This window comes from Akebia trifoliata, chromosome 14 (genome assembly GCF_017979445.1).
Source record: "Akebia trifoliata isolate Shusen 1 chromosome 14, ASM1797944v1, whole genome shotgun sequence".
Lineage (NCBI taxonomy): Eukaryota > Viridiplantae > Streptophyta > Magnoliopsida > Ranunculales > Lardizabalaceae > Akebia > Akebia trifoliata.
Window position 1 is genome coordinate 8,493,530 of NC_141388.1, and position 54,359 is coordinate 8,547,888.

The 54,359-nt window shown below is 34.1% G+C and overlaps 3 protein-coding genes across 7 annotated transcripts; 1 reads left to right on the forward strand and 2 right to left on the reverse strand.

Moving 5' to 3' along the window:
- Nucleotides 1–4,955: 4,955 nt before the first annotated feature.
- LOC147386024 (uncharacterized) lies at nucleotides 4,956–7,845 on the reverse strand. The gene is made up of 3 exons (XM_086424281.1): nucleotides 7,691–7,845; nucleotides 5,348–5,504; nucleotides 4,956–5,215 (listed from the first exon to the last, which is right to left on the reverse strand). Exons 1-3 carry the CDS (start codon nucleotides 7,840–7,842, stop codon nucleotides 5,168–5,170), a joined length of 357 nt encoding a protein of 118 aa, XP_086280407.1. The 5' UTR covers nucleotides 7,843–7,845; the 3' UTR covers nucleotides 4,956–5,167.
- Nucleotides 7,846–29,779: 21,934 nt separating this feature from the next.
- On the forward strand, nucleotides 29,780–36,265 carry LOC147386025 (BTB/POZ and MATH domain-containing protein 3-like). Its single transcript, XM_086422863.1, has 4 exons — nucleotides 29,780–30,511; nucleotides 32,850–33,198; nucleotides 33,311–33,587; nucleotides 35,884–36,265. Exons 1-4 carry the CDS (start codon nucleotides 30,093–30,095, stop codon nucleotides 36,081–36,083), a joined length of 1,245 nt encoding a protein of 414 aa, XP_086278989.1. The 5' UTR covers nucleotides 29,780–30,092; the 3' UTR covers nucleotides 36,084–36,265.
- Nucleotides 36,266–37,343: 1,078 nt separating this feature from the next.
- On the reverse strand, nucleotides 37,344–47,566 carry LOC147386026 (transcription factor LHW-like). 5 transcript variants are annotated; one of them, XM_086422862.1, is made up of 12 exons: nucleotides 47,212–47,565; nucleotides 46,339–47,119; nucleotides 43,893–44,108; nucleotides 42,157–42,235; nucleotides 42,009–42,050; nucleotides 40,756–40,815; nucleotides 39,821–39,926; nucleotides 38,733–39,406; nucleotides 38,539–38,640; nucleotides 38,072–38,218; nucleotides 37,748–37,873; nucleotides 37,344–37,648 (listed from the first exon to the last, which is right to left on the reverse strand). In XM_086422862.1, exons 2-12 carry the CDS (start codon nucleotides 46,434–46,436, stop codon nucleotides 37,550–37,552), a joined length of 1,749 nt encoding a protein of 582 aa, XP_086278988.1. In that variant the 5' UTR covers nucleotides 46,437–47,119; nucleotides 47,212–47,565; the 3' UTR covers nucleotides 37,344–37,549. The 5 variants fall into 5 exon arrangements, with proteins under 5 accessions (XP_086278988.1, XP_086278984.1, XP_086278986.1 ...); XM_086422858.1 differs by having other exon boundaries at nucleotides 38,733–39,926; nucleotides 47,212–47,566; XM_086422860.1 differs by lacking the exon at nucleotides 47,212–47,565 and having other exon boundaries at nucleotides 38,733–39,926; nucleotides 43,893–43,977; nucleotides 44,051–44,108; nucleotides 46,339–46,421.
- Between the last annotated feature and the right edge of the window lie 6,793 nt (nucleotides 47,567–54,359).

A 54,359-nucleotide genomic window follows, 5' to 3' on the forward strand; every position in this document is an offset into this window, starting at 1 on the left:
AATGGTAATGGACAAAAAAAATAGTCATATCTCTTCATATTATTACTATTCATTATTTTCATCATTGAATTCTTATTACAAAGATTTTTGGGATTGATGAATGAATTATATCTTATATTATTAAGGAGTAGTTATAAAAAAAATATCAATTTAAAAAATTATTTATCAAATAAAAAAAATTCTTTTAAATTTAACAAAACAAACTCAAATTGTCACTTTAAGTGCCATTTTTTTCAATAATAATATAAAAAATAAAAAAAATAAAAACTTTAGACTTCAACTGTGGAAACAAATTTTTAATATTTAAAAAAAATCCAACACTTTAATTGTTGGAATTTAAATTTTTTTTATTTATTATATTTTATTTTGAGAGATTTACCCGATAGATCCAATTGTTGAACCTAACTTTATTAAGTTTATAACCCACCAAACCTGACTTTATCAAGTTTGTTACCCAACAAACCTTGGAGTTGGAATCCAGGTCACAAAATCAAAATTCATACGATGAAACTTAACATACTTTGGAATGGATTCTAACGCATCAATTTATGACATCCAAAAACAAGATCTGATTGCACGGAGTTATAAAGGACAAAATTTTAAAACTGAGAAAAAAAAAAACTTAATTTACATCATTGAATTTCATTTTAAATTTTGGAGTTCGGTAGCCATCGTTTTTTAACACTTACGATCAAGCTAAAAGATGTTTGTTTTTTTCAATGTTTTCTTTTAAATCTGAGTTTTTCCATGAAATATGCAAGGTTGTGGTGTTGGATTTCTAATTTGATAGTCCATGTGGGCCCAACATTTCTTAGTAAGATTTTAAATCTTACTAAGTAAGTCATGCTAGCCTAACTCCGTAATAAAAATGCAACCGTCTGACGGGTAAATCTCTCTTTTTCTAATCTAATAATAAGATATTAAAAATTCGACAGATATTGTGGCACTGGCAATTTTTTTTTTTTTTAATGAATAAACCTTACTTTATGAATCAGACTAGTATGATTAACATAGTAAGATTTTAATGTTGGGCCCACATGGATTATCAAATTAGAAATCCAACACCACAACCTTGTATATTTAATGGAAAAACTCATATTCAAAAGTAAACATTGAAAAGAACAAACCTTTTTGAGTTTGATCGTAGGTATTGAAAATTGATGGCTACTCAAAATTTAAAACTAAAATCAATGGTAAAAATTAACTTTTTTTTTTTTTTTTCTATTGTTTTTTTCAAAGTTTTTAAAATGTTGTCATTTATAATCACGTGCAATCAGATCATGTTTTTGGATACCACAAATTCATGCGTTAGAATCTATTCCAAAGTATGTTTGATAACAAATTCGTCGTATCAATTTGAATTTTATGATGTGGATTCCAACTCTAAGATTTGCTGGGTAACAAATATTGAATTTAAACATTCAAAAAAAAAAAACCTTTCGACACAAAAAGTATTGGACTTTTTTTTTTAAAATATTAAAAATTTGTTTTGCTAATTAAAGTGCCAAAATTTTGTTTTTTTTATTATTATTAAAAAAATGGTACTTAAAGAACTAATGTGGGTTGGTTTGATTAAATTTAAAAGAATTCGTCCTTTTTTTATAAATAATATTGTAAATTGATTTTTTTTTATAATTAACCCATTATTAAAAGGGTTCAGTTAATGCACACGTTAAAGTGCAATACATACACTTTGGGAATAAGCATCAAGGGCATTTTGATAAAAAAAATATATTTTTTAAGGGCATTTTCGATACAAAACACAATTTATCAAGTGTATTTATTTCACTTACCAAAAACGTGTTTGTGTTTTTTACTTTGTTGATGTATGTGTCTTTTCTCTTGTCCCGATAGTACTTTTGACTTTTATTTTGTTTGTATTTAAAATTATAATTGTCTCGATTTTATATTTTCAAATCATCTTAATTGACTTTTTTTTTTAAATTTATCGTCAATTGAAAATTATCATTATAATTTCTTGAATAATGTTCATGTTTAATATTGTCTTCTCATCTCTTTCTACGCTTGAATACTGTTTGTTTTTAATAATGTTTTAAAATAACCTTGTCATCTTTCCCTAATTTATACATCTTAGTAAGATCTCTCAACTTTGCCTTTAATACATGTAACATTATCATTCTTTAGTTTGTTTTTTCTCAAATTCACAATAGTTCATATTGTACTCAATATGATAAGATAAATTATTATTTCGTGATCAGCTTTTGATGAATTTATGATTCTGACTCACTATTCATTTTAATTACCAAAATGTAAATGAGCAATAAATTTGAAGGTTTTAACGTGACAATTTCGCTTTTAACCACTGAATTAGTTGCCCATTCACGTTTTGGTAATTAAAATGAATAGTGAGTTGGAATCGTACATTCGTCAAAAGTTGATCACATTTTCGTAAATATCTCAATATGATATCTAGATCATAATAAACCCTATGATGAAAATCATGTTCATTATAAGTAGAATAACATTAAAAATATGTCGATACTCTATAAGATAGAATTTGGATTAAATCTTGACCCTACACGTGGCATGATCTGAAAGGAAAAGGACAAGAAAGATTGTATTCTAGCACAATTCAACCCCAAGATACCTGTGGTGCTAATCAACTCAATTTGACTGAATTGAACAAGTTATTGATCAAAGTATAAGAGTAGACGATTGTGACGTTCTTTCCTAAATGGATAACTTTTTATCTTGTGAGAGCTTTATTTTAATTAACTCGAAGATCTAGAAGATTATCATCCAAAATCCTCTTGGATAAGAAAAGAGATGACGTTTATAAGTGGGTGGGTAGGGAAATGGACTCAACTTATAATTAGATAAGAGACTGTAAAGTAGGGGACTTCTTTGGAAGGTGGTTCAATTGTTTTAGTCATTACTTCTCGTAATTTTTATTCTACTTTGAGCATCGGAGGGTGTTTAGCAAATACCGTACATGTATCGCAGCTTGACAGTGGAAGACATAGTTACCATCAAAACTATTGTTGAAGTGTTGGAGATATATTCAGGAAAAGACCTCTACAACGAGTAGTTTTTATTTTTATGAGTGAGCTTGACTTGAACCCACAACCTTGAAGTTGCTTTTACAACATGTCAAACCAACTAAGCCCAATAGTTTTTATTTTTTCTAATAGATTATCCATGAACCTTTTAGTGGAATCATTTTTATTATCAATAACTAGAAAGTGGCATGTGGAAATGAATGGTACGTACGGCTCACCAAAGCAAAAAAAAAAAAATGTGGAAACGCATGTATATGAAGGACTTATTTATAATTTAAAATATTAATTAAAGGATAATTTTGAAGATTACATAGTTAAAAAGATATTTTTGTAATTTTGAAAACTAACCAACATGATTTTAACCCGTATACTTATAATTTTCTTGATTTTTGATCAAAATAACCCTAATTATATTAAGTTTAAATGTTAAGGAAAGGGTACTTTTGAAATCCAAGTTTTGGTGTCGAACGACGTCTACTCCACCTTCTCTCATTATAATAGTAAAGCCTTGAAGACAATGTGTGCAAATGCACATTTATTAAAAGGGTTTTTTTTTTTTTTATAATTTAAAATATTGATTAAATGATTTTTTTTATTACTTAGCAAAAATGGGTATTTTTATAATTTTAAAAACTTATCAACATGAGTTGAAATTTTCTTAATTTTTTTACCAAAATAATCTTGATTATATTAATTTTAAGAGTTGTGATAATATGACTCCCCACATGGCATATTCAAAATACTCTCTTGACGTAGCATGTACTAGAATCATAGATTTTATGCATCGGGATACACATCTGCACAAAATCTATCGGGATGTGCATGTGTATCCCAAGGCATAAAATCTATGCTTCTAGCACACGTCACATTAGGAGAGTATTTTTAGAATGCCACATAAAATCTATGTTTCTGAAAATCATAATTCTAAGAGTCGTGATAATCTGACTACCCCACGTGGCATACTCAATCGACTACCTGATGTGACAAGTTCCGAAATGGTAGATCTGCTCTCCCCGGGATACACAGTTCCTTCGAGATACACATTTTTATGGAAAAGTGCAGCCGTGTATCCCAAAGAGTGCAGATCTACGGTTGTTGAATTTGCCATGTGGGGTAGTCAGATTATCACGATTCTTATTCTAATTTTAAATGTAAAGGTGGGGCCATTTGTGAGATCCTAATTTTGGTGTCCAACCACTTCTATTCTGCCTTCTACTGAAATTTTTTATGACACTATCAAACCATAAACTGGGAGCGATCCTTTTAAAAGATTGGATATTACCATGTTGATGATGTGGTGCTTTCTCAACTGTATCCACTCCCCATGAGCCGGGCTGTGTGTATTGAATCTCGACGGGAGAATCTGAGCACTGTGACAGAAAATTCTATGAGGAAAAAATCAAACTCCTCTCAAGCCGGTGGGTTTGGAAAATTTGTACATAATATTCTTGGGTTTCTTACCAAGGGGGCAAGAACCATCCTATGCTCAACTCACTTAAAAAAAACTCAAATCTTGTTCTTGACATTTGTATGTTCGAAGATTTTTATTTTTATTTTTTATGGTGAAGTGTAAACATCTATTATATTCCTCGATCAATCAATAAATTGATTTAAGTAATTTCTCAATTTACCAGTTTAATCACTTAATCCCTTATTTGAAGAATTTTTTGAATTTTTGAAAATTTTTGGCATCTTCCCTCGGCATGCCTTGAAGATTGGTTGCGGTGTACAACAATCCTGACCGGCAACAAAGCATGTTCTAGTCCATATAATCAGACATCAGAGAAAACCAGTCTTCTGTTTCCTCTCTTTCCTCTCTTTTCTGGTATGGGTTACTGTAATTTACAAGTAAAGATTCACTTAATCACAGATCATGAATAAGGTAAAAAAAAGAGATGACGCAACCAACAAAGGGGGGGGGGGGGGGGGGCAGCCTTTGTAGAAACAGCAATAAAATCATCATTGATCATGTAGACTCACAAGCATTCAAAATCTCCACTATAAAAAAAAAATTGTTCAGATTTCAACTTGTAATCTGAGACAAGCAATTATTAGAGAATTGAAAGAAAAAATGAATCCAAATGCATATGTATCTTTCGATCATGAGATGCCATCCGACATCCCTACATTGAGCAAAGACAGCAATCCTACTCCTTTTTTCCGATCCCCTGAGACATATTGTAGATCCCTCGCACCTGGACAAGACAAGACACGCTTTCGATGAAAAATTGAGATAAAGAACAATGTATCAAAAAAGAAGGAAACTTTAATTCCTTTACGAACAATGAAAACAATTACAAAGCACAAAAGAGAGGGTGAGAACTCACAATGAGGGTTCCACAAGTAGCTGCCAATGCCAAGGGAATAGCGACTGAAGTGATCTTATCCAACGGCCCTTTAAGGTAAGTGTGTTTGTGAATGTTCTGGAAGTACTTTTGCTTCTCAAGAAGCTTCTCCCTCGGCCAAAAGGGTGGTTCTGACATCCTGCATTATTGTTCAAACAAACTCGAAAAATGAGGACAGAAACCACATTGATCATCATTCTCTCTCATCATTATTCACACCGAAACCCAAACTTCTACATCAGCAAGTTGATTGACTAATAAATTTTTTACGGATAAATGCTACAGCAATAAAATCAGAAGCATGGTCTTTCGGGTCAAAATCTAGTACCCAAAACTAAGACAGGCCACCATATATGTCTGTCACTACTCAATAGGTCAAAAGGCCTTGTACCAACTAATAGAAAGTTTTTCCCATAAAAACTCCTTAACACTACCATCATCATTGCCATTGAAGCCTTATAGTAAAGACGTGTTTGAAAAAAATAACTCCATTTCTTGAAAATCAACTATATTGGATACAATGTTGTACTCATATATTGGACATGCTTTTCAAACAAATATTTTGAGTTTTCAGCTTGGAATAAGACTTACCTATTATTTAATAATAACACTCTTTACAACGAATTGATGTGTATCAAAATACCAAAATGTATTACTTCCATGGTTCAAAATTCCTTAATATCTCAAAATGTATTGGCTGAGATATCTCAATCTCAAAGAATATCAGAATGAGACGTTAGAGGAACGTCTCAGGCTTATCTCAATTTGTTTCAGGTTTGTCTCGCTATAGTTTTTATCCTCATAAAAAAAATGCCTTGATACCAGTTTTAAACAATGTATAATAGAGTACTTACAAAAGTTTCTCTCTCAACGTATGATGTAAACTGAATGAATATGTCACAAACAGGTTTTGTGGGTTCGAAGTGTCAAATTGGGAAGGTTGGAGGGTAAACCCAGGCTCAAACCAAGTAGCAAAACCCTCAACCCGAGCTCAACTCAACCCAACCATCGGGCCTAAGCTCACTAACCCAAGCTTGATCTTCTAAAATCGGGTTGAGCTTGGGTTAGCCCGAGTTAGGTAATTTTGGGTGGTTTGGTAAGGGTTGGGCTCATTGAATTACCCTAATTTCATTTTGATTAGCAAATAAATTTTATTTTTTAAAAAGAAATACAACATAAAAAATAAAATCACCAGTAAATAAAATAGCATAAAACCTTCAATTAATCCATCATTGAGAGAATATTTAGACAAATCATACTAAATCAAAACCCACATTAATAATATCCAATTGTCCACAAGCCATAATAACAAGATGGAATAAAAAAGCTAAATAAAAAATTTGTAACTAACAGAAAAATATTTATATACTAGTATACAGCATTGGGTTCGGGCTGAGTTGGGTTGCTCGAACCCTCAACCCGAATTGAGGTTGGGTTGAGATATTAACCCAGGCTCAACTCATCTTCTACATAACTTGGCCCAGGCTCACCCATCAATTGGGTTGAGTTCGGGCCAGCCCACCCAAATTGCAGCCCTAGCGTCGAACGCTTATTCATGTCCGTGTCTATGTCACATTGATAGAAACTAGAAAGCCTCTAATGATGCTAGAACACAACCTTTGTAAACCATCAATGGTGGCAGCAACATGATAACAATGTGGAAGACTATGCTATAAACAGATTTACTTTTAACTAGCATACTAGAATTATATATATGCACAAGTGAGCTGAACTTGTGAACCAAAAAATAAATTATCTTTCCAACTCTATGAACCAGGTTCATTCTAGAGTGGCAAATCATGAACCCCTATTCAAACCAAGCAGGACCGATGAACCAGGTAACATTACCCTCCATGAGATCTGATGATTCATAGGTTGCCCCTAACGTGAGAGACTTATCCTCACATTCTTACCTTATACGCCCACCCAAATCGAGGGTTGAAGCCTCAACCCCTTTTATTATAGGAGTATATAGAAATTTTCTCTGTCGACAAATCAGTAAGATTTGATGATTCAATTGCAACCCATGTGGGATCTCATATAGAGATTACATGAAAACCAATCAACCAATAAATATTCCACGATTTGAATATAATTACAGTAAGCTAACCCTATATAAGACATGGATGCTTCACTAATTGAATAAAATACAACGCCACTTAATCGAAAAATCAAAAAAGGATAACATGAGAGAAGGATTGGAGGGGAAGAGTAATAAAAATAAAAAATAAAAAATAAAAACCATAGATTGGGAGAGAGAGAGAGAGAGATTTGAGTGATCGACCCATAGAAAATATATATATATAAGAAAAACAAGAAAAGTACCTGATTTGATCGATCGGCTTCGTGTGGTTTTGAAGGGAATGAGAACTGAGATGGATCTGGATTCTGAGGAACACGAAATGAGAAATCAGGGATTTTGAGGGTACTGATCCTTCAAGAGTTAGTATTCTGTACTCTTGGGAGTTGGATAGCATATCCTCTTTATGTAACTCTTGGCACATTGACCTGTGTTGTTGACTTCCATGTTATTAGCTTAATTGGCGGTTTTGGATTCTTGCATTTTTATGGGCCTCATGGACATCCCTGCGGGTATGAGCTTCATAATCTTTTTCTTAGTATCCAAACTTACGTCCAACTAGTGGGATCAAAAGAGCCAAGGGCAAGGTGTGTTGGTCCCATCCCCCCGACATATGAATATTCATTGGGTTCAGAGAATCAAATAGCGAAGATTATTTAATTTAAATTTTATCATCAGAAAGTTATGGTCACGAGAATATTTATAATTTCCAACTAACAAGATCAATGATATATGTAGAGGATAAAAGTTGTAATAGATTTAGACCGTATGCATGTCCAAATCCTGACCAAGGGAAGAAGAAGGTCAAAGAGGCAAGACTCCATGTAGGTGGTACCCAGATCAGCCAAACAGTCGCATCCTACTCTACCGCATGATATACTAAGGCTAGACTCCTGCTCTGATGTCAGAGCATGGTAAAATTGGAAGGTTTACATAGATCCCGATCTGTACTTTATCCTTCAAAGTATGAGGAAAAATCCTAAGAATCTAGGAACTTAAAAAGGGATAATAATCCTAATTCGATTGAAATTCCTTTGGTCATAGGGTTTCCCATGATCGAATCACGGATAGAATGGAGTTAAAGAGGAAGTTTCCATCATGGGGGGAACTTATAAAAGGGAGAGAGATCGAGAGCAAAAGGATCTTCTATCTCTTTGGAAGGCGCACGAAGAGACTAAACAATCTTTTCTTTTACAAATCTAATTTGATTTGCGGAGAATTCTTGACAGGTACCATATCAGTGCCAGCGGACAATAGGAGGAACGATGAGTAATTCATCAAAACTACAAAGCAGAGTTGATAGAGGTAAACCAGAATCACCTCTACAAAATATATAAAAATAATATGATTATTACATATCTCTATTCTATTTTTAATACATTTTTATTTCTCTTTTTAATATGAAAATTTTGTTACTTTGTCTTATAAATAATGTACCACTCATTAGGTAGTCACTCAATTTTGGAGTTAAAGCTTTGATATTTATGATTCTCTCTACTAATCCATTCTAATCACCTTTTCTCTTCGGCTAAATGCGAATAGGATTGGGGACGAGAGTTTTATAATACTACGAACATTTTACTTTGAAATAATGTTTGCCCAAGCTTCTACCTCTTCTGTATTGAATTTAACTTCTGAATCCCTTCAACGTCATCTACAATAAGGGATGGAATATCTCCTACTTAGCGACACAACTATTTTTTTATTATTGGTAAGCCTGTTTTATATGATTTCAGTAATTCGATACTAGCAAGATTTGAACACAAGTCTATGGTACCATCACTCAAAGACTTTATCAACTAAGCTAATTGGAGCTTGATAAAATTATCAGTCACACAACTATTGTTTCTTGTTCTGAAAGATTTTCTTCTATTTTTCTTAATTTTAGATGTTTTTTTTTTCTTAGTTAAGATATTAATAAGATAATATTTTATCATCATGTTTCAGGGAATATTTTTTTCTCTGAGTAAATAAGGTGTTTAATTTGTGATTTTAAGTTTTTAACCAAGCTTGGGGTTCAATATTTTTTGTAAATAATAATGATAAATTAATAATTTTTGTTTATTCTTGCATTTAGTTTAGGGTTCAAATGTTTTGGCTTTCCATTTAGAGAATATTTAGGATTTGGGTTAATAAGATTATACCTTTTTTTTTTCTTCGAATGGGGCCTAAGTGGATATTGACGAGTTAGGGATATAGATAACTTTTTTCTCACTAAACTATGATCTATATTAAAAATATTTTGCTGATTATATGAACAAATGAGAGGTGACAATGATTTAATTAGGCAGTCTAAATTTTTATAATTTTGAAACCAACTTTTTTGTGAGCTTTCGCATGTTATATAGTAAATAGATCTTTGTATAGTTAGGCCATCTAAAATGTTATCCTTGCACAAATGTTGTTAGGGTAAAGAGTCATCGTTTTTGGAGGATTTTGTTCTCGTACATTTGTTACTCATCAAGAGAATTTTGAAAGGCAAAAAATACTTTTTAATTTATATTAAAATAAATATATTATTTCAAATGAACTAATGCATATAGTAAATGATACTTTTGTAATTTAAATTTGATTAACAATGCTCTTCATTCCCTTGTAATGATAATATTAATAGGGTATAACTAAAGATTAAACACAGACTATCTTCTTTTTCAACTAATCTTTCCGATCTTAATCTGTTATTTTTATTATTATTATATGTGTTTGTGTAAAACTAAGGGTTGGGATCCGTTGACTCATGAGAGAAACAAATGATCCCAATTGTTTAGATACAATATCCGACGGTTGAGATTTATGAGCATCATGATAACACATATCTCAGAGATATTTATTGATCGTTGCAACTTTTGTAAATTGCAGAAAAGTAGATTGAACACATATTTAGAATAAAACTTGGGTAAGTAGGATTTGTTCCATAGGGACAATCGTGATTCACTTAAACTTCGAATTAAAAATCAAATCAAAGTTTGAAAATAGATTCTTTAAAAATAGATTTGTAAAAATAAAATAGAAAATGACAGCTAATTTGCATAAGAAATTGAAAAAAGAAATTAGAGATTGAAAACAATGAAAAAGGGGTTTAGAGAGCTCAAATCAACTATTGCAAGTCATCCATAATGCTGAATAATTCCAATTTTAATTCGATCCACGTAACAAGTCATTGTTCGTGGATCGGAAGATAAATCGATTAGAAATTGATTGTGACAAAAGAATATCCTTGTAAATCCTGAACTTAGATAAGATTACCTTACTTATACCTTAATTTATCACAGAGCATGATTATTCTTGAATTTATCTAAGCAATAATCATCAAAGCTTGAATCAGAAGTACAAATTGGATGATCTCATATTGAGAGGCTTCACGATATTACAATTCAAAATAGAGATATAGAAGTAGAACAACAATATTAAGATTAACTTGCTTTGGCATCCTTGATCTCTCTAAGGAGAGTCTAGCCAATCATCACAAGGAACAAGTTGCAGCAATAGTAAAACAAGTAAAATGTGGCAGAGAAGAAGATGAAGATAACTATGTTGCCTTTGATTCCTCTTTGATGATCTTACAATAAAACTACAACTAGAACTAAAGATGAAAGATGAAAGAAAAACTCTTGATGTTCTCACTACAATCAAGAACTCTCTCTCTCTAAAAGAAAAATCAAAAGAATTATAGAGAATTTGGAAGAAGAAGAGGGACCCCTTCTCTTAGAGATAACCCCTCAATTTATAACTTTTTTAATCGGGTTTTTGGGTCGAGTTTTTGCTTGATTTGTTTCGATAAGAGCCTTCAGTTACAATGGCCAAAGTATCTAGAATGTGCAATTCAAATCTCGAGGCATAATTCCTGGAGATTACCGTGGAGCGGTATGACCCTACCGTCGCGCGGTGACGAATTGCTCCGAAATTTGGTTAGATGTTCCCTCTTGACTCGTATATTGTAACAAAAATTGTTACAAAAATATTTGCCTCCGAATTTTGCCCTTTTTACCTGTAAATAGTAAGAAAATCCATTAGTTTCGATAATTTGACAAATTAATACAATTTATGTTTATTTGGAACAAATGATAATTAAGTATCGATAAACCTTGAGTAATTATGGTCCTAAAAACGGCTTTATGAGACTTTATCATTTATCTCAAAGATAAATCTCAATTGTTGGATATTGTATTTAAACGGTTGGAATCATGTGTTTTTTTCATGAGTCATTCTTCATGAGTCAAGAGATTTTGAGCTCCTGACCCATAAACTAATTTGTTTTTTGTTTAATAAAATAAAATATTCAACAATGTGGCTAAATGCTACAATATATAGGGGTGCAACTTGGCATGGTTCAAACCGAGAATCAAACCAAACCAAATCAAGAACTTTAAATTGGTTCGGTTCGATTCTTGGTTCATGCCTTATAAGAACCGAACAAAACCGAGAATCGAATCCTCATATTAATAAAATTATAAATAAATATTATTAATCTATTTAATAAACTACACCCATTTTTTATGGATAAATTGATTATCTTTTTATAGATAGATTAATGACATTTTTTTATGAATGAGATTAATGACTTTCTTTAATTGATGAAAAAACTATTGACCTTTTTTTTTTAATAGATACATGATTTTTTTATTTATTGATGGATAGATAAATGACTCATTATATGAGATTTCTTATTCATATCTATATATTTTTATTAAGAATATGTTGATTCAATTAGGTTTTTAAGATATTGGCAATCCATAGAACCAAACCGAACCAAACTGACCTTAGCTTGGTTCGGATTCTCATTTAATGGAATCGATCTAGGTTGGCTCGGTTCCAATTTGACCTCAAATCAAGCCAAACCAAACCAAACCGAACCAAGTTGCACCCCTAATAATATACACTACGGAAAATTGGAAAATTCAATGGGCCAAGGCCCATGGATTTTAGAAACTGAATTTCGATGGCCCGGGGCTGTTGAAATTATTGATGTTCCCCAGATTCGACGGTTTATAGCCGCTAAATTTCTCTCATCCTCCATTAATTTGACAGTTTTGACCCATCGAAAGGAAAGATTCCACAATATAAAAAAAAGGCCGTTGAATATGTGAAATTTCACGTTGCAATATTCTAAATTCAGAACTTTATTACCACAAAAACTTCTTTTTATAGCACATCAATAAATGAAATTAAATATAACATATCAAATAAGAATAGATGAACTCCATATGTCTAGATTAATTGAACTTTTGTTTCTTATATGATTTTTTTTTTTTTTGAAAAATGAAATTTTAAAAGAAGAATATCAATTTTATTTTCTTCAAAAATCGGGAAGAGTTCAAAATCTCAACTAAGTGATATAAACATTACTTTTGAGTGTTCATTTACAATAGTTCCACTTCATCAATTCACTTGGGAAACACCTTCACTTTCTTATTATTAGAATTTTTCAAATTCATTTTATTATTTTTTAGAATTTTTTTCTTCAAAGAAAAAGTTACCTCTATGTTCTTCTAACTCTCTATATCTCTTAAACCATTTGCATCAATTTTCATTTTTATTTGAAGATTATTTTTTCTTCGAAGAAATATTTTCAATATGTTTTCTCCATTCTTTTAAAGCTTATTTTTAATTTAATTTCTCCCTCTTAAGGGTTGATTCCCTTTTGCTCTCTCCTCTTTTTTCTCTCCCGTGATCTATCTTCTTTTCTTCCCTCACTAGTTTGGGATCTTAAAAAGAAATGTTAGATAATGAAGAAAAAAAAAAGGGGAAATTACTTAATGAACCCTGATGGAGGGATTTTTTCATAAACACCCCTTAATTTTTTCATGGTAATTTAATTGTATATTTAGTAAACTTTTCATTTATTAATGCCGCCTCACCCCTCCCATTCAATTGGTATCAATTGTAGCAACATGATTTTCAATTACGTAAATCTCATTACCACTATTTTGGAGTCCCTACCATTCAAGTTTCAAAAATGGTGTGAATGACAATCCAGAAATAATTTTTCAAGGAAATAGTTTTTCCTTGACATTGTGGTGGCTTAACAATGGATTAAGGCATTTGGTCAACTTAAAATATATGTTAGGAGGTCCGATTAGAGAGTGGGGAAGGTGTTGAGAGCCCTATTCTCTCCACCCTTAGGTGGTTACTCATTTAACTTGGCTATTTGAAAGAATTAGAAAAAATATAACATGAACATGCATGAACATGGGGATATCACATGGAGGAGAATTTTTAAATGTCATTGAAAGCGCCCTCGATCCGCGAAGTACGTGGATTCGCTTTTGACCCTTGAGGTTTGGGAGTCGCCACCTAGTTATTACGGTCTAGGAACCAAATTTTGACTTTAAAAGGCAAATATACTAATCTACGAAGAAAAACTGAATCCGGGGATCACATTACGGGGTTGGAAGGTGTTAGGCACCAACCCCGCCCGGCCAATGCCGGTCTCTACTTAACCCAAATAAGTCTACATTGCTAACAAAAATCTAGATAGAAAAAGAAACGAAATAAAATAAAATAAAATAAAATAGACTTTACCTTTGAACGCAACGGTTTTATTCCCTCAGATCTGACAAAAATAGCTCCTTGTACCGTTCTCTTTACTTCGTTATGTCTCCGGATCTAAATTCGGATCTCCGAGGCAAGGTATCTCTTCCTTAGATCTGGATTCTTCAAATTTTATTATCGATTTTGGGGTGTTTTTGAAGGACTTTTAGGTGTTTTTTAAGCTAAAATCTAATAAGGATATTAGGTACGGAGTTGGGACTCCAAAACTTGGGTTTATGGGAGGCTAGGGGGGCTTTTAGACCTACTTCTCTTAGGGTTTATGATTTTATACGAAAATAGGGTGTGAGCACCTCTATTTATATATGTTTTTAGGGATTGATTTGGATAGAGTTAGTATTTAATTAGAGTTCTTTTAATTAGAGTTGTGTTTTAGTTAGACTTGTTTTAGGTAGAATTGTGTTTTAATTAGAATTGTTTTAGGTAGAATTGTTTTTAAGTTAGAATTCTATTAGATTGAGTTATTATTTAATTAGAACTCTATTATGACTTTTGGTCTTATTTGATTGACTTTTAATGTTTTGACTTTAGTCTTAATTGATTGACTTTTAATATCTTGACTTCAGTCTTGCTTTATTGACTTTAATTTTGACTTTAGTCTCACTTGATTGACTTTAATACCTTGACCTTAGTCTTGCTTGATTGACTTTTAATTTTTGGAGAACCCCCCTCTAAAATATCTTTAATTCTTTGGACCCCCAAATAGAGGGGTCCTTAAAGAAATATCTCACGAACCCTCAACAATTTTACTTGAAAACCCGATTGATCGATTTCTTCGGTTCAAAATTTTAAATTAATTTCATTAATGTTTCACTTTAATTATTTAATGTTTTATTTATTAATTTCGAATTTTTTAATTATAAAAATTGTGAAATTACCGTTTTGCCCCCGGAGAGGACTTTTCACGTTTTGAGTCGGTTTTTAATGTTCTAGGATGTTTTAGAATCGATTTTTCGTAAGAAATTCAATGAAAATATTAGTTTGTGTCATTTATAAAAATTTTTGTGTGAAATGGTCATGAACTTTATGAGGGGCATTTTCATAATTTTGTCGAATTTTGTTAAAATTGGCGAAATGATTTATTTGGTTCCGATTTGTTATTTTATGTGTTCGAGAGAGTTTTCCTAAGCGTAACATAGGCTCTAGGGTTGTTTTGAGGTTAGGGGTATTTTGGTAATTTGGTCAATTTTTAGTGATTTTTATCGTGAAACTTCTTTTTGGTCTGCAAGATGATGATTTCTATATTTCTGGGGTCGTATTTTCCTAACGTAGCGCGGTTTCTAAGATTTTGTCAATTCGAAATACCTCATCCGGATTTTTGAAACATATCGGATAACAAAATAAAGCAATGGAATACACATCCATCATTGGGAATCATTGCGATCGGGTTGACGAGTTGATTACTCAGGCGGATGCAAAAATGGGGTGTCTACAGATGCCCCTCTTTGGCAGAGGGTTGAAGCAAACTAGATAGAAAATCTATTTCGGTAGATAGTGCGATATCCGAATGCCAAAGCTAGTGACAGCTCATTTTGCAGCCTGATTTAGCAATTCGTCAGGGTGTTCGCATCTTTGAGCGTAAAACTCTCCCCGAACTAAAAGGTTGAGCTTGAACTCTCACTGACGATGTCAGATCCTCGAATTTTAGAAAATTCTCCCTGACTAATGCAAAAGTGCACATGTGTGTAAAAGTGTGATGCTTACTGAGTAAAAATGTGTCAGGTCCTAGAGATCTTCTCTCACTGACAATAATGATTCAAAATTGAAATGTGCTTATGCAACGAAAACAGTCATGGCAAGGTTGAATAATGAGATAATTTAAGTCATAATATTGAAAGAACTTCGTTAAATCCTATTTGAAATTCTTTTTAGAGTTCGAAAAAGTTTGAGTCTCATTTATCGGACTCGAACCTATTGTAGCCACGCTTCTCGGGCTAAATAACTTAAACAATCCTATTAATTCAATATGATTCAAACAAAGCTGGAGTCTCGTTTCTTAGACTCTGACTAAGGTTTAGAGGAACTTAAACAATCATATTAAACATGAAGTCTTGTTTCTCGGACTCGAACTAAGGTTTGTAGGCACTTCAAAAAGCCTATGATTCAAAATGTTGGAGTCTCGTTTCTCGGACTCGAACTTAGGTTTATGGGCACTTCAAAAAGCCTATTCATTATATGATTCAAAAAGTTGGAGTTTCGTTTCTCGGACTTGAACTTAAGTTTGTAGGCACTTCAAAAAGTCTATTCATTCTATGATTCAAAAAGTTGGAGTCTCGTTTCTCGGACTCGAACTAAGGTTTGTAGGCACTTCAAAAAGCCTATTCATTCTATGATTCAAAAAGTTGGAGTTTCTCGGACTCGAATTTAGGTTTGTAGGCACTTCAAAAAGCCTATTCATTCTATGATTCAAAAAGTTGGAGTTTCGTTTCTCGGACTCTAACTAAGGTTTGTAGGCACTTCGAAAAGCCTATTCATTCTATGATTCAAAAAGTTGGAGTCTCGTTTCTCGGACTCGAACTTAAGTTTATAGGCACTTCAAAAAGCCTATTCATTATATGATTCAAAAAGTTAGAGTCTCGTTTCTCGGACTCGCACTTAGGTTTGTAGGCACTTCAAAAAGCCTACTCATTCTATGATTTAAAAAGTTGGAGTCTCGTTTCTCGGACTCGAACTTAGGTTTGTAGGCACTTCAAAAAGCCTATTCATTCTATGATTCAAAAAATTGGAGTCTCGTTTCTCAGACTCGAACTTAGGTTTATAGGCACTTCGAAAAGCCTATTCATTCTATAATTCAAAAAGTTGGAGTCTCGTTTCTCGGACTCGAAGTTAGGTTTGTAAGTACTTCAAAAAGCCTATTCATTCTATGATTCAAAAAGTTGGAGTCTCGTTTCTCGGACTCGAACTTAGGTTTGTAGGCACTTCAAAAAGCCTATTCATTCTATGATTCAAGAAGTTGGAGTCTCATTTCTCATACTCGAACTTAGGTTTGTAGGCACTTCAAAAAGCATATTCATTCTATGATTTAAGAAGTTGGAGTCTCATTTCTCGGACTAGAACTTAGGTTTGTAGGCACTTCAAAAAGCCTATTCATTCTATGATTCAAAAAGTTGGAGTCTCGTTTCTCGGACTCGAACTTAAGTTTGTAGGCACTTCAAAAAGTCTATTCATTCTATGATTCAAGAAGTTGGAGTCTCATTTCTCAGACTCGAACTTAGGTTTGTAGGCACTTCAAAAAGCCTATTCATTATATGATTCAAAAAGTTGGAGTCTCGTTTCTCGGACTCTAACTAAGGTTTGTAGGCACTTCGAAAAGCCTATTCATTCTATGATTCAAAAAGTTGGAGTCTCGTTTCTCGAATTCGAACTTAAGTTTGTAGGCACTTCAAAAAGCCTATTTATTCTATGATTCAAGAAGTTGGAGTCTCATTTCTCAAACTCGAACTTAGGTTTGTAGGCACTTCAAAAAGCCTATTCATTCTATGATTCAAGAAGTTGGAGTCTCATTTCTCGGACTAGAACTTAGGTTTGTAGGTACTTCAAAAAGCCTATTCATTCTATGATTCAAAAAGTTGGAGTCTCGTTTCTCGGACTCGAACTTAAGTTTGTAGGCACTTCAAAAAGCCTATTCATTCTATGATTCAAAAAGTTGGAGTCTCGTTTCTCGGACTCGAACTTACTAAGCCACGTTTCTCGGGCTTAGATTTATAGGAACTTAAATAATCCTATTAATTCATTCTATGCTTCAAAATCGAGCTCAAAGTTTGAAAGATCAGGCCTTCATTGGCTTATCATGCATCTGGATTGGTAATTATCATTGGGCTTCATCGGACTTTTAAGCTTTTGTATGATTTTCTTTTTATCATGTGATTAAGAACAAAAATTTTAGAATTAAATGACCTTCAAAAATGCCCCTAGTTTCAAGGTTGGCTTTAATTGAGACTTGACTACGAGACTGATGGAATGACTTACGCTTGAAAAATACGGACTCTGATGTATGACAGATAGAAGAACTGACATTCTCTTAAATTTAAGACTTTTAAGATTATCATATGTGCAATAAAGAATTGATAATTATTTTTGAAAAATGTTTGAGGAGGACTTAAAAACTCTTGATAAATATTAGAATAGAAGATCTTTCTCTTCAAAGTGGTTGATGATTCTACATCTTCTATTAGCGAACACTTGAACAAGTAAACATACTTTTGAAGATCCTACAATGTTCAAGATGATTTCTGATTTTTTTGACTTCAACATTGTCTTCGTTGGATGTAAGCTCTTGGTTAAAAAATGAATATTGTGGCTTGAATGGTTATGCATTTTCTAGTTTCTACACAAGCTTCCTTTTGAATTTTTCTTTTTGATAGGACCTTTCCTCCCCTTTGATGATGCCCTAATTTTTGCCTAGATCGCCTCTTTAGGTTTTCAATCTAGCCGGCTTTATTTTTCTTTTCTGATGATGCCTTGATTTTTGTCTAGGTCGCCTTTTCAGGTTTTCAACCTAGCAGGCTTTCTTTTTTTATGGTTATGCCCTAAATTTTGCCTAAGTCGCCTTTTCGGATTTTCGACTTAGCGGGCTTCTCTTTTTTTCTTGATGATCTTGAATAACTAACTCGACAACTTCTTAGTTCCTTATACCTTAACCGAATCAATTAACATTCAGGAGGACTTAATAGGTAGGCTTAGGACATGGTTTAGAAAGAAAGGGTAAAAGGCTCAACTTCCCAAAATGCCCCTAGTCTAATATTATCTTTTTTTTGTCATTATTTTCTGTAAATTCTTTTGACTCTTTTTTTTATGCCCCTAGTTTGGCATTCTTTTTCTTTTTTTTGCTAATGCCCCTAGTTTGACATTATCTTCTTTTGAACCTTTTAATAGAGGATTTTCCTTTTAGATGATACTTTCCTTAAGAGAATATATTTTTTTTCATGACCGGGCCTGAAGTAATTTCTCAGGTTGCCTACGTACCCCAAATATATTTATTTTTTCTTTTGGGATCAGGTCAAAACGTAGTTCATACTAAGATTCCCTCCTAAGGTTGGTCGGTATGGTTTAGAAAGAAGAGGCTATTTTATTTTTCTTTTAAAAGGCTGCGAGGGGCTAAAGAAAGTTTTTTTTTTCTTTTTTGGTAAGATATGATAATTGTTCGATCAAAGAAGGCCTCCTTTGGTGAATATTGCTTGACTTGGTCAAAGTTTCAGGAATTCGATATTTGGATTGCTCTGTCGAGTAAGGTTTCCTTTTGAAGAATGAATATTCTTTAGTCTTCTTCTGTGAAATCGAGTATGATCGAGTTTTCTGATTATTCAACTCTTCTAGAACTTCAAGAAAATCTTTTATTCTTTTGTGAAAGAGAACTCTCTTCTTTTGAGTGAGAAACATGGTAGATCCACTTGTAAGTCTTAGCATCTTTGTTGATGCTTTCAGCTATATCATTTTTTACCGATAATCTTTGACTTTGAAATCACTCTTGACTTGATCTATGTTTTTGTGTGTAATTCATCCATATATCTTTATGAGACCATGCAAGAACATTGTTTGAATTTCTCAGGTAAGTTTACTATTCTCTCATGTTCTCCTGAGGATAACGTATTACCAATTTGCACTTCTTGAGTATACTCTTTAATTCCAATATTTATCAAATTTGGTTAGTGAGCTTTAAGTCATTTCTCATGTTAGATTTTATATTCACATCATTATTGCACACATGATAATCAAAAGCTTCTTTATTTATTGGAATTGAAAAGAACATAGACTGACAAACCTTACTAAAACCCAAAAATAAAAATGAAGAACTGAATTCAAAGACTGACGCAACTAAAGCTAAAAGAAACTAAAAAGACTTAAAAGACGACATCATTCTGAATGGAGGGACACAATTCTAGAGTCTATGCCACTTCGATTATCTTCGATGAATGACTTGAACTTGCCTGCTTTTACTATCTCTTCATATTCTGATTCAAATCTGTCAGATGGGGGACAACCCGTTGCTTTAATAATTTCTCTGTTCTTCAGTTTTGCCACTGCCTTAGGGTAGTTGAGCTCATTCTGGCATGGAGCGAATGCACTGTTAAGACCGATTGGGTGAATGAAGGAAACTAGGTCAACTTATTCGAGTTTGGATATTGATATTAGGTTTAGAGTAGGAGGGAGTTGATTTTGAAAAGTAGGCAAAGGGTTAGTCTTAACATTGGGAGTAGTAGGAGTGGGTATGGTGATTTTTTCTTGCTCAATAAGGTCTTGGATAGCATGTCGGAGAGTAATACACCTGTCAAGAACATGACCAGGCATCTGATGGAATTCACAGAATTGCCCATTATCCATAAGGATTAGGCAAATGCTTAGGTTGTAAAGGCGTCAACAATCCCCTTTTCATCAATTTTTGATAAGCAACACTAAGGGACATTCCAAGATTGGCAAACTGTCTTCTAGGCTTAGTTTGTGAAGGCTGAGTAGTTTGAGGAGATAGTGCGAAGGAGGTGTTGGCCATTTGTAAGGAATTGACATTAGGTTTGAAATGTTTGGGTTTTGACTCAGACGAGTTACCAAAAAGTCCGAAGAATATGCATCCTCAACTTGATTTCCAGCCTCAATGAGGGATTGAAAAGTGGGAAGATACTGAGGCATCAAGTACTTGGCATATTTTGGAGTGAGATTCCTAAGGATAATATTGACTTGTTCCTTCTCTTGAGGTCGGTCCCACAATTGAGCGGCTTTAGCTCTCCATCGAGCAATGAACTCAGTGAAAGTTTCCCCGGGTTTTTGTTTAGTAGTTTCTAGGTCTCTTCTTGTGAGTTCAATATCCGTGTTAAATGAATACCTACCAATAAACTCTTTTATCAATTCATGCCACGTTTTTATCCGAGATGAGTCCAATGACATTAACCAGCGTAGGGCAGGTCCTGTAAGGGTTCTTTGAAAAAGTTGAGCCATCTGTTCTTAACTCAGACCCTGAGATTGCATTATGCCGACATAAACTTTTAAATGAGTCCTAGGGCATCCAATACCATCAAATTTCTCCATATCTGGCATTGTGAACTTCTCTGGCAGACGGACCGTGGGAAACAAGGTCATTACCCCTAATCCAAGAGTAAGATCATCGGGGTCTTTAATATTCTTCAAAGCAGTTTCAACCTGAGTTATTCGATGAGCTAGGACAGGGTCGACGTGTAACTGATCATCTTCTTGATTTTCAACGAGGTCAAACACATCCTGAGGTTCTATAGCTTTATCTTTTTCCTTTTCAATTTTTAGAGATTCAATTTGTGTTTGGACAGAAGCAATAATCTGTGCTTGAAAAGATTCTAAAATATGACGGAGTGCAGCTTCATCCATGGTACTCGTTTCTTCTTGTGACAAAGACTGACTACTTGACAATGGTACTCTAGAAAGACGGCTTTTTTCACGGACCCAAAGTGGTACAGATGGAGGTTTAGAACGTTTGGGACCAATTATTACCTAATTGGAAGTAAACCAAGGTTAACCATTGATTCTAAAGATTTGACTCTTAACCACATGATTAAAGTTTCAATATAGAATAGCCCAAATCCGATGGAAAATATCGAATTCAAATGTACTATAAGTCTATGGTGACCAAGAAAGTGAGAAAATGTTAGACACGGGTCTACCCCTGATCGGGATTGAACCTTTGATCAGACAAATTAATTTGATCATAAGATTGAGTCTTTCTATACAAAGTGGTCTGGATCTTAAAAAATGAAACCAATTAGTCAAACTGATTTGGAATTGATCAGTTGATCCATTTGTCAATTGGGCCAACTGGTTTAATTGGTTCAAATTGATCGGTACATTCCACTGATTTGGTCGAACTGATATTGCAGGTTTTATTTGATTATTCTGGATCGGTCCGCCCACTTACCTGTTGGCTGGATTGAATAAAACAACCCGGGAACACCCATAGTCAGTTCAGGTCGTGACCTATAGGAAAGCTTCTAGACTCTATGTTTACTACATGCAATGCAATTTATCTGGCCACCCTTGTCCAAGCACACCTATATACCTCTCGATACGTGGTGACTTGGTTTGATATACCATATAGGTGATAATCTAAAATCTTAACTCACTTCTCTAAAGTCAAAAACAGCCAGTTTGATCTCCAGTTGAGAGGCGACGCACAATGCTGAGCAAGGGCCCACTTAAATACCTTTCGTCTAGAATAGACGTAGTCTATCCCCCTCGTACAGTAGGGTACAACGGGGCAACATCTTGCTTAGGCACCGATTTTGACCAAGAAGTGCAATTGATATATTTAGATTATCTTTTACATACCTATGGGTACGAGTCAAGAGTTGTAGCTTTCATAAATGGCTTGGCATCCCCCGAGGGGACCGACCACGTACTAGTACTACGTTGGCAATCGGGACATGTGACTGTGTGGCTCACAATAGGTCAAAGGCTTAGGTCGCTCCAACCTGGGTGCATCAATACATCTATCAGAATCACCTGATCAGACGGTATTGATGCCCCAGTTTGATATACCCTAAGGTACGTGACTGAAGTTGTGGTTTTCATGAATGACGTCACATCTCCGAAGAGATCGGGCCACGCACTAGTGCCACGTTGGCTATATAGGATGTGTAAGTGTGCAAAATAGTAAACGTGCATGTGGTGTGTGCAAAACAGGGTGGGGTGTGCCCGGGGCCTTTTTCAAAATACATGGGCCCATGGGCTAGATTATGTCATCACATATGGATATCAAATGAATATTGATCAAGAAAATAATACAAAACCCATCACATCGAAATTAAGATGAAAGCAAACACATCACAAATATATCTGTCAAGATCATGGCAAATCAATGAATGGCATGCATATAATAATTGATCAAACAAACATTGCAATAGGCATAATTTTTATAATTTTTAAAATCCAATCAATGATCACTTTTGGGTGATCCAAAATAAATCGAGAGATTCCAATAGATGTTACATTGATGATAGAATGACAATGGTTGAGATGAGCTCACTCTCAGGAACATTAATTGTGCCAACATTAGATAAATTCAGATTTTCTGTGAATTAGGAAAATACAATCTGAACTTGCATCGATGATATCTAAGGCTCTCGATAACGAAATAGAGTGAACTCAAGTTCTAAATTAATCTACTCGATGAGATCTACATTTTATTAATAGGTGCCCAGACTTAGTTCTCACTAGAATATTCTGTAAAAACGTTTTAACATTGCTGTCCCAACCTTCATTCAGAAATAATTCTAGATTTACAGATTGAACTTGCATCGATGATATCCAAGGCTTCTGATAACGAAATTGAGTGAACTCAGATTCTAAATTAATCTACTCGATGAGATCTACATTTTATTAATAGGTAGCCAGACTTAGTTCTCATTAGAATATTCTGTAAAAACGTTTTAACATTGCTGTCCCAACCTTCATTCAGAAATAATTTCAGATTTACATATTAAACTTGCATCGATGATATCTAAGGCTTCCGATAACGAAATTGAGTGAACTCAGATTCTAAATTAATCTACTCGATGAGATCTACATTTTATTAATAGGTGCCCAGACTTAATTCTCATTAGAATATTCTATAAAAATGTTTTAACATTGCTATCCCAACCTTCATTCAACAACAATTCCAGATTTACAGATTGAACTTGCATTGATGATATCTAAGGCTTCCGATAACGAAATTGAGTGAACTCAGGTTCTAAATTAATCTACTCGAGAAGATCTAAGTTTTATTAAGAGGTTCCCAGACTTAATTCTTACTAGAATATTCTGTAAAAACGTTTTAATATTTCTGTCCAACTTTCATCATTCTATCATTTTCATAGGTCAATTTGAATCTTTCATTATTTAGGGGTCATCAAAAGTGATCTTTAATTGGGAAAAAATGCAATACCCAAAATCATCCACAATCAAGTCACAAAAATAAATAAACAGAAAATAAATAAAATAAATCGAACTAAATAATAAAAAAAACTAGATCATCTTGGCAATGCTCCCATACTTGGGGTTTTTCAAGTTTGATCCTCAATAGTCCCCAGTGGAGTCGCCACTGAAAGCGCCCTCGATCCGCGGAGTGCGTGGATCCGCTTTTGACCCTTGAGGTTTGGGAGTCGCCACCTAGTTATTACGGTCTAGGAACCAAATTTTGACTTTAAAAGGCAAATATACTAATCTACGAAGAAAAACTGAATCCGGGGATCACATTACGTGGTTGGAAGGTGTTAGGCACCAACCCCGCCCGGCCAATGCCGGTCTCTACTTAACCCAAATAAGTCTACATTGCTAACAAAAACCTAGATAGAAAAAGAAAGAAAATAAATTAAAATAAAATAAAATAGATTTTACCTTTGAACGCAACGGTTCTATTCCCTCAGATCTGACAAAAATAGCCCCTTGTACCGTTCTCTTTACTTCGTTATGTCTCCGGATCTAAATTCGGATCTCCGAGGCAAGGTATCTCTTCCTTAGATCTGGATTCTTCAAATTTTATTATCGATTTTGGGGTGTTTTTGAAGGAGTTTTAGGTGTTTTTTAAGCTAAAATCTAAGAAGGGATATTAGGTACGGAGTTGGGACTCCAAAACTCAGGTTTATGGGAGGCTAGGGGGACTTTTAGACCTACTTCTCTTAGGGTTTATGATTTTATACGAAAATAGGGTGTGAGCACCTCTATTTATATATGTTTTTAGGGGTTGATTTGGATAGAGTTAGTATTTAATTAGAGTTCTTTTAATTAGAGTTGTGTTTTAGTTAGACTTGTTTTAGGTAGAATTGTGTTTTAATTAGAATTGTTTTAGGTAGAATTGTTTTTAAGTTAGAATTCTATTAGATTGAGTTATTATTTAATTAGAACTCTATTATGACTTTTGGTCTTATTTGATTGACTTTTAATGTTTTGACTTTAGTCTTAATTGATTGACTTTTAATATCTTGACTTCAGTCTTGCTTTATTGACTTTAATTTTGACTTTAGTCTCACTTGATTGACTTTAATACCTTGACCTTAGTCTTGCTTGATTGACTTTTAATTTTTGGAGAACCCCCCTCTAAAATATCTTTAATTCTTTGGACCCCCAAATGGAGGGGTCCTTAAAGAAATATCTCACGAACCCTCAACAATTTTACTTGAAAATCCGATTGATCGATTTCTTTGGTTCAAAATTTTAAATTAATTTCAATAATGTTTCACTTTAATTATTTAATATTTTATTTATTAATTTCGAATTTTTTAATTATGAAAATTGTGAAATTACCGTTTTGCCCCCGGAGAGGACTTTTCACGTTTTAAGTCGGTTTTTAATGTTCTAGGATGTTTTAGAATCGATTTTTCGTAAGAAATTCAATGGAAATATTAGTTTGTATCATTTATAAAATTTTTTGTGTGAAATGGTCATAAACTTTATGAGGGGCATTTTCGTAATTTTGTCAAATTCTGTTAAAATTGACGAAATGATTTATTTGATTTCGATTTGTTATTTTATGTGTTCGAGAGAGTTTTCCTAAGCGTAACGTAGGCTCTAGGGTTGTTTTGAGGTTAGGGTATTTTGGTAATTTGATCAATTTTTAGTGATTTTTATCATGAAACTTCTATTTGGTCTGCAAGATGATGATTTCTATATTTCTGGGGTCGTATTTTCCTAACGTAGCGCGGTTTCTAAGGTTTTGTCAATTCGAAATACCTCATCCGGATTTCTGAAACATATCGGATAACAAAATAAAGCAATGGAATACACATCCATCATTAGGAATCATTGCGATCGGGTTGACGAGTTGATTAATCAGGCGGATGCAAAAATGGGGTGTCTACAGTCATGAAGTAAATAGATGGAAGTTTGTGCGTGTGAGTGAAATGATGTTCTCATTTCATAGAGGATTATCCTATTAAGAAGGATATCCATAGCATGTCTACACGACGAGATTGCATGCATGAAAACTTGTGTAATGTTGACCTAGGTTTTTAGGGTCATTTCATTGATGAAACCACCTTGTACTATGGCTTTTAAAATGCATGTATAAACATGGCTAGAAACTTTGTAATTCTCCATATAGAGAGGGACCCATTTTATCATCATTGTCATGAATGTTGAATGTATGTGCAAAGTACATAATATGATGCATGGTGGAATGACAAGGGTACGAAGGGCTTCAACATCCACATATTCGGTCAAACCTCCTTATATAAGGTTTAAATTCAATCTATTGTGAATGAATGAGAGTTCTCTATTACAATCTAAGGTTATCTAAAAGAAAGATAATGGAGAGTAAGTGAGTAGAAGAGGGATAGGGGAATGCAATACACTATAAAATATCTATTTTAACCCAACTTGTTATTCTCTCTTCTTATTCTTCTTGTACTTTATCTAATCTTAATGGATGTTGAAAAAGATGAATGAATAGGAAAAGGGAGGGGGTTTGAGAGTAATACGGTTCTGTAGAGGGTGAGAGAGTCTTTGGAGGGATTTTGACATAGGTTTGAGGTGAAGAAAAAGACTTGTCTCAGCTTAAGGGATGCCCTCTTTTTATAGAATTTGGAAAAACTTTTATGGGCAAAAAGATTCAACCCTAGACACATTGGTAATCAAAAGGAATTTTGCAAAGACTACCTTTTGATTTTCAAATTTGTTGAGGGGCAAATGAGAAAAATGTCACGGGTCACTAGGATCAAGTTATGTGGCTAAGTCCATGTGGGCAATGCCATATGGCTTGGTCTTGATGGTGAAGAAAAAAAAAAGTGCTAGGTAAAAAAGTAGTTTTGGAAGCATGGATAGGGGAGGGACATGTGAAAATGTGGTCTTTATTTCCCATGTTAATATGTTAAAAAACAGGGCAAATGAAAAAAAAAGTGTTAGGTGAAAAATCATTTTGTGAGCATGAATATGTGAGAGAGAGAGAGAGAGAGAGAGAGAAACAAGTGGAAAAAAAATGTGGTATTTGATTCTCGTCTAAATATATTAAAAAAGATTGGCAGATGCAAAAAATTGAAGTATTAAGTAAAAATTGATTTTAAGAGCATGAATAAAAAATAAATATGTGGAAAGTTGATCATTGGTTCTTATGTAAATATCTAAAAATGTATAGACATATGTATATTTTTAAAATGGATTATCTTAGAATGTGATATGTGGCAAAAGCAACCTAGTACATGTACTTTGATGCCTTTTGCCTTGTGAGGATAAAATTGTCCATTCCCAAGATTTTCAATATATTTACATGGGTCTCAAGCATGTTTTCTGCTCAATTTTGAATATCGGGAGTATTAAAGGGGTTTCTCAGAAAGGGGTTAACCCACCAATAGACTTTGAACATTGATCCACCAATGACAATCTTTCTTGAAAGTTGAGACCTATGAGAAGTTGGGAAGTGACAAAGCTTTTTGAGAGGACAAAAGAATAAGTGTCATCTATCCCAAGTAGTACATGGGCTAAGTTAGTGTGCTTTGGGTTTGTACTTAGATATAGACTTTGGTAAGAGGCTTTTCAATTGATGGCCTTGAGCTTTGCATCATGATGGTCTCGTGCAATTTAGGGTGTTTACATCGACAATACAAATCGTTGATATCAATCTTTGTACAAATCATTAAGATTGAACTTTTACAATCATCGACGATTCTAAATTATTGATCTTGATGTCTGGCCATGAATCATGGAGATCAATGATTCAAATTGTTGATATTGACCTTATTACAATCGACAATCTCAACTTTCCAACATGAATCATCGAGATCAATGTTTTGAATCATCAATCGCGAGGATTTGGGTTTGTACTTTTATTAGATAAGGGGTATTTTACTAATTGAGTTGTCAGGATATCACCCAAACTCAGGGTGCATTTAGAAAGACATTCCTACCTCATAGTGTATTAAGTAATTTTCGAAAAAAAAAATGGTTATTCCATCCATTGGACATCTATTACATTATATATTGGTGTGTGAAAAGAAAAAATCTGGTGTGCCAAGAAATGAGTAAGCACAAATCCTCATACAGTCATACTCCACCCATTTGTGTTAGAAAGACATTCCTACCGCAAAGTTAAGTAATTTTCAGGAAAATGGTTATACCATCCATTGGACATCTATTACATTATATAATTGGTGTGTGAAATGAAAAAAATGGTGTGACAATAAATGAGCGAGCACACACCCTCATACAATCATAGTCCACCCATTCGTATTAGTTTTGCCTTTGTTCTATTTAGGGTATCTCTATTTGCACACACCTAAATGCCTCATTGTAACCCTTACTTGCGATACCCAACTCACTTGTGATACTCACCTTAAAGACAAAATGTCTCATTACATACACCCAATTCTTGTTTTTTTGTCTAGTTCTCATTACACTTACTAAACACTTCTCATTATTGCAATATTTAGTAGGCACTTACCAATCCTATACATAGAGATTTGGTATTGGCACACCGACCACAAAATTTTAATTGAGAAAGTTATGTTCGTAGGTACCTACCAAATATGTTTTGTAAGGTTAGGTAGTTCCTACCGAAATTGCTGAAACAAGTTCTATCTAAATCTATAAACCAAAATCAATAAAAAAATCTCTAAGTTCTGCAATTCAAAATCATTGTTTTGGAGGTTTTAAGTGATTAAATGCAAAAAAATAAAAAATAAAAAAAATCAAAGAAATAAGATAATTTGAAAAAAAAACCTAAAACTTAATCTACATCGATTCAACTTTTCACAAAACTCAAAAGGAAATAAATATGGTAAGAAAGAAGAAGTAGATTTTTTGATCAATAGGTTATAGTGGGTGCAATGAGCACATAGAAAAAGGTAAAAATAGTAAAATGATTTGTTTTTTACAACATTTTTTCACTTAAAATGGGCACAATGAAGGGAAAATTACTTAAAGGACTTTGGTGGAGGAACTTTTTTCTAAATAGTTCCTAGGTTTTGAGCGATCTCTTAATTGTCTATTTAATAAAATTTTCTTTTCTTAACAGTTCCTAGACCTCATCTCTCACATTTTTCGTAATTGAATGCCTTAATTGTTCAAACTCATCATTTTCATATACAAAAATTGGATTTTTGGCATCTCAATCGAGTTTCGGAGACTCCATTTTGCCGGATAAGATTTAAGAAGGACAAAAATGTAATTTTCAAAGAATTTTTTTTCCAATCATTTTGAAGACGTATGTAAAAAAATTAAGATTTTTTCAAATATTTTTTTCTTAGTTTTTAGATGAAAATCGATCAAGAATGACTCTTTTGGGTTGAAATCATCTAAATAAATCATTATCTCAAGTTTTTAGTCAATCTTTCTATGTATTTTATTAAAAAAAAAAAATTGAAAATTGAAAATGGGTGAGTTTTACTAGTGTCGAATTCACCACTTTTTATTTGAACTCAACAGTAAATAAAAGGTGTTGAGTTCAATAGTAAATAAAAATAGGTGAGCTTTACACTAAAAATTGTGAACTCGACGTTAAATAAATAAAACGTCGAGTTCGACAATAAATAAAAAGTGGTGAACTTGACAATGAATAAAAAAGTGACAAGTTTGCCAAATGAAGGACCATTAAAAAAAAAAATCCTATCAAACAATCATGCAAAACTCAGGGATTATTGAGAAATAAATCCCTCCATTAGGGTACTTAGAGTAATTTTCCTTACAATGGACCAATTAGGTGCGTGCAAATAGAGCCACCCCACTATCAAGGTTGCGCTGTTTTTTACACACTTTTAAAACACGGAATCCTATTCGAACGCGAGAAAGATATTTTTGTAAATTAGAGAGATTTGTTTTTTTTAATTTCAGTTAAAAAAAACATTATAAAGCCTCAGTCCGTAAATGTTCCTTCTCAGACTTCTTTTCGTCGGTTATACACACTTTCTATGGTAGCCGAAGCTTCTAGAATTTCCTTTTGTAATTAGGGTTAGGGCATCGTTTCGTTTCTGTTTCAAAATCGAAAGATTTCGTAACAAAAACACAGTATTCAAAAAGAGATTGTTCGAAAAAACAATCAAATTCGATGAGAATCCAAACCAATTTCTGCAGATTTGGGATTTGCGGTTGTGGTTTACATGCTAGGGTTTGATCTTTCAAACCAGAGGAGGAGGTTTAAGAGAAAAAGCACAAATTGGTTAATTCGATGAAATAATGGCTAAATTCCACACCAATCTTACAGGAAACAAGAGAAGATTTTCAATTTCTGATGCAACACAAGATTCTTCCTCGAAATCCATTAATGAGACGGTGAATGGCTCGCATGAGTACTCGATCAAAGGTTACTCTCTTGCGAAGGGGATGGGTGCTGGGAAATACATATCGAGTGACACCTTCACGGTTGGAGGGTACGAATGGGCAATTTACTTCTATCCTGATGGTAAGAATCTCGAGGATAATTCGATGTATGTTTCAGCGTTTATCGCACTTGTGAGCGATGGTACTGACGTGAGGGCGTTGTTCGAATTGACATTGTTGGATCAGAGTGGGAAAGGGAAGCATAAGGTTCATAGTCACTTCGATCGAGCATTAGAGAGCGGTCCATATACTTTGAAGTATAGAGGAAGCATGTGGTAATAATCTTTTTGGTTCTGAATTAGGGGTTTTTTAATGATATTTTAGTGTGGAAAATGTGTTTTATTTGAAGAAATTGGGTTTCTTAACTTTCTTCTTCAAATTGATAGATATGTTTTGTTGAACTTTGGGTTTCTTTCTATGGGTTTTCTTCTTGGCTTGATATTTTGAAGTATAGAGGAAGCATGTTGTAATCTTTTTGTTCTGAATTAGGGTTTTAAAAAGAGAGAGTTTAGTGTGGATAATGTGTTTTATTTCAAATAGGGTTTCTTAACTTTCTTCTTCAAATTCATAGATATGGTTTTGTTAAACTTTGTTATTCTTTATATGGGTTTTCTTCTTGAATTGATATATTTGGTTAATGTACTATGGATAAACTCTCAAATCTATTCCTTGCTTTTAAATCTTTTAGATGAGACTCTGAGGCATACTAGCTAGATCTCCACTGTGATTCACCCAACTCAATGACTTGTCTTGTCTGAGATTTTGAAAAATCTCCTCTTTTAAAACCAGTATAGATGGGTTTTGGTCTTTTTAATATAAATATTTAAGAATTTAAATGTATGCATCTATGAAATGAGATTTTGTTATTGCAGATTTATTAATCCAGTCTACAACTGAAGAGAAACTGTTTCTTAATTATAAATGTATATTTATCAAATCCTTTGAACGTGTTCTTTTTTTTTTTTCTTATTAATAGCAGAAAAAAAAAACAGCAAACAAAAAGGAGAGGTCAAGCTGACCAACCCCAAAAAGGAAAACACAAGAAATGACAAGAAACAAAACAAAAAACACCGAGCTAAACCTTTGGTAGATTACAAACAAACTCCAAGCAAACCATGAAGCCCTAGAAAAAACCCCTTTGAACTCCTTAAAGATCTTGCACTAAAAGAACAAAAGCCCAAGGATTGACAAACATAGCTCTTGAGATGACTGCTCATTTCTTTTGAAGATTCTAGCATTTCTTTCCTTCTATACATCCCAAGTAATCGCGAACAGAGTTAAGCTCTATAACAGCCTTTTAGAAGAACGAAACCCACTTCCCAACTGAATCTACTCCCCAAAAACATCTCACACGATACCCGACATATAAGAATTCACTCCAAACAAGGAGAAAAAGTGAACCCACACCTCTTTTGCCAAGGGGCAATGCAATAGGAGATGATTTACCGATTCCTCATTTAACAGGAATCTTGGTTAGCTTGGGGAACCTCATTCTTGCTTTCTAAACGGATTCTATGGTTTCTAATTCCGTTTGCAATTTGTTGGGGTATTTGGAAAGAACGCAATCGTTGTATCTTCGAGGGGAAGGTGTCTACTATGAAAGGATTAATTCTTTCTATTTTGGAGATCTTGTTTTCTTGGTGTAAACTTTACAAGGACTTCAAGGGGGTCTTCTTTGAAGACTTTGTCGTGCGTTGGGACAGGGTGTGTTTTGTTATAGTGGGTCTAACTCAAGGGTCGATTTCCTTTTGTTTCGCTCTTTCTTTTGTTTGGTTGGTCCCCTTTGTTTTGGGTTGGTCACCTCGACCCCCTATTTTCTTATCAATAAATTATCTTTATCGATCAAAAAAAATTTAACAGGAACATGAAACAACAGTTTGGGGCCACAAAAACCTCTTTTCTTCAACTTATCTTCCGTTAGAATCCTCTCCTTCACATCTGTCCACGCAAAGAATGCCACATGTGGGAAGGTTGGGTCCCCACTTTTATTTAAGTCATTATAAAAGTCCCTCACCGAGAATAACCCTTTGCTATTAGTGTCCCAAACTCTCGAGTCTTCTCTTGTTGAATTTCCTGGCATGTTATCTAAGCAAGTCAACAACTCCAACATCTCCTAGCACGTTGAAAGAATCACCCAATCCAAGATGACTCTTTTGAGTCATCTTGGTTTTGGTGGCTGGTGATAGAATCTGAAAAGCATTGATTAAAAACCATAATCTATCCAAATTGTGGGTAAAAGATAGTGTGATCTTGTTTTGTTTATTCTTCATAGAAGATTTATTACTTTGGGAAAAGAAAGAAAGAAAATATTAACTTATAACTTCAGAGCATTGGTAGTTCTTTACTGTTTTTAAAATTTGAGTTATAATTTTGACAATACATTTCCTTTTTGTAAGTGTTCAATGTTATAAATAATCATTGCATATGAGCTACTCATTGGTTCAGTCTTGATTGCATCAATGCATTGTGTATGACTCTGTCTAATGTAACCCCATGGCTGGAACTCGCTCACAAATTAAAATTGTTCCAACCTGTAATACCTTTATCGAGATTACATGTCAGTATTTCAGCACTTGATTTTGTGTGAAAATTAATTTGTTGCATTTGTTTCAGGGGTTATAAGAGATTCTTTAAAAGAACAACTTTAGAGACGTCAGATTTTCTCAAAGATGATTGCCTTGCCATGCAATGCACTGTGGGAGTTGTTAGAACTCGTAGTGAGGGACCCAAAGATTATACCATTCCCATACCACCATCAGACATGGGTCAAAATCTCAAGGAGATGCTGGAATCCGGCATTGGTTCTGATATAATTTTTGAGGTTGGCGAAGATACGTTCAAAGCTCATAAGTTGATACTTGCTGCTCGCTCTCCGGTATTTAAAGCCCAGTTTTTTGGGATGATTGGAAACCCAAACATGGATAAAGTAGTAGTGGAGGATGTTGAACCCTCTGTTTTCAAGGTAATAATTCTCGAATCTCTTATTTCTGTTGTCAATTTTCCATTTCTCATATGCTTTCTATTTGTTTTACTTCTTTTGGTGACTAAGATGGACCTTACATGTTCTTTTGCAGGCCATGCTCCTATTTATGTACTCAGATGAGTTTCCTGATATGCATGAACTTGCAGGCTCAGTCCCTGTATGCACGTCTACATTAATGGTGCAGCATCTCTTAGCTGCAGCAGATCGCTTTGGTTTGGATCGACTGAAACTTTTATGTGAAGCAAAATTATGTGAAGAAGTCACTGCAAACACTGTAGCGACAACACTGGCACTAGCAGAGCAGCACCATTGTTTGCAACTGAAAACTGTCTGTTTAAAATTTGCAGCTGCTCCAGGAAACTTGGGAGGTATTCCTTATCCATATAATTTGAGCAATGCATTTTTGGGTCATGCACTCCAAAATTTGATTTATAAAAGCATTTTCAATTCCTTCACATGCACCAATTGCATATTGTAAATGTCCAAAATATTCTTGCATTTGTTTTTCAATATCTGATTGTGATCTCAAGATGGATAACAAATCGTAGGAGAATCACTTTCATCCCATACATTATAAAGAATTCACGCCCTTTGAATAAAAAATCAGCAGCTTTGCCCCTAGAATTGGCTTAGGTTGTATAGCATGTAGTTTACTTTTAACTGAATGTGTAGGACCCATGTTGCAGTCTGGGGGGAACTTTCATTAAATGGGAAAAACAGAAATTCCAAGAGAAAATATAATGCGAGGGTCTCTACATGAAACTATTGGAGTTTTCATCTCACATTCACGTGTTTGGGTGTAGGTGTGGGTGGGAAGGGGGTGCCTCATCATACTTGAGGGGCACAATAATCATTGCTTGATTGTGAGTGAACACTAGGCAGCATCAAGTATCAACTAATGCAGCAGAGGTTGACGCCTATATTCCTAAAAGCCTTAGCAGGGCTTTGATTACTATTTCAACTGAAATCCCACTCTTCAACAATGTGAGTAGTAGCAGAATCAATTACCATGGATCACTTCTTAGATCGTCCTGTTTTTGAAGTTTGACGATTCAATGTGAATCAGATGCCATTAATACATAATTGGAGGATGTGGAATGTGCAATATATGCGCTTGCTAAAATTAATCAGTGATTCTCCTTTCATCATGTGAAAATCAGAAGATCAAATGCAAAGGTTGAGCACCACTGGTTTGTGATATTGGAGGGGACGAGTTAGAGATCACAATCCTGGGTTGAGTGATTAAAGGAATGCCACATCTCTACACTTACGATCCATGGTAATAACTTGCGCGCGCGCGCGCGGGGGGGGGGGGGGGGGGAATCGATGAGAGGGGGTAGTGGAATTTTATTCGTAATGCATATCCTTCAAATAACTATTGGATTGCCTACATTTTTAATGGTATTTCAGACCTAGTCTGTTGGTTTGTGAGAGTTTGACGATGAGGTTGTGACTCTTTTTTAGAGTATAGAGGGAGGGAGACTATACAAACCAAATCTTTATCTTAGAAGGGAGGGGAGAGGATATATTTTGACACCCTTCTTTTCAAGTTTGGGATTGTGGATGAAGGTGCCAGCTTGCGAAGTTGGGTAAAGTTTTGAGTGTTGATGATACGACCTGGGTTCAAAACCGGCCTCTTCACCTACTAAGTTACTAACTAAAAACTTGCTTGCTTACCAACAAAAAAAAAAGGCTTGGGCTTGTGCAGTGTTGTCAAAATGCAATCTCTGACACCCAAAATATCCCATTGCACAATATGCAATGACATATTTTTGTATGTGATGGCATACTGTCCAATGGTCATACTTGGACACAGATTTTCTTTTTTCTTTTTTAAGCTTAAACTCATTTTTCTGTTATAAATATCCCACTTCTACCCCCCAATACTCCTTTTATAACATCTCTTCCACCTAATTTCTTTCTTACTCTCACAAAGCCTCTAACTCTTTAAAATCTCATTACTTTTTCTAATACATTCTCACATAATTATAAATATTCTCTAATCTCTACTCTACGCTATAACTCCCAAAGTTCAAGTCTCTCTCAACTCTCAAGACTTAAGGAAAAAATTAAGCTACTCAAGAATCAGGACTTGAAACATTTTCTGCATTTTTTCCTCTCGCCCCCCCCCTGCAGCATATGTCACCGCATATGCGCTGTGTGAAATGGCATATGCAAACAGCATGTGCTGGTCATACACATGGTCACATATGCTATTTAACAATATTGGGTTTGTGCATGATGTGTCTCAAGTGAATCCTCAAATCTCCAACTTAACATACATTCGATGTTTTGAGTCTGGATAACACTGGTATGAAGGAGCTTTGGTGTACTTCTGTATGGTTTTGCTGAGCAAACAGATTGTTCTGCAACAAGTAAATTGGTGTTTGAGTTTGCCAAGCATGAATTGGATTACACTGTTAGTCCTAAATGTAAATTTCTGTCAGATCTTTAATCAATTTCATTTCTTAAGTTAAGACCGGATCCTTTTCTTTTAAAGCTCTGCAATGTTAGATTTTAGAAGGCATTCACCTGGAGTTATATTTTGTAATACTTTTCTAATCTCAAGCAGTTCTTTACTCTGTCTCTTTTGTTTACTGACAAATTGGCATTGTATGTTCATCAAAAATTTATTTATTTTGGGGTGCTTCTTGTATTGTGCAGCGGTTATGCAGTCAGAAGGATTTGGGTACTTGGAAGAAAGCTGCCCATCACTACTGGCAGAGCTGTTGGAGACGATTGCTGTGGTGGACGAAGAGTCAAGCCTGCTGTTGAGTGGGAAAAGGAACAGCAGCAGCGTCATCGGCCTCAATTTAGAGCACCTGATGGATCCTAATGGCAGGCACATTCGGAGGCGGCTCTAGTTAAAGCCAATCACATTATTTTGTAGGGGCGCTATTTTGTGCTAATATGATGGCCATACATTGTGTTTAAAGAAAAAGAGATTCTCTTTAGCTCAGTAGTAGTTGAGAATTGAAATGCCTCTGGGCTGCTGATCTGGCTTTTATATAAAGCTTTATCTGAGAAAGTGACTTGGTTTTTTCAACTCTCTCTCTCTCTCTCTCTCTCTCTCTCTCATGACAAATACAGACTGATAGTGCAGTGGGAGAACCCAAAATCAGCACCCTTAATATAATCCAAAATTGACGTAAATGTAACTCCAATAATATAATCCAAGCTATCCTATACATCCCCATACAGTGCAGTGGGAGAAATCAAATCAGCTCCTGTAATATATATCCCCATATCTACCAAGGTTTTAAATCTCATCCGATATGTGTTGGTATCGTCCCCCAACAAGATGGATAGACATGTCAAATGTATTGAATGAGATTTAAAACTATAGTTCATTTTTCTCATTGTTGAAGAAGACAACTAAACATATTGAAAAACTTGTCCAAGACGACTTGGTCTTGTTCATGGACAAGATGTCAAAACGAGTTTCAACACCATGATATCTACAACAATTGCCAAAATTTGGAAGAGGGGAAAGGCTATTTAGGTGCACCTGCGTGTTGATTTTTTTTTTTTTACTTTTATAAATTTAAATTATCTTTGATGGGGTTTTTAGAATGATAAGAGATCTTCTCATAAAAGTATGCATTTTTATTTAGAATGTACAAGTGGTTGGAGGGAATAATTATATTACTTTTGTTTTCTTCGTTAGTGGCTCTAGACAGGAGTCATTGAATAGTTTCAAATCAGTGAAATAAGGTATCGACTATGAGGTATCACAAACTAATTTACAAATGCGACCAATTTTCAATCTACTATAAAAAGGTGAGTGAGTTGTGAGATGTAGCTATAAAGTAGTTTATGGATTTGTAAATCAGGCAACTTAAGAGATAAGACCTTCCATAAATACCAAATGACCTTGTGTTTCTGCTTGGAGCACATTTAAATTTATCTTGGATTTAATCATCTCTTGTTTCCCCCTTATATGTACTCCAAATTCATATAATTTTGGTTAATGGATGGACATTCAAAAGAAGCTTAATGCCAATCTCATTGATTTCCATCCTGAATCTCTTTTCCGAAGACAAACATGAGCTGTATAGTTTTGTAGGTTGACTAAATAAATAGGTGACCGTCCGTCGAACAGTCATCACATGCTTGTTAAAAAAGACTCAGAAAAAAAAATCTTAATCCAACAGTGATACCATTCTCCAGAATACACAGAGGACTGGCACCATGAGCACAGCCCATTGTCTATCATACAAATATAATTTATCTGAGATATCAACTTAAATCACTCTAGTCATAGTTATTAATACAATTCAGTAGGATTATTTCAAACGCCATGAAATAGTAACACATGGACCTACGAAATTCACCTCTTGGCCTCAGAACATGCTTGTATGTATCTGTTCTTTTGCAAGAGCCGCATCAAAGGCCAGAAGATATCCATTCTCTGGAAGCCTCTCGAAGTCTGAATTCCATCACAAACGTGATTATGATTCAATATTATACGATTATGAATGATAAGTTATAAATATAAAGAGAGATCTCACAACACTCTGTTTGATACCTCAACAATGAATTGAGCCCACATTTTATCGGAACGGTTTTCCATTACTCCTTTCAAGATAGTCAGCTCCAATTCTTGGATGACCTGAGCGATTTCCAAGAACAGTCCATGCTCCTCACATAGCATCTGTGATAGATCAGGGGACAGTCAGATCAATTCCACTCCAGAGTATTTCAAAATAAAACCCACGGTTAATGGAAAAAAAATAAATAAATAATTGAGATCGATATAGGAATCCAATTCATTGTGTTTGGGGTCACAAAATTATGGCGTCGTACATGGATCATGCATGCACTATCTAGGGTTGCCAGTAATGGAACAGACCTCTATGAGCATGTTGTTTCCTGGATGGTCAAGGTCCTTGACAACAATTGGGCATAGTCCAAATTGGCTTCCGAATTCAAAAGCCCAGCTCGCACCGTTCTGATGACCCTGTGTTTCAGATGATTTCCAGTTCCTACTAGCAACAACCTGCAGACACTTTCAGTTAATTTCCTACTGTTTGGGGTCAATCATGAGTTTAGATGGAGGAGAAAATAAAAGGAAAAGAACTTTGAAGCGACCATCCTGCTTCAAAATTTTGGTAGAACCCTCTCCTTTAAGGAGGTATCTCAAATATTAATGAAAAAGCAAGGGTGTGCAATAAATACAAAAAGCCACGTGCCATGTTACTAAGAGGGTTCCTCCAAAATTTTGGCAGTAAAGCTTGTATTCCTATGTGGCATTACAAGAGGTTACTGTTATTTTTTCATTAGCGTTTTATGGCATAATTTGGCTCAACAATATCGCACCTTTGGATGCCTGCATTGACTCAACTTCTCAGCTTGGTTGGACACGCTTCTTAAGAATACCATGTGCTTTATGGTTTGATTTAACAGAGCATCAATGCTACACTGTATCATCACACAGATGAACAGAATCAGTCACAAACTAATGCACAATACTAGAATCACATTGAGGACAAACCCTAAAGAGATTAATCTACCTTTGCACTATTTGGGACAAGTTCTCGTAGCTCCTTCACCCGATCTTGGATCATCTGTCTGTCCTTCGGACGTGGCCTTTGAACATTACCATGTTTGGCCTTTCTTTTGCCAATGTGAGGTAACTTGTTACCCTTTCTAGACTCTATAAATCCATGTCCCTTTTTATGCTGCTCTTCATCAATCAAGTTGCTTGTCATGTTCTTCAATGAAGAGCCGCTCCGTGGACCTTTATCTTCTCCTACCAAGCCACTGCTTCCAGATTGACTCTGATGCGTTTGGAACGTAGCATCAAATACTCCTGATGAGGTAGTAGGTGATCTGACACTGTTAGATCTATTAGACGCAGTATCACCTGAAGCATCATAAACATTGGCAACCAATGCATCCAAGAGATTTTCTGCATCACCAAGCGATGGCCCAATACCCTCGTCGAGATCTGTATGGCAGATCAGGCTTGAGCTACATAAATTTTCACCTAAAACAGTTGGGTTCCAAAGATACTCATTGCGGCTTTTCTGGAAAGCTGGACCAAGTGCTTTGTGTAGCTCGGATTCCGGGGGAAAACTTAAAAAGTCACAGATACTGTTATGATCTGTCTCCTCGCAAGTTTCCATCCCCAATGGTTGATCCAGCATATAATCCGATGAGCAAAAGGTCATACTCATGTTAGTGTCTGCAGCAAATCCAAATTTGGTGAGATTAAAACCGAAAGTCTTTAAATCTTCCTCCAGACAAGAAAAGTTGTCTATGTTACTCCCTGTCATATTCAAATAGTTAGGATTGGAAATATGACTCTGTGGAAATGATAATGCAATCGGACCCTCTGATAGAGCCCTAAACTCAGCATCCCTCATGCAATCAATATTTGTTTCTCGGGCTTGAAAATTATCTTGACTGATGAACTGTGACGTAAGGTCAGCATTTACTGTTGATAGTTTGTTCAATGTTGTTTGAATACCATCAAGTGCCGTTAGATCTGTTTCTTCCAGTAGTTCTGACTGGATTGTGTTCAGCGTGTGATTGGTATTAGATGATATATCAGCTGAGTTCTCCAGGAGAAGAGAAGTCAGAGTTGATGGTGACCAACCTGGGAGATCCCTGCTTAAGATAAAAGGCATAGATGCCTCTGGAACATGTTGGAGGGTGTTGAATGTATCCTTGATATGAGCCACTAACACTGGATCCTCAGTGACCTGATGTTTACATGGAGGAGAAAACCATATGTTAGATGAAATACTTGCAGATGTGAGTTTCATTGTGTATAGAGGAAAAATATGGTGGGATGATATGAGGTCTTGAGTTGTAGGTCCAAGAAGTTGGTTGGCCACAATCGTCCAACGGAACCCAACTTAGAAGACCTAAGGTCGGATCCATCATTTAGTACATACTACTACCCTTGCTTGCATGCCGTGTGCACAGCTTTACTATTTGGAGACCCTACTATGGTCTATCAGTTACATTACATTGGATTCTTCTATATGGGTCAAGTACCTAAGTTGAACAATTTGTCTTGTTACAAGGCTTGATGGTTCTGGTGCAATGCTTCTGAATTTCACATTTTTTTCTTCCATTTTTAGTTTGCCTTTCTCTTGACAGAAATTAATTGGCAAATATAACATTACATATATGTATTGTTGTCACGAAGACATCACATTTGGCATAAAACTATTCTAAATCGTGTATGGATCACTTTAAAGTGAACATTTTCAAACTTGTCACACTAACAGGACAACCGTGATAGGAAAGGTGTTGAGCTTAATTCATGTTGACAGAAGGTTAACATAAAAATAATTTATTAAGTGGACATATGGGTTCCAACACCTTGTATCCCGCAATCCAAGCTAGAAAAGAATTTAGATAAAACAACCTGTGTGTTGCTTATATCAGCATATTCAATGCATCGTAGATTGCAAGGATCCCCAAAGTTGGAGCTCTGAGACCATTTACAGTGGACCATGAAACATCTGGCCTCAGCTATTAGTTCTACAATCACTCTATGGAGCAAAAAATAGTCACACACACCGTTTCCAATGAGCCAAGTTGTACAACTCCAAGTGGAATAACAGGTACAAGCAAGATAGTCTGCAAGACCATTAGATCTCCAGTCAATAAAACCTCTATAAAAAATGAGAAATTTGGAGATACATATATGCGTATATACAAGGAGGCTCATTTAGCAAATATATATATAGAGGCTTATCCAACACACCACACTCTACCGCATCACTTGTCCTTTTTCCCCCCTCATTGAGAAGATAGTATTTAGTGGAGATTATGAGTTCTACTCCTTTCAATTGATATTTCTTTGAAGCACATTTTGCACCAAATACATTTATTCTATATTTTTTTATCTTATAAGTAAATAAATGGATTCACTTGTCTATCATTACATGAAAAATATCACAAGATATGCACCGCATGATCTACAGTTTTCATTATTGTTACATAAAATCATAAATTAGTTCCATGAACCCTATTTTATAGGGTTTCTTGAATCCGACACTATTCTTTGTAGGACCTAACACCCATCCATGTAATGTAAGTTTAATTAGATAAAAAAAATTATCCCAGAGTTAAATTGGTAGGAAAAATAACTATATTACTTATGCATATATTATTGTGAACGTAAAAAAGTCAAATTTCTAAGGGTATTATAGGAAATTTCCATATCAATAACAACTTTATAGTCAAATAAAAACATTTAATATAGCTATCACTGTAAAGATCTCAGCGAAAGCTTTCTAAGAGTACCATTTTTATTGGGAGTCGCATTCCAGAACGGTGTCCCGTTCCTATAACAATGTTAGGTGTCTAAGTGGCACATATTTATTGGACTTCAAACACATCGGGCTATGTGGACGGCTTGGTTAAGAGCCCTAGGTGTTTTAAACTCCAACAAAAACATGCCATGTAGACACCTTACCTTTATTATAGGAATGGGACACCGTTCTGGATCCTAACTCTTTTATCAAATACCAACTTACAAATTGGAAGATCTGGCATTTTGAAAAATCTGAAAATAAAAAACCAAAGTACTTTTAGAGAAATAGGTATGGTTGGTTGCAATAAAGTAGGTTTAAGTTGTCTCTTTAACAAAATATGTTTTAAAAAATATCACACAAGTACTATATAAAATTACAAATCTTTCTAAGTAATGGTACTATCATAAGTTGATTGCATAGGGGAATTTCTGGGGAAAAAAAAGTGACCAAAATGTTAAACATCACAAAAGTGTGCAGTCTGTTATATATAGTAAATAAGTAGGAAGTTGTTACCTTGATACCTACTGCAAGCTGGAGTTGCCATTCATCTGGATACTGTAAATTATAAGAATAAAATAAATTTCTGGTATTTTTTCCAGGCTATTGCAGAATAATAATTGAACTTCTTGGTCTGAAAATTTGATAACTTAGGGTCTCTCACCTCATGAAGTAATTCAGAGTTGAATTCATCAGCGAAAACCCAGTAATGCTTCCCTGTGGACGCCACTGTCCCAACAACCCTGATTGATAATAAACATAAATAAGTTTCACAGGTAATGTTATTCTCCACTGAAACTTTATGTGTCTTGTAGCTAACATTCTAACAGAATCCTCTACAGATAACATTTTATAATTCATTTTTGTAGCTTGCCTCTAAGAAAACTGACTCACAATTAGAACTAGTTTGGTATTGTTAGGGACCCAAGCAAGAATCAAAACAATGACCATAAGCCTAGGCTAAACGGGGTAAGACAAGTGCCTGGATTTGTAGGTGACCTAAGCAATCTGGTAAGTTCTGACCATGTTACATTGTTAGACTAGAGGTTTCTGCAAATTCATTATGTAATCCTCACATGATCTGATTTTTTCAACAATTATTACTACAATATGTTATGCCATTCTCACATACCATGGTCATTTCATGAATAATGATTACTGTTTCACTGTTTCAGATAAGAAAGTGAACTCTAGACTAGTATATGCTGATCTTTATCATTGAATGTAAATTGATCTTCTTATGCCAGACTTTACACAAATTCATGTGTATGGTGTGTCACATTCATAAGCATAATGGCAGGTTTTTAACACTTTATACCATTGTGTTGGGAGAGGGGGGTGCTAATTTTTCATACCCAGACATCACTTTATGACAAAGAAAGTATAAAAGAAGAAAGAAAATGAACGGGATCAAAATCTCATATTAGTTCCTAATATGTAAAAGTATGAGCGTATATTGGTCAAACGACCACACAGATCTTGCTTATGTAGAGGCTATTATGTCTAATATGGCTACCCATAGCAGACCATTATTCATTAACTTGTTCTATCACAGTGCACATGTACACTGTAGAAATGCATAGAACCTTACTATACAATGCCTAAACATAGAAACCCAAAAATAAAAAAGATTAAATTTGATGCCAAAAATATGTATTAGCAATCCATATCTTATACACAACCAATTGAGGCCTCACCCTAATCTCCCAAAACTTATACTATGACACCATAAGGTCCATAACACTTTTCCCAGGACTGGCTTATGTCAATTAGTTGTTATTCCTTCGTATAAGACAATAATCACCTGATCAAGACTAGGAAGCACAGTTCAAAGTCTTGGTCTCGGGGTGTGGATCATCTAAGTGATCATCAAGACCTGTGTCATGGAGGATCAAATACAAATTAGGGCTATTTTTCTTCCCTAAAGAACTCAACAATGGCCAATTTATCCAAGTCAACTGAAGAGGCATAGATAAATCCAATTCAGTTTGATGCACATAAATCAACTAGGCAATATACAAGCAAGCCTCCATTGAGACCAGGATGACTCGGGCAAGTCAATTTGGTCTCAGCCGGGCCTTACAACCATGTCATGGCAGCCCATTGATTTTATTAGGTGCAGTTTTAAATGCTCCAGTCCAAAAGATTTGAGGAGTAACGTCATTAAATATTCTCTTGCAACTCTTAGGAATTAGAATTTATTGCAATGTCATTGTGAGCCCCACTCGTAACACATTCATCATTGCAAAGACGTCATGTTTCCATAATATGCTTTCATTGAAGGTGCCAACTAGCATAGATGGTAAAATACTATCATTATGCATGCACATAACTGTTTATTTTTTACAAATCAAAGAGAAATGTAATTTGCAGTTATAAGAGTGGAGCAAATAAACATACCCCTCCCCCAGTGTGTATTGTACACACGACATACTTGCTACAGCCAGTCTGATTGGATATCCCGCAGAGTCTCCATCAAATGTACTGTTTTCACAGTCAAAAGTATTAATTCCAGTCGTCTCACCGAAACAAACATTGTCTGACATACCTTCCATAGATTCCATAGATTCTTTTGGTTTTGGATGATCACAATACCCATCCTCCCAGGACAAAAACCTAAAATAGAACAAATCTTAGTTAAAAAATCAATACAAGAACTGGTGTTCAGTATTCCTCAGAAAATGATGTCCTTAACAATTGTATATGTTATCTTTGTGTTGCATGCAACTTCTCTGTACACATTCTAACAAATCCAGAAGCCCAGTAACTTGATTAATGTCATGTTAATTTATTCATTTCCAAGCCATATGCTAAAAGAGAATTGTTTAAATCTCACACTTCCCGAGAAATAGCCAAGGGCAGATTGTTGATTGACTTGATTCTTTCTCATCGCTAAGAGAACTGCAGAATCAGCCATGGTCACCAAATTCTCTGACTTGCTGAACAAGTCGCAATTAAATCATGACTTTTTCCTTCACCAATTTAATCATGACTTTTATAATAAATCATGATTTTTAGAAACTTCTTGATTAAATTACGAACTTTGTGATTAAATTGAAATAAAACAAAAGATGAAATTGAAGCACTAGTAAGAGAAGATGACCTTGATGAAGATGATGATGACCATTAATTGATGAAGCATTAGATAAAGAGGAAGACATTGAATATTTTTATATTTTAAATAATTTTAACCTTGAATGTATTGTGCACTTGTGGTTACTTGTTGTGGATGCAAGGATGATATCTATACAGGGGTTTGGTGATTTACTATTGGGGTTTAATATGAGATTTGGTGATATAATATGAGAACACCGCCAAGTATGAACAATTATACAAACTTAAGCCTAGCCTGATTCATTGTCTATTTTTATTTTTATTTTAATGATTTTCCCCCTATTTTACCAAATTTTTCCCTTTCCGACTGATTCCCGAATCCCGACTTACTAACTATGCCTCTAGCAAGTGTTGTTGGATACCAATGACAAGCATAGAAAACCAGAGTGTCATCGTGATAATATCTAAGTGTGTGTTTGGTAACACTTCTGAAGTCTGAATGGAGGTGGTCCACCTTTAAAATTCAGAATTCAGAAGCTTTATTGTCATTTGTTTCGTTTCAGATTTCAGCCTTAAGAACCAAAATTCAAAACTTTTGGTTCAACAAATGGGGTGGGGGGGGGGGGGGGGGGACGTTGGATGAAATTTCTGAATTCTAAATTATTATTTTTTCCTAAAATACCCTCCTCAAAACAATGATTTCTATCACTTATCCCCTCTTTATACAAATCCTAAAACCCTAATTTTTAACTTTTCTACCTCTCCTTTCTCTTCTACCTCTTCTTCCTTTACAACTGTACTGTCAAGGTCTCTCCACTTTTCCTTTTGATTTTATTTGTTAAATTTGTACTTTTTTAAAAACTAGAATCTATTTATGTTGCTGGTGTTTCAGATTTCTATCCTCTATGAAGTCTACTTGTATTTCTCTCTATTCTAATGGAATTCTTTTGTAGTGTTACTGTTTCAATTCTACTGCAAAATTAACATTTACAAGATAATGTACAGTGCATTTTATTTATTTAAATTCTGTTATATAAAAACCCAAGAAATATCGCTCATGATTGTTTATTGTTTGAGTATTACCATGTCGGAATATTATTTCTCAAGTATGAATTCAATTTGAAAACAATACTTTTTGGGTGTTTGATTTATTAGAAATCGAAATTAAATGTGTGGATGGTTTCATTATGCATAACATGTTACGTTTTTCGGTTAACAATTTATTAAAATTACAAAAGGGTAATATTATCAAAATGACCATTATGTTTTAAAATTTTGTTTGTAACCAAAAGCTTTTTAAAATGATAAACAAACAACTTTTTCAGAACAAGACTTCAAATTCCAGATTCCAAAAAACAGAAACTAGACTTCAGAAGTGTTACCAAACATACACTAAATATTTCTTTTATAAGTAAGATAGCATCTAAAATTAAAGGAAGAGAGCTTAAATAGATCACAGTACCTAAATATTTTTGAAAAAAAAGATTCAAGGTTCCGTCCTGATTTATCCTTTGGCATGCATCTCTAGCATCTAATTTTGCAGTTCATAGAGAAAACCATGCATTCGTTGTGTATAAGTTTAAGACTGCCATCTTATGCAGATTTTGAGATCCATAGTTCACAATAGATTTAGGAAACATGCATGCCCCTTAAATAATGAAAACCATCAGCACAAAACTTGATTCCATTGTGTTTGAACTTGCACATTAGTTCCAAGAAGCTAAAAACATGTCCATTAATTGACACAGAAATATGGCTAAAACCAATGGTTTGGAAAGAAAAAAAAACTTACATTCGGCTTTGGTGCTTGAGCTTCCAAAAGACTGCATATTCCCACTGCGAATTATTGCAAAGACTCCTGAATAACTGCCTCAGCGCAGTAGTTCCCATCTGTTAATATTGAGGGGAAAAAAATGCCTCAAAATATCAAAACAAACTTATCAAATAAAAAATCTGCTGTTCCCTAGCTGCCTCTGTATGAACTACGTCCTGCTTGTTTCCAACGCAAACCAGCTCGCCGTTTTATTGGTGGTCCTGTAGAACCCATCAACAAACAACCCATTGTTTCCCCCCTTTCTCAAGAACGATTGGTATTAATTCGTTTACAAGGCGATTTATATGCACTTAATGAACACTGGAAACAATAGATAGCTTCATATCTAGATCCTTCTGGAAAAACAAATATGCCATGAAGTTACAGCGAAGTGTGAAGGGATATAAAGGCAAGATTGCGCTTTTAAGTGAATATCCGCAATTCCAGTATCGAGCTCCTCTGCTTTCTCTCAAGCAGAATTACTGTAATTTTGAATTTCACCGCCAAGTATTTCCAATCTTTTTTTTCCTTAGAAATCAGGATAGAATCACATTAACTAAACTACTCCACTGGTTTTTTTCAAATGGCAACATGTTTGCTGTCTCGAAACACTTCTCCAACCAAACAAAATCCGAAGAACTAAAGAAATAATTCGTTCTCTACAGCCTTTGGACTACGAATTCGGAGAGCTCGAACACTCGAAGATTTCAACAATTCTCAACCGTTCTTATACAGATTTTGCCCAAGAAATGAGGAAATCCTACAGAAATCAAAAGTTAAATCAAATTAAAATCTGAGGAGAACAGACAAAGAATTTGAACTAATTAAAACCGAAATGATTCTCCTACTTACCAATACTCGACTGTTTCAGCTTCAAAGACTGTCAAAAACTATGAAACTCAGTCCCTTCCATCTCCGTTGGAACTCCGAAGAAACCTCAACACGCAGAAATAGAAATTTTCTTTGATGATTCGATCTCCACAATTCAACAGTTTTCCCAGAAAAAAGTCGGACAACAAAGAAATTCGATCTTCGATTACTGTAAGAGAGTCTAATTTTCGAAAATCTGTAAGTCAAAATCAGAAACAGTAATCTATAAGATCACTAATTCTTGCCCCTATTTTCTCGAAGAAACAGAGACGAAGAACAAGATCGGACATACAAATCTCTCTCTCTCTCTCTACTTAATGCCTCCACCAGAGAACCTTTAAATACTGATAGTTGACACTGTGCGCGCCACTTTCTCCCTTCGTCTCTCGTCGGATTTCAAATATATTCAGAATCAAATTTTATAATTCGATTATGGAGAGTTGGATTCCGGGCCCACATTAAGTTTTGGACTTTGGATGACAATTATATATGGCTAAGGTGGTTGGTCCCTTGGACCGACAGCTTGTACGGTAATATATTTTTGGGCTAAAAACCTTTAGATTTAGATTTTTTCCAATTTAATTGCTAGCATATTGTCCTTGATTTAATCAAATCAAAAGTCTTGACTGAGTCAATCGGGATTTTTCAAATTTTAATTAAAATAATTTATAAAAAAAATTAGAATTTAAATCTTTATTATATAAATAAAATATGATTTTATGACTAAACATCTTCTACTCTACTTTATTTTAGCAAAAAATTATAATCATTTCAATTTAAATATATGTAAATCAATCATTTAAAACCAAGTTAAATGATTTTTCTCATCTAAGACAAGTTGACTTGTCTGAGACAACTCGGTCTCGTCCATGGATGAGACGTTAAATTGAGATTAGAAATCAAGATTTGAGTTGCAAATACTCTAATCGAGTCCAATTTAAACTATAATACTTTTAGATATATTAAAAATAAAATTATAATATAATTATTGCACACATCGTCCAAACTTTCAAGCCCAACCATAAACACGAATCGGGTCTTAACCTAGTCGGGCCTGATAGTTAAATCAGTTCAGCAGCACTATCCAAATCGGCTCACCAATGGTATTGGAGCTAAGTTGCATTTGGAGCAATGGTGGTGGAGTTTAAATGCATTTGGGTAGAAATAATTTTGTGCAATTCATTTGGTTGCGCCTTTGGAAGAGATAGGGCATAAAATGGGTCAATAAGACCCAAAATTTGAGTGATCCAAAAATCAAATTGAACAGGTTTGGATCCTTGAACTAGATTCAAACAAAAACAAAGACGAAAAAAGGTTAAATAAGGTCTAATGTCCCATGACCGGACTCGGATCCAGATTGGATACGAATCCATTGCTAGGCTCGACCATATCTCAATACATATTTCTTTGAAAACTATAATTTTAAGTTTTTCAAAATATCCTTTTTTTTTTTTTTTAACAACATGAATTCCTTGTAAAGTGAAAGTGTATAGTGATAAAATAACATATTATTTTAAGCTTCAAAGAAGTAAAATTGATTTTTTTCTTTTTTGGAAGTCAAACATTTTATAATCAATATAAAGAAATTCGAATCTGGATAGAGTATTAGTTAATAGGATTCAAGCCAAATTCAGATTCGGATCCAGATCTGAATCAGTATAAAAAAAAAAGTATTTGGATCTAAATATAGATATACTCCGTTATGACCGAATCACCCATTTTATACCCTAGTGGGGACAATCATGTATATATCTTTTCTTGTGATGGTGTAACTAGATTTATTTAGTTTGGATTTCTTTACTCCATTACATTTTTGGGAGGGGGCATCAGGGGCTGTGGGGGCACTTGCCACCACAAGAATTTTCAAAGACTATAAATTAGTAAGTTATTATTACAAATTTTAGCGGTAGATAAAAAAAATTGTCACTATTACCCCCACTTCATTCTTAGTTGTTCCCACAAAAAAAAAAAAACAAACCTTCTACTCTTGATTGCCCCCACATGGGCGAAATCTTGACTCTACCCCTGAGAGATATGTGCTATGTTCTTGATGCTAGGGTAAAGATTCATCAAAATAGTACTGACCTCTTCTCTTTTACACATTTTGTTCATTATCAAGAAAAATATTAAGATAAAAAAAATACTATTTTAATTAATATTATTATAAATAAATTATTTCAATGCATTAACAGACCTATCTAAGTTACTTTTATAATTTACAAAGAATTATTTAATATGGATTTGTGTTAAGAATAATCAACCCTTTTCTCATTATAATAATATAAACATCCTCCATTGCTTATGCGTATAACTTACACAAATTAGTATTTATGAAGTTTGGAACGGTCTTTATGATAGATTTTAATATTTTTTGTAAGATTTTGCAGAGAGGTTCTAACATTTAACCTAATGCATCATCTAATGTAATGTGGGGGCTAACAATTAAATAATGTCAATTTTCGTTAATAATACTCGCACTTCTCTCATTATAATATAAATAATGAAACTGACCCAAAACATAAAACAAAACAAAAATAAATACTCAACTAATGTGAAAGTGCCTAGAACCACATAATTTTTGTTGTGTATCTCGAGAAAATGTATGATTTGAGTATGTTCTTTTTGAGTCAATTTATCACGACTCTTACATGATATAGGAAAGATGGTCCATAGGTAATGTTCAGGAGTGGATCCTCTATAACCCATTTATCATGTAACTCTTGTTCTGTCATCGGTATAACATCACATTGATGGAAACTAACAACACAATTATCTTGGATTCTTGCTTTAGATCGGATTTAAAAAAAAACAAACTTTATTTTGGATTTAATTAAGCGTTTGAAAATAGACAGTCAATGAGATCGTAAATTTAAACGATCAGATACAACTGTCGTGATGACATGGCACACTCTCAAACTTTAATAAGAGCTACAGAAGAATCGTGCTACAGAGGATTTGCTCCCATAATTTTCACAGCATAATCAACTTATTCGTTGTTTGGGTGTCTACTTTTTAATGGTCACACTAGTAGTTCGCTTTACCACAAATTTTATATGAAATGTTGTTTTATAAGAATGAGACAAGGAGTTTAGGTAGAGATAAGTGATTTTTATAAATGAGAAAAAACAAAGTGGACACTCTCATGGTTAGTTGGATTACATGTATAGTTTATTAAATTTGCTTGGCATAAGCAAAGGTCTTCGATGTACATGGTGTGGTGATAAGTGAAGGAAAGTTTCTAACACTAAAGCCATTTTTATATTATCACCTAATCATAATTTGACTAAGATTAACAAAATAATAAATTTCAGCCCAAAACTTGCATTGATAATTTTTATTAGAGGGGACATATGTCTATTATATTATTTATTTGAATAATTAATTTCATTGAACTATTTCTAATGGTAGGTACCCTACTATATTAAGCAAACCATTTGACCTCCAAATATTTAATTTTATGTATAGTGTGATTGTATTCTAAAGTCTACTCTTCCAATTTTTAATATTTATAGTTGAATTATCTTACCAATTCATCAATCTTAATCACTTAATAATTATAGAGTCAATGGTTTTAACCATTCAATATTAACATCACATAATCAATGAGAACCCATAGTTGCAAATCATAGGATCCAAGAAAATGAGAGGAGGCAAAAAAAAAAAAAAAAAACATAAGTTGAAGTAGAAAAACAGGATTTGAAGACAAGTGCCTTTATGAAAGATGCGTCTTTAAATTGAATTAGAATGTTAAAGAATAATTATTTTGCCGACCCTAATAATGGGATAAGGCATAAATAAATCATTTGATGTAGCGACTTGTGACCTTTAGGTTGTGTTTGATTGAGAGAAATAGAGAGATGAGAAGAGAAAATAAATGAGTTTTTCTCCATTTCTCTTATTTGAATTGTTAAGTGGGGAGAGAAAAGAAAAGAATTGGAGAGAAGAGGAGAGGAAAAAAACAAAGAAGATGAGTTTTCTTTCTCTCCAAAAGTGGAGAGAAATGAAGAGAAATGCTTTTAAAATATTTTATAATTTCAACTTTTTCCCTAGACCTCTTTTAAGTTATTTTAAATTTTCAAAGTTGTCTCAATTTCTCTCCTGTCAATCCAAATATGATGAAGAGAAATTAAGTTTCTCTTTTCTTCTCTTCCCTTATCTTCTCTTCTCTCTACTTCTCACAATCCAAACATAGCCTTAAAGAGTACCCATAAAAGGTAGAATTTACATTAATGAAATAATAAATGTAGAGGCAGAATCAAGTTTTACCTTGATCGACTCTGCTCTCTTGATTCGAAGTGGCTCATGAGTTCTTCCTGTAAGCACCGGTGTGGTACCTGCCAATAATTCTCCAACACCAGAGAAAAATAATATTAAAAAAAAAAAAACAATAGTTTCAGCCTTTGTTCTCTTGGCCCCCCAAAAAAGATCCCCACTCCTCCGTTGATTCTTCTATTAATAGGTTCTTCCTTCAAATCAGGGTTTCCCCTTTCATCGAGATTCGATTACGATGAATCCCTTGATTGCAAGGATCTTAAATGGAATTGGGATCTCTGAGATTGAGTTTAAGATTCCTTGGAGATTTCTTCTGAGATCTTTAGACTTAATATGCATAATCTGGAATCACGCAAATATTTAGATTAGACCTGTCCTGCTAAGCATATCATATCTCCCCTTACACTGTCCTGCCCTACTAGTCAGACTAGACGTTATTACCTTGGTCTACCCTGTTGCTAGGCATGGTTGGATATAATGGCTTGCTCAAAGTACTACTTATTTGACTATGATACGTGTGCAGACTAGATAATGTACCCTTATTCCCTTCACCTTATATGTGCAATTATGTATCCCGAGGAAAAATCTATGGTTCTAGCACTTGCCACGTCAGGAGAGTAAGGAGAGGGGGAGTTAAAAAATCACGACTCTTAGGCCATGTTTGGATTGAGAGAAGTAAAGAAACTCAATTTCTCTCCACCATGTTTGGATTGACTGGAGATAACTTGGGACACCTTTGAAATTTTAAAATATCTTAAAAGAAATCCAGGGAAAGATTTGGAAGTATAAAACGACAAGATCCACAAAGTAGATTTGGGAATGAGTAAAAATCTAGAAAACAAATATATGTGAACTTTAGTATTAGAGTTAAATCATTTTGTATGGGAGTCAAAGGTAGAGGGGAGTTTAGGCTTGTGTCCTCTAAGCATGTGTATTTGGGGGTCAAAAAAGGGTATCAAACTGAAAACCATAACAAAGTGGGCACTGAGTATTTTTTGCTCACAGACTCTCTAGTGGATGCTCAAATATGGTTTTGAATCTCGTTTGAGTCATCTCTGTATCGTCCATGAACATGATAGATACATAAAGATATCATATATGCAAAATCTCGTGAAACTAACGAGATGACTCAAATGATATTTTGAAAATCTCTCTTGAGTCAGTAAAACTTGTCTGAGTCAATCAGGATTTTGTATATTTTAATTAAAATAAAATTTTAATTTAAATATTTATTACTTAAATAAAAAAAATGGTTTAATGACTAAACATGATCTAATCTTACTTATTTTACAAAAAACAATTATGATTATTTTTATATAAATAAGTGCCAGACAAGTTAAATGGTTTATCTTGTTTGAGACGAGTTGACTTGTTCGAGACAACTCAGTTTCATCCATAGACGAGATGAAACGTCAAAATGAGTTTTGAAACCATGACATCTAACATAGCAAGGGTAGTTTTGTAACTTGGAGATGTCATTCAATATATGGCTCATTTGATTAGTGGATCCTAGATTCCATGAGCATTGTCGGCGAATTTTTTTTCAATGGCACCAAGGGCAATAATGGAAGGGATAGAAAAGGCTACTAGTGCCTATAGTAACAAAAAACTGTAATTTTTTGTATAAAAAAAAAATACGTTTAAAACGCGTATTGCATCTCTGACAATTAAAATGATTAAAGAACACGACTTTTTCATTTGTAACAGTAAATGCCATTCTATTCCCGTTTCATTCCTGATTTTTTTTTTTTTTTTTTTCACAGGAAAAAAATTTAATCACTTTTTTGTTTTTTCAATGAGGGATTTGATACATAATAGAATTCGATGATTCATAAATGTAAAAATATGGGATTTGATGTTAATAACTTGATTTTATAAATTTTCATTATATATATACATAGGGTAGCATTCTTTTGACAAAACGCTAACCAACATTCTAGACAAATTTTTATCTTATATGACTAAAAAATTTCAAAATAAAATGATTTTTTGTGAAGATAATCTCTATAGTCAGTAGATTATCCTCACAAAAAATCAGCCAATTCTGAAACTTCTAATCGCATGAAAAGTGGTTACAAACTAACGGTCAAAATTAACGGTTCACTATTCTTCATCTTATAAATTAGGGTTAGAAATATTAGAATTTGCTGATTTTTTGTGAGGATGATTTTCTCATCATAGAAATCATCCTCACAAAAATTCAGCCCATTCCAAAAATTTTAACCCATATAAAATAAAATGCTTTGTCTAAAATGTTGTCTAGGATTTTCCAGATATATATATACCCTTACTTATTTAAACCCATACTCCGACCTTGTGACTATGCAAGCGTGGAAGGGCAGCAGATGTTAACTGTGGAGCGTGATTGGGTTGGTATAAACTATTATATAATAAGAAAGTGCGGCTTAGAATATCATTAGTTGAACCTATCATAATTCCCATTATCAAATTTGGTGTACAAAAGGATACTAAATTTTAAGAAAAAGACGGTTAGGATGGATGGACTCCTCCCCCACAAAAAATAAAAAAATGGGAAAAGAAGTCAATCAAATAGGAATTTTAAAATAACTTACAATAGAGAAAACGACATCTTTATTAAGTTATTCGAAAGAAAGGTACCTTGTTAGATAGATCCAATGCACTTGTCTAATTTCTTTCCAATAAATATTAAAAACTTCATTTTCAAAGATTAAAAAGATTGAAGATACATCAAAAGTGAAACTTCCTTCTAAATTAAACTTACCCATCTTTGTTGAGATTGTATATTTTATTTGATTAAATAAATGTAAATTAGTGGATACATCTATTCAAGTTTTTATTAAATGCAAATTAGTGGATGCATCTATTCAAGTTTTTAT

Coding starts and splice junctions, on each gene's coding strand:
- LOC147386024 (XM_086424281.1), bottom strand. CDS start 7,842: ATGCTATCCAACTCCCAAGAGTACAGAATACTAACTCTTGAAGGATCA. Junction 5,505..7,690: donor AAGCCGATCGATCAAATCAG/GTACTTTTCTTG, acceptor ACAATAATGCAG/GATGTCAGAACCACCCTTTT. Junction 5,216..5,347: donor CTACTTGTGGAACCCTCATT/GTGAGTTCTCAC, acceptor TGTCTTGTCCAG/GTGCGAGGGATCTACAATAT.
- LOC147386025 (XM_086422863.1), top strand. CDS start 30,093: ATGGCTAAATTCCACACCAATCTTACAGGAAACAAGAGAAGATTTTCA. Junction 30,512..32,849: donor AAGTATAGAGGAAGCATGTG/GTAATAATCTTT, acceptor CATTTGTTTCAG/GGGTTATAAGAGATTCTTTA. Junction 33,588..35,883: donor TGCTCCAGGAAACTTGGGAG/GTATTCCTTATC, acceptor TGTATTGTGCAG/CGGTTATGCAGTCAGAAGGA.
- LOC147386026 (XM_086422858.1), bottom strand. CDS start 46,436: ATGGGAACTACTGCGCTGAGGCAGTTATTCAGGAGTCTTTGCAATAAT. Junction 38,219..38,538: donor GTCAATGCAGGCATCCAAAG/GTGCGATATTGT, acceptor AAGTGTCTGCAG/GTTGTTGCTAGTAGGAACTG. Junction 37,874..38,071: donor GAAACAACATGCTCATAGAG/GTCTGTTCCATT, acceptor GATCTATCACAG/ATGCTATGTGAGGAGCATGG.